General features: G+C 40.3%; 2 protein-coding genes across 2 annotated transcripts; both read right to left on the reverse strand.

The window, feature by feature from the left end:
• Positions 1 to 9654: 9654 nt before the first annotated feature.
• Positions 9655 to 23518, reverse strand: LOC137632825 (uncharacterized). The gene is made up of 2 exons (XM_068364921.1): positions 23393 to 23518; positions 9655 to 11928 (listed from the first exon to the last, which is right to left on the reverse strand). The coding sequence occupies exon 2, from the start codon at positions 11895 to 11897 to the stop codon at positions 10137 to 10139; it is 1761 nt and encodes a 586-aa protein (XP_068221022.1). The 5' UTR covers positions 11898 to 11928; positions 23393 to 23518; the 3' UTR covers positions 9655 to 10136.
• On the reverse strand, positions 21593 to 39338 carry LOC137632824 (uncharacterized). The gene is made up of 2 exons (XM_068364920.1): positions 39028 to 39338; positions 21593 to 23603 (listed from the first exon to the last, which is right to left on the reverse strand). Exon 2 carries the CDS (start codon positions 23570 to 23572, stop codon positions 21812 to 21814), a length of 1761 nt encoding a protein of 586 aa, XP_068221021.1. The 5' UTR covers positions 23573 to 23603; positions 39028 to 39338; the 3' UTR covers positions 21593 to 21811.
• Positions 39339 to 72089: the final 32751 nt, after the last annotated feature.

Here is a 72089-nt window from a genome sequence, read left to right on the forward strand (position 1 = left end):
GCGGTGGTACCGGTTTCCCCGGCGGGGAGCTCCGCACCAGGTTCGGGGTCAGAACCGGAAACGCCGTACCGTCGAGGACTACTGTTCGTGTATTCTCTCCGGGGGACGCGGACGCGGATCCTCGTGGGCTGACCCAACGGAGGGAACCGTTCCTTTTAAGTCCGAGGGCCGAACCAGCTGTGCTGATTCGGCCAGGCTGCCCGTAAAGAAGCCCGGTTACACCTGCGGGCGGGCTGGAGGACGCTGACGCGGATCCCCGTAGGCTGACCCGACGGAGGGAACCGTTCCTTTTAAGTCCGAGGGCCGAACCAGCTTGCTGATTCGGCCAGGCTGCCCGTAAAGAAGCCCGGTTACACCTGCGGGCGGGCTGGGGGACGCGGACGCGGATCCCCGTGGGCTGACCCGACGGAGGGAACCGTTCCTTTTAAGTACGAGGGCCGAACCAGCTGTGCTGATTCGGCCAGGCTGCCCGTAAAGCAGCTCGGTTACACCCGTTGGCGGGGTGAACCGGAGGCTTCGCGGTCTTACGCCTGCCTGAAGAGGACTTCTCGCATTTCTCCCTGCGAGGGTCATATCTGTGTCTGGAGGATGGCCTTCGTGGTGAGAAAAAACCCTGGGTTGTCGGTCCGGGGGACGCTGCAAGACAGACCTGGGAGGCTCCTTCTCGGCGAGGCCCTCGGCTGCAGAAGAGACTGAAAAATACGCTAAGAGACTGGAGAAGAATTAGAGACATTTTCCCCCACATGGGGTCATCAGAGGAGACGTGGCCTGCTTGCACCAGGACTCTGTCTCCCCACACTCTCGAAAGTAGTACTTACCTCGAACTACTTCTTAAGAGTTATCTTCTTCACAATAAACCACCTCGTCTCCTACTCTGGGTAGGAGAGGGTGGTAGGGAAGCTCTGTCAGGCGGGACGCCCGGCGCTAGTCTTCTTAGGCGAACCCTTCGTCGCCTACTTCCTCTTGGTGCAATACCGCACCCACTCAAACTCTTGGGGAAGAGCAATGGGCACTTCCCCGCAACTGACTTACCTCGTCCCCCTACTCTGGGTAGGGGAAGATGGCTGTATAAGAATCTCTATTCGACGAGGCATCGGGAATTAAGTTGGCGAGGAGAGGCTCGTCTTCCTATGAGCCTCTTGGATGTATTCTTCCTTTTAGTGCCGAAGTGTACTCACTGCACTACGTTCCAGGACCAGTAGTCCTGACACGTGGTTGAAGAGGAACATAAGCTGCCCCTACACGGCAACACCGAGGATAAGGGGAGGAAGAATGATTTATTGTAAAAAAGTTTTCCTTTCAGCTATTAATTCCTTGAAGAAAATCAAGGAATACTGTTCCATAACGCACACAACGCACGACACAAGCACTAAGGAAATGAATTAAACACCGGGTAAGGACACGGTTGAAAAGTGAACGCACAGGAACACTTGGGAAGTACACTGCGAAAAAACACAAGTCCCCACGGTGGGAACACGTGGAACACTAAATGCGCACAAAGGATCGAGTATAAGAGACCGAGAGTGAGGTGTTCACTACCTCACGACCAAGGACTGAATGAGGAGAATGGCCTAGAGAGGCAGTGACCTGCCCTAATCCTGCCCTCGGGGCGCATTCTGTGGCGGCGGGGGTAGGCCTGTATGGAGAACGGGGTGAGGGATATCGGCGCCAAAAATCTTGGTCGAGAAAGAGGTCACCAAGTGACTCTTCTAAGAAAGTAATTCTCGGTAAGTATTTGTGTTGGAACAAACTACCATTCAGGGTAAGCTAAACTGACATTATAAATCCCTGGGTGGCAGTCGCAGCAATTAAACCTCATCTCCAACCACTTTACAGATGTTTTTACCAGATTTAGTCTACATACATTCCATCATGGGCCCCTTCTTAAACAGATTCTTTACTGCACATGAAAACCCTTAATCCTTAGTTCTACATCCTGAACAATTGAAAAATTGCTTTGTTTTAAACTGGGTTAAGAATAAGAAATTACTATGCGTGGCTTGCTGTGTCAAGTTGACCAGACATTGACCAACAGTACTAGTAAACCCTATATCAAAAGATGATTATAGCATATTAGACTGCTGTATGCTAATCTGTAGGGTAGTCCAATAATTTTTACGGAGCAATGACTGGTATGATGTATCTACAGTATGTGATCTAGTTCAAAGCATGACTTCATGAAAAATTGGACATAATTGTAATGAATATTGCTTACTCTTTTTATAGATAATTAATTCCTTCAGTCATAGTCTTTTTTCCCAATCTTTTTGATGAATAATTCATAATCACATGAAATCAACATACCAGTGACAAGGGCTAGATAGTTTTTGGCACTTGGAAGTTTACTTGGTTTCTGAAAATAGAATCAGAAGGCCCCCCTCATCACCAAGTTCCATCTCTTCCTGTACGTCCAGGGATCTCCCCAGGAGGGAGGGATCTCTAACACCTAGTAATGTATCTCATGAAATTAAGCTCTCAATTCTTGACAGCTTGTTAAAACATTGGGCACATGCATTCAATGGTATAACAATGTTCATGAAATGGCATAAGAATCAAATTCATTAGAGCACATCAATGCAGTAAATAAAAATGTTATAAGGATTAAAAAATCAAGCTGGAATCCAATGAATAAGCAAAGGATAATCAGCTAGGCTGAAGACTTCAAAAACATGACAATTTGTCCTAAATTATATTTTTCCTAGCTATACAAACCCGTAATCAGTTAATATAGGAATTCGCTTCAGCTCAGCTGAAACAGCCGAAGAGAAAGAAAATCAGGTAGATGTGCTGATTGGTTGGCTGGCGGTATGGGGCGGAGCTAAGCCCCAACCGCCAGCCCCCTTTCATCATTCAAACGCTTTAGGCTCAATGTGGAACAGGAGAGGGGTGGTAGAGGCGGGCATTTATATTAAATGATTACGGGTTTGTATAGCTAGGAAAAATAGAATTTAGGAAAAATTGTCATTTGTTCCGACGCGATAAACAAACCTCATAATCATTTAATATAGGAAGACTCACTAGTTGGTGGGAGGTCTGGCTTTGCTGCTTGTGGACAGCTAACTGCCCGGATATAGACCTGGTCTCGAATGAGAGCAGAGAACTAAATCCACCCACCCATCTCTTGACCCGACACGATGATGGTGGGGTCTGAGAGACTGGGAGCCGCCGCGCGATGTGTAAGAGCATCGCACGACCAGAGAGCGTGAACGTGAGACACTCGAACCTAGGGTTACAGTGACTGGATGAAACTCCAAAGGCAAAGGGTTTTTACATCCACAGTCTTCCCTGCCTAGCAGAAGACGGGGGAGAATACTTGTAAACAAACTCTAGCAATCTTACCTGAGAAGACTTGTCTTGATGTATGGAACTCCAAGGAAGGAGACGGAGAGAAAGGCGGATCACCTGCAGACTGCTTTCACACTGCCAAACATACCATAAAATCAAGACAAGACTTTCCTGTCCCAGAGGAACTGGAAAGGTCAGACAATGGCTTGAGCTGCTACCACAGGGCCAAGAACAAAGGTGTCCAAGGACTTGTGCATAAACTCCCTCAAGTAAAAGGCCGTAAAGGTCGTCTGGCGTTTCCCAACGCCAGCCTTCAGCACTTGGCCCACTGCAAGATTTCTTTTCAAAGCGAGTGTGGGGGCAATGCCCCTGATCTCGTGAGCTTTAACCCTCGCTGGTGCTTGGACTCTTGAGGAAGTCTCATACGCCTTGCGGATGGTCTCACGGATCCAGAAGGATATCGTGTTCCTCGACACCTTGCAATATATAGGGGTTTCTGTCAAAGAAAGCTAAATGGTTTGTGTGTATGAAATAAATATTTTATATACTGTATTGTTATGAGACACTTAATTTATATAGCCCTCTGTGCCCCCTAAAAAGTGCCTTAATCTGTTATTATTACCTTCTAGGTATGGACAGCCGCCCCCTTCACCCAGAGGGGAAGTTAGGTTGACCCATATGGCAACACTGGAATTGTAAACATAAACAAGTACTTGTATATGATAGAAAGTCCCTAATATTCCAGTCCTCTATTATGTCAACGAAGAATTGATGGCTATATGGTAAAATCAGCTTAAACTGCAGTTTATTCAGCTTACTTACTGCTTGAAGATGATTGCAAAGCTGGCGCCTGACAGGTCAACTCAGTTCAACTAGAACAACCATTAAGTTGGACGGAGTCACTTCCCAAACTTGTAATTGACGTCAGTGTTTTCTGTAAGTGACCAGTGACCTTGGTGGAGTTTTGGAGAAATTTTTTGAAGGGTGTCATAAACATTACTGTAATAGTTAACAGGAGCTATTGAAATGGCATTTCTGGTCTCGGGTCCGGAAGTGAATTCAGTTGTTAGGAGGAGAGTGACTGTGTTCGAGTTTAGTCTTAATTGTTCCAGAAATACAGTATCAATTTCAGACATTGCTATTGTGGGCCCACAGTGACCTGCACGGCATTGTATGCGGCCATACCGTTCAGAATTTAGGAATGTTTAAGTGACTTTGCAGCCTGATGATGGATGGGAGATTGATGAGGACAGTATTGATTTTGGAAAAATTATTGCAGTACAGTATTTTTCAGAGTTATACGTTCTTTATAGATGGTTCATTAGATAGTAAGTGTTCAAGTTTATTACTGGTCATTACAGATGTCATAAAACCATAGTGTTGTGGGGTTCCCCTTTAAGCTTAGTTCTGAAGTAATGTTTCTTTTGTTTTGGAGGGTGACTATGTTGAGAATCCTGATATTTATAAGTCTCAAATCCTCAGGTTCTGTAGACATGGTCTTGTTAGGATTTTAAAGCTCCATTTTGTAACTGTGTAGCGGTATTTCTTGCATGTAACTTAGTATTTTTCTCTTGCTTGTACAATATGCAGTAAGACTATTCTGAAGTGTTCATTTCTTTTGTTTATCTTGTTTTTTTTTTTTTGTGGAGCTGGAGTGTAAAAGGATGCTATTTTTTCCTTTAATTGTTTACTGAAATTTGACAAAACAATGTTAATGTATTCCTAACAGTTTTTTTTGTTTCATTTACAAATAAATATTTTCTTGTTTATATGAAGACTGAAATATATTCCAGTTCCTTACACCATGATCTCCCTTATTCAGCCACTGTTTTTTTAATCTTTCTAGTAAGTCATTTATCATAATTTTTTCCTCCCACGCTGTGTCCTGGTGTCAGATTTAAAAAAAAATCATAATATTCCCTTTCACCTAATGTTCTTATATTTTTACTTATGATCAGTAAGCTAAAGGCAAGAGAAGCAAAGGGGGAAGTCAGGTTCCAGCTGGGTCCTCTTGCCCAGTATAAATCAAGGGGTGGTGCCGAGTGCTCCGTTCTCTTGACCTGTTACCTAGATTTTTGGGTATTCCACTGTTGTATATTTTTTGTGTAGTGAACGTTGGGTTGTGGTCGGCATTCAGACACTGGGCAGTTTGGGTGCTACCTCTGGCCACAGTCCGCAAACCACTAAATAAATTTTTGGTTCCCAGACCAGGGAAACACCAACCTTTAGTAGGTATGGCATCATCATCATCAAGTAAGCACCGAAAGGCTAAGAAGAGCCTAAGCCGGGATGTGACGAGTCTTATCCAGATTGTCGGTGACCTGGCAACTCGGGTCCAGTCCCTGACACTTCAAGTGACGGCCCTGAAGACCGTTGAGCCATCACCAACATGCCACGTTACCACCGGAGTCACAACCACAGTGACCACCAGTGCTCCATCTACGTCACCTGCTTGGCCAAATTACAATGGTCTGGCGATCTCAGTGACTGGAGCAGAGCCACTGGTTGGAGGTCTCCAGCCCACTCCAGGGTTCACACCTTTATTCCCCCCTGTACCAGGCTTCTGGGAGTCTCCTGTCCCAAGTGGACTGCTTGCTTCCTCGCCTGTTCCGGCAACTAACCCCGTTAGTCCGCCAGAGACTGCAGTCAGTGGACTAGGGGAGCAGTTCCTAGACAATCCAGCCAAAGCCAGTAGGCCAGAAAAGGCTCCAGTAGCTACGGCTGAGGCAGTTCTTGCCAAGACAGGGGCCATCCTAAAGCACAAGCGCCAGGCCAAGGACGCCACCAGACTAACCATACACGAAATGACTGTCCCAGGAGTCCACCAGCGAAGATTCTGGTAGCGAGACTTCTGGCGACTCTTCCAGCTCCAGTCTCAGTGTCAGCTCAGAAGATACTGTCTCCACCGACCACGTCCAGTCCCCCCAGACAGAACGCAGTCTGTCTGACCTGCCTAAGGTCTTCGACTCCAGGAGAAGCCCCAAGCCTGGAATCTTCCAGCTGGAAACTGGAGAAGCCCCAAGCCTGGAATCTTCCAGCTGGAAACTGGCCAGAGTTTTGCCCAATTCCTGAGGGATTTCGAGGCCTACTGTGCGAGTAAGTATACAGCAGGAAGCTCTGGCCGGTGGACTGTTGATCTCGGTTAGTTTCTAAAGGGAGAGATCCAGGAGGCGTCCTCGTCCATGGGGGGTCCCAAGGTCTCATACCCAGACATGAAGGAACGCCTCCTCGATTGGTGCCGAGAAGCCAGAGAAAGGTGTGATGCGGGCAGGAAGGCCCAGATCAGTAGTGCCACCTGTGGCGAGGGCGAACTGCTGAAGATATATGCCGTCCGGTTGGCCTCTCTGTACAGGTTGGCCTATCCTCGCCGTAGTTTGGACCTGAGGGAGCTTAGGCGGAAGCTCCTCAGAACTGTTCCGAGCAGAGCTGCGAGTTGGCTGGAACAGTCTCTGGCAACCATTAATGTCTCCGCTGGCCGTCAGGCCACTTGGCAGAATGTTTTACACCTGTTGAGTGTTCTCGACGAGGCATTACGTCAGCGAAGCCAGAAGGCAGAGGATTTGGCCATCAGTCGTGTGTGACAGTCATGGCACAGCTCATATGCCGACAGGGTTACCATGGCTGTCCCCAGCCGTTCACCTGCACCTGACAGAGCGTATTTACGCACTCCTCCTCGACCTGTCCCCAAACCTGCACCTGTGGAACTACGCCTGACGTTCAAGGGGAAGAAACCCTTAGACTTTTTTTTCTTCCGCCTATCAAACATCACCAACTGAGAGGGCGACCGCTCCCGGCACACACTACACGGAGACTCCTTCATGCATGAGTGACATCAGCACTAAGGGCAGATACCGTGAGGATTTGTCTCCTCCGAAGACATGAAGGTGCCACTATGGCGCCCTTCATGACCCGGACAAACTCGCATGGTTGGACCTCACGGGCAATCACACCTGAAAAGAAAAAAAAAAAATTAGTTTCAGCCAGTTTAGGTGGGAAAGTGAAATAGGTCTACACTTTATTGAGCCAAAATAAAAAGTGACGGCTGGTCACGTGCTGGTGGGAGCTGTGGGTAAACACACCCCCGCTACCCCCCTTAACTAGAGGTGAGTAGATAACCCCGTTTAACCTTTAGATTCAACTAGTTTTCAGCTCCGCCAAAATAACACTGCTATATTAAAAAGCAAAAGGTTTGTTTCTTGCGTTAGGAAAAAAAAAAAAAAATTCAATATCATCATCATATCCTCCAACGCCTATTGACGCAAAGGGCCCTAGTTAGATTTTGCCAGTCGTCTCTATCTTGAGCTTTTAAATCAATACTTCTCCATTTGTCATCTCGTACTTCACATTTCATAGTCCTCAGCCATGTAGGTCTGGGTCTTTCAACAAATGGTACGTAGCACACTATAATGCTCATATTGCACTGCTTTGATTTAAACTTTGCAAGCAACAATCTGCTATTTATGGATCTCCACTCAGTTGATGCCTTTTCTGCTCTTGATGTCATCATCATTTCAAGCCCTTCTCTTCCAACTCCATCAGTTCTTCCTGCATATATAATGTAGTGCCTTGGTCTAAGATTTCTTCACTAATCAATCCCCTTACAACGCATTTCACTTAGGGCCAAGATATCCAAATTATACTTCATAAATTCATTCTCCACTTGCTGTAACTTCCCAATCTTATTCATGGTTCTAACATTTCAATAACAAATTTTCAATATTTCTTTAGTATTTATAAACTGGGAGAATCTTACCCCTCCACTACGCCCAGGAATGGGGGCCATTCTATCATTTTCCCTCTCCATAGATGATTTATTGGCTACAGTCATCAAAGGATAGCCAGTTCCTTGTGATGCGCAGTGCCTATCTAACTAAGGCAAGTGACCCATTCCGGTCCATACTAATTCTAATAAGATCATCTGCCAGGCATCAAGGGTATAAGCCAAAGAGACAGCTTGTCAAATCACCTTAAACCCAATCCGTCACCCTGCTGCCAGCGACTTCATCGAGATTTAGTGGGGCATGTCCTCCAAACCCAAAGTTCTTGTTACTTCCCCTGGGATGAGTATCTAATCTGCAGACGGAAAGTGTCCACTGAGAGAACAGACCCAATGAAGGACTACTCACTACCTTCCCTGGATGACATCAACGGGAGAATGAGAGCGGCAGCGTAAACACTCTAACAAAACGAGAATTAAAATTAATTCAGCTAAGAAAATTAACTACTCGGGAGAACCACCCAACCCTCTGGCGGGAAGGGGGGCTCTCCGCGGAGACGAAGCTGTAAAAGTTAGATCAATTATAATTTCATTTAATGAAGATATCTATTCGGAAGCACAATTTAAACTGAGAATGGGAAAGGTGATCCTCCGCAGAGTATACTGCCAGCCACCCATGAAAAGTGAGCTGCAATAACCTTGAGAAAGAGCAAGACCAAAATCAAGCTCTGAGAGGGCCACACTCCCTTCCAGCAGTAGATTCCACGTAGAAGGGAAGGCGACGACAACAGCTGAATAAAGGAGTATCCAAACGATGACAATTCCCGTTAGGCGCTGGCCACACCAAAGGCTATCTGCCAATGGGATGACCGATGTCCAAGGGGAAAAGGCCAGGAGGGAAGGTTCTCCGTCCTTGAGAACCTGCCGAACTATGCTATCACAAAAACAGCGACATTCTCATTAAGAATGATTTCATATATAAAGAAGAAAAACAGTTAAAAAGACAGAGATTAATGGCAGTCTAAAATAGACGAGCAAAAAGTAAAGTGAGGCACAGTCACAGGTGTGTGAGTGAGAGAGGTAGCAGGCTGGCCCTCCTACACCCCTGATAACTAGCAGGATGGGTAGCTAACCCTCGCTAAAATTCTAATGGCTCATTCTTTCAGCTTTGCCGAAAGTTATACCCTATAAATAGCGTTGGTTTGTATTCCAGTTATGGAACAAAAAGGCTCTTCAGGGAGGTTATGTGTATACAGTAGTCCTGCCCTTCGTGAAGATGCACAACTCATGAGAGAAAGTTTTATTCTCCTTGGACCCAAATTCACTTTATCATATACTTACCTTCAATGTGCTTTCGCTTAAACAACAAATATACAAGACAAACCCTATTGCAAGTACAATTAAGAAACAATCCAACAGTTGTAGAAAAGCAACAGTATGTTAGTACAGTGCTCATTGCAGCTGAAGACAAAAAGAGACTAATACAATTAGGCTGGAGGGTGTCTCTCTCTTACCTACCTCCAGTTCTGCTAAAGACATTGTCCTACTAAATGGACGAAAGGTTCATATCCGCATCGACACAAACTACCATACAAATTTGACATACACACTTTCATTTTATAACTTCTCGATGTGGCAAAAGTGTTATGGAAATCATACGAATACCAGTCAATTAATTTTACTGATTTTTATTATAGCCTAATAGAAAATAAGAGTGCTGTACATCAAAGTACTTTGACTACAAGAGAGAAACATTTTGATAATCACTCAAATAGATTCAACTTTTCCAATATCCCAGTGACTGAAATTTTATGGAAAGTAATTTAAAATATGGCTGAAAAAAAACAACAATAGTATATCAAGATCTTAATATTAACATAAAAAAATCCATACAACATACAACAGTAACTATAATTTTACAAAGCTGGATACCTGTACCAGCATACAATAACCACTTTAAGAGCAGGGTTGGCACTGGGGTATTTTGAATGGAATACCCCTATATAGGGGAAACCAACTATGTTGTAACAATTTAAACAGTACCTCACAATTACTATAGTGATATAACCTAAATGTAAAAACATTTCAATACATATCTATTATTTATACACTTACAGCAACCCTCATATCAACGTCATTTTTTAAGACAAATTTGACAGAATTTATGAGCATCATAACATGTACCTTGATCCTCACGACCTTCTTCATCATCATACTCACTATAATCATAAAAACACATGAAGTCAATTTCCAAGTTCCAGTTATTCTCTTTGATAAGATTCTTAATCTTATGAACTTCATCATCTGTAACACACCAGACACCAATATTGCCTAAAAACGTAAGATTTGGACATGCAGATAAGATGCAACACACTGATTCATATGTTAACTGTAATCTCACTCCTCCTATACGTGGCAATTCATCAAAAAAAGAAAAGTCTCCAAGGTTTAACCTCTCAAGGTTACCCATGTGAGGGCTTAATCGGTGTACAAATTCATCATCAATGGGTGTCCCACCGTCAGAGAAATCTCCATCTGACCAAAAAAGGTCCAGTTTCTTGAGTGAAGGGCATTTCCTCAAGAATGCTTCCACAAAACCATCTGTACTTGCATAAGCCCGATGAAGTTCTAGCGAGTTTAACTTTGGAAACAGAATATCTAGTTGTAAAGAATCAATACCGTCTTCTGAATAATGCTCTGCATACAAAACCAGTTCTTCTAAATTTGGAAATTTGGCATTCAACATCTGAATTTTACCAACGTCAATGCCATCATGATCTCGAAACACCTTGAATATTTTGACACTAGGCATGGGATCCATAAAATCAATATCTTCAAGTATGTTCAATTTATTTTTGTAGAATTCAATTACTTCCAGACGAGGAAAACTAGTCTGCAATTTACACAATTCCCGGTAACGATAAGGACTTGCAAATACAGGATCACTGTCACATGCATATCTTTTAACCTTTGGGAAAGCTTTCCATACAGCTCGATTCACTGCATTATAGTTACGTCCTATGCAACTATTATCCCACTCCTCAAAATTTGTCAACTTCATATTACTCAACTGCCCAACAGCATCCATATACTTGATGGCAATTAGCCTTGTGTCTACACTTTTGATAACCTGCAAGTCCGGCATAAATTGTATCATCTTCACAGCATGATCCACTGCCTCACTATGTTCTGCTCCTTCGCACACAGGGAAAATTATAGTTTTTAGTTTTGGACAACCAGAATTCACATTTTCAACTCCACCATACAGGTATGCAAAACAGGACAAAATATGTGTGTTTTCCTGAGAATAGGGTCTTACATCCTCACGAGCAGCATCAGAGATTAGAGTTAAATCTAAATGCTGGAGGTTATAGCAATGGCAACTAACTGCTTTCACTATTTCAACATTCCACAAATCTTTTATTATCAGTGACACTAAATTCTTTGACCATGACAGGTTCTGAAATAGTGTATGAGAGAGAATCACTTGCATACAATACTGTGTTACAGGAGCACTCCGGGCAATTTCAACATCAAATTCTAATTCTTTAATTCCTTCATCACCATGAATTACCAAAAAATCCATCAATACTTGCCAAAGATATATATACATTTTACCTTTAATAGGGATAAGGGGATTTTTTATGCATTGAAGAGTAGTTGATTTAAAATTCAACATCTCATCAATAAGAAGTTTGACCATCTCAATTCTTACTGGCAAAGGGGTGTATTCCAAGACATAAGCCTTTGCTTTATCTAATAAGGACTCTCTTTTCTGGAGCATGTTGTCATTTTTTTGCAAATCCAATAATCTTCTCAAAGATGTCAAACAGTGTCTGCCATAGCACTTCAATGAAGTGTTATACAATGATGGAATAGGTTTTACAGATGGCATTGTCTCTCCTAAGCAGTCTGCATAAAGTTGTCTGAAAACATATTTCAAATGTCAGAAGATTCAAGAAATAACCTTAACCCTTCTACCCCCAAAGGACGTACTGGTACGTTTCACAAAACCCATCCCTTTACCCCCATGGACGTACCGGTAAGTCCTTGCAAAAAAATGCTATAAAAATATTTTTTTTTCATATTTTTGATAATTTTTTGAGAAAATTCAGGCATTTTCCGAGAGAATAAGACCAACCTGACCTCTCTAAGACAAAAATTAAGGCTGTTAGAGCAATTTAAAAAAGATACACTGCAAAATGTGCTGGGAAAAAAATAACCCCCTGGGGGTTAAGGTTTGGAAATTTCCAAAGAGCCTGAGGGTAAAAGGGTTAATAACTGTTTGAATGAAATACTATCAAACTCAAAACTCAAACTGAAAGCTAGTGAGTCAACCGTTAACACAGTCATTTGGAAGTTCTCCTATACTTGATTAGATTCATGGATTTGGGTTATATGGCCTAAGTGCATCTAGGGTAAACCATACGAATATAATGAGGTAAAGTTAGAAGAAGTTGGACAGCAATATGAAAGAAAGGACAAACGAATGGAGGTAAAGTAGAGGAAAATAAAGCAGGTGCAGCTATGCTCTGAAGGAACGCTGCAAAGACTCCTAAGCGATGCTGACAGTGCACTGCTCGAGGTGCAATGATGGCACTATCCCCTAATGGAGAAATCTTCCTGCAGCCCATATATGTGCACAAGTATTACATACAACATCAGAACTTGATGCAATGATTTTCACACAGTATTCCACTGCACATATCATACAATATTGTGCACACTAAAACTACAGTTCACTGAACATAAGATGTCTAATCTACATGCAGAAATAATAAAAACTTAAAACTAATATGACAAGTTTGGAAATAATTTGCATTTTCCTAATTATACAAACCTTGAGCTCTTTACATTGGATATTATTTTGGCGAATACTAAAAACTAGCCAAAAGATTTTGTACCGAAGTATAACTACCCACCGCTAGTTAGTAGGGGGTTTAGACCAACCACCCTACTCCCACACCAGTAAAATTATACAAACTTTGAGCTCTTTACATTGGATACTAACGCTAGAGAGTTATGGGGTCCTTTGACTGGCCAGACAGTACTACATAGGACCCTTCTCTATGGTTACGGTTCTTTCCCTTTGCCTACACAGACACCGAATAGTCTGGCCTATCCTTTACAGATTCTCCTCTGTCCTCATACACTTGACAACACTGTGATTACTAGACAATTCTTCTTCACCCAAGGGGTTAACTACTGCACTGTAATTGTTCAGTGGCTACTTTCCTCTTGGTAAGGGTAGAAGAGACTCTTTAGCTATGGTAAGCAGCTCTTCTAGGAGAAGGACACTCCAAAATCAAACCATTGTTATCTATTCTTGGGTAGTGCCATAGCCTCTGTACCATTGTCTTACACTGCCTTGGGTTAGAGTTCTCTTGCTTGAGGGTACACTAGGGCACACTTTTCTATCTAGTTTCTCTTCTTTTTGTTCTGTTAAAGTTTTTATAGTTTAAATAGGAAATATCTATTTTAATATTGTTACTACTGTATTCCTAAAACATATTATTTTTCCTTATTTCCTTTCCTTACTGGGCTGTTTTCCCTGTTGGGGCCCCTGGCCTTACAGCATCCTGCTTTTCCAACTAAGGTTGTAGCTCAGCATTTAATAATAATAATAATAATAATAATAATAATAATAGTAATAATAATAACAATAATAATAAAAAACTTTTTAGAGAAATGTAACTACCCGCTAGTTAGCAGGGGGTTTAGACTAACCACCCTACTCACACACCAATAAAATGCCTTCACTTTTTAATTGGAGGTAGGACTTTCTTTGGGAGTTAGGTTATGGCGGAACAGGTATGAGTAAAAAAAAACTCAAGGTTTGAATAGTTAGGAAAAATACAAATTACTTCCAAATTTTTCATTTTTTCCGACACAAATACATACCCCTTTTCCTCTTTACAGTGGAGACTTCCCTTAGGTAGGTTTCTGACCAGGGGTGTAATTCTGTGCTTCGCGCATGCTTAACAGACACACCCTGACACCTCACTAACTCCCAAAATGTGCGAGAGAGCTAACGGCCTGGGCAATTATGTGTGAATTACGCACTGTGACTTAATTTAACCTGGTAAGGAATTGCTTGGAGTTGAATCTACACTTACCCTAGCCATTGCCTGACCCCCCGAGCTGGGAGGAAGGGCACGTAACAAATACATATATTCTAGGATACACACAGGACGTGGTTTTTACCTGCAATCGGAGAGTTCCATGGGGGCTGTGCCCCGAGAGGGGAATATGAAAGGAGAAGGGCCAGTCACTCTAACGTTCATCCCAGACTAATCCCGGGAAATGTCTGGCCTTGACCAACTGTAAGGGAGTCGAAATATCTTAAACCCTGTTGTGCCCCCACCACAGGACCTAAGTATCCAGGTTCCTGTGGGTTATGTCTTGCAGGTCGTGGCTGTAAAGGTTGCCCGACGCTTCCACACACCAGTTTGAAAATCCTACATCATAGAGCAGTTCTTTTTAAATGCTAGAGAAATATTATGCCCGTAACATCATGAGCTTTGGGTTTAAGAACTTTTGGGGGAGAGTCTGGGTTCACGAATCCATCTATATACTGTCGGATCCAAGAAGAGAGTGTATTCTTGGTGACTACCCTATTGACCCTGCGCGTGTTCACGAAAAACTTTTCACATCCAGGTGAGCTAATGCAGACCATATAAGGTAACGCCTCCGTGCTTTTATAATACCTTGTAACAAATGATCTGGGTTAAAGGATAACATATGGAAACATTAATTCCGGAAGGGCCTGAACCTCTGGATAGCCACAGCTGGAGTCAGAGGTTTGGCAACAGATTCAGGGATGAAGTCGAGTGTTACTAGACCTCCATCTCCTGGATGAGACTTGTAGAAGAGACCACATACTTAGCTAGCACTCATGGCTGAGGCCAAAAAGATAAGGAAAGAACCATACTGTACTCTTTCCCGAGAGCATGGTACAAGAACTAGGTTCCAGGAAAGAGATCTAGCTTCTAATTTGGTAACCAGTAAGCTCAACGCTGAAAGAACTGTAACAGTTCCATCGAGGAAAAGTTGACTCTGTTCAAAATGAAAGATGAGGCTCAAAGCTGAGCGGTATTCTGTCACGGTCGAGACCGAGCAAGTCTTCCCTCCCAAGGTACAGCGAGCTTCGCTATCCCGAGAGAGATATCAAGTGGCGCGAGGCCTCTTTCCATGATAGACCACTTCGCCTGATGGGAAGTGACTGACGACATACAGGAGTATCCAGCTATCCTTTTCATTATTGCTTCCTTAAGCCTCCCAGAAGGAGGTGGTGGTGATGTTGAATACCCTCCAGGTGAGAGGTCATAGGGACACGACTGATTGTGTTATGAGTAGCTCTGGAAAGGAGAGAATACTGTACTGTAGTTCTCTTGATATCTCCGCAGAAAGAAATAGAAGGTCTGGGTGTTAATCTCCTTGCTACCCCTATGGAGCTATCAGGGTCATCGATCGCTCTGTCCTAAGAAGAGCCTAAGACGGGATGTGACGAGTCTTATCCAGATTGTCGGTGACCTGGCAACTCAGGTCCAGTCCCTCAAACTTCAAGCGGTGGCCCTGAAGACCGTTGAGCCATCACCAACATGGCATGTTGCCACCGGGTCACAACCACAGTGACCACCAGTGTTCCATCTACATTCCCTGCTTGGCCATATTACAATGGTCTGGCAATCCCAGTGACTGGAGCAGAGCCACTGGTTGGAGGTCTCCAGCCCGCTCCAGGGTTCACACCTTTATTCCCCCCTGTACCAGGCTTCTGGGAGTGTCCTGTCCCAAGTGGACTGCTTGCTTCCTCACCTGTTCCGGCAACTAACCCAGTTAGTCCGCCAGACACTGCAGCCAGTGGACTAGGGGAGCAGTTCCTGGACAATCCAGCCAAAGCCAGTAGGCCAGAAAAGTCTCCAGCAGCTACGGCTGAGGCAGTTCTTGCCAAGACAGGGGCCATCCCAAAGCACAAGCACCAGGCCAAGGACCCCACCAGACCAACCATACACGAAATGACTATGTCCCAGGAGTCCACCAGTGAAGATTCTGGTAGCGAGACTTCTGGTGACTCTTCCAGCTCCTGTCTCAGTGTCAGCTCAGAAGACACTGTCTCCACCGACCACGTCCAGTCCCTCCAGACAGAACGCAGTCTGTCTGATCTGCATAAGGTCTTCGACTCCAGGAGGAACCCCAAGCCTGGAATCTTCCAGCTGGAAACTGGCCAGAGTTTTGCCCGATTCCCGAAGGATTTTGAGGCCTACTGTGCGAGTAAGTATACCGCAGGAAGCTCTGGCCGATGGACTGTTGATCTCGGGAAGTTTCTAAAGGGAGAGATCCAGGAGGCATTCTCGGCCATAGGGGGTCCCAAGATCACATACCCAGACATGAAGGAACGCCTCCTCGACTGGTGCCGAGAAGCCAGAGAGAGGTGTGATGCGGGCAGGAAGGCCCAGTTCAGCAGTGCCACCTGTGGCGAGGGCAAACTGCTGAAGATATACGCCGTCCGGTTGGCCTCCCTGTACAGGTCGGCCTATCCTCGCCGTAGTTTGGACCTGAGGGAGCTTAGGCGGAAGCTCCTCAGAACTGTTCCGAGCAGAGCTGCGAGTTGCCTGGAACAGTCTCTGGCAACCATTAATGTCTCCGCTGGCCGTCAGCCCACTTGGCAGGATGTTTTACACCTGTTGAGTGTTCTCGACGAGGCATCACATCAGCGAAGCCAAAATGCAGAGGATTTGGCCATCAGTCGTGTGTGACAGTCATGTTACGGCTCGTATGCTGACAGGGTTACCATGGCTGTCCCCAGCCGTTCACCTGCACCTGACAGAGCGTATTTACGCACTCCTCCTCGACCTGTCCCCAAACCTGCACCTGTGGAAGTACGCCTGACCTTCAAGAAACCCTTAGACTTCTTTTTCTTCCGCTTATCAAACATCACCAACTGAGAGGGCGACCGCTCCCGGCACACACTACACAGAGACTCCTTCATGCACGAGTGACATCGGCACTAAAGGCAGATACCGTGAGGATTTGTCTCCTTCGAAGACATGAAGGTGCCACTATGGCGCCCTTCATGACCCGGACAAACTCGCATGGTTGGACCTCACGGGCAATCACACCTAAAAAGAAAAAAAAAAAAATTAGTTTCAGCCAGTTTAGGTTAATGGGAGAGTGAAATAGGTCTACACTTTATTGAGCCAAAATAAAAAGTGACGGCTAGTCACGTGCTGGTGGGAGCTGTGGGTAAACACACCCCCGCTACCCCCCTTAACTACAGGCGAGTAGATAACCCCGTTTAACCTTTAGATTCAACTAGTTTTCAGCTCCGCCAAAATAACACTGCTATATTAAACAGCTGCCAGCGACTTCATCGAGATTTAGGGGGGCATGTCCTCAAAACCCAAAGTTCTTGTTACTTCCCCTGGGATGAGTATCTAATCTGCAGACGGAAAGTGTCCACTGAGAGAACAGACCCAATGAAGGTTGGTGAGATTGTTTAATGTGTGTTTTGTGTTGTCAATGGTACCAGTAGATTGGGTTTGTGCATGTATTGTACCACTATATAAGGGTAAGGGAGATGTGCATGAGTGTTGTAATTCAAGAGGTATTAGTTTGTTGAGTGTAGTTGGAAAAGTGTATGGTAGAGTACTGATTAATAGGATTAAGGATAAAACAGAGAATGCAATCTTGGAAGTACAGGGTGGTTTTAGAAGAGGTAGGGGTTGTATGAATCAGATTTTTACAGTTAGGCAGATATGCGAGAAATATTTAGCAAAAGGTAAGGAGGTGTATGTTGCGTTTATAGATCTGGAGAAAGCATATGATAGAGTTGATAGGGAAGCAATGTGGAATGTGATGAGGTTATATGGAGTTGGTGGAAGGTTGTTGCAAGCAGTGAAAAGTTTCTACAAAGGTAGTAAAGCATGTGTTAGAATAGGAAATGAAGTGAGTGATTGGTTTCCGGTGAGAGTGGGGCTGAGACAGGGATGTGTGATGTCGCCGTGGTTGTTTAACTTGTATGTTGATGGAGTGGTGAGAGAGGTGAATGCTCGAGTGCTTGGACGAGGATTAAAACTGGTAGGCGAGAATGATCATGAATGGGAGGTAAATCAGTTGTTGTTTGCGGATGATACTGTACTGGTAGCAGACACAGAAGAGAAGCTTGACCGACTAGTGACAGAATTTGGAAGGGTGTGTGAGAGAAGGAAGTTGAGAGTTAATGTGGGTAAGAGTAAGGTTATGAGATGTACGAGAAGGGAAGGTGGTGCAAGGTTGAATGTCATGTTGAATGGAGAGTTACTTGAGGAGGTGGATCAGTTTAAGTACTTGGGGTCTGTTGTTGCAGCAAATGGTGGAGTGGAAGCAGATGTACGTCAGAGAGTGAATGAAGGTTGCAAAGTGTTGGGGGCAGTTAAGGGAGTAGTAAAAAATAGAGGGTTGGGCATGAATGTAAAGAGAGTTCTATATGAGAAAGTGATTGTACCAACTGTGATGTATGGATCGGAGTTGTGGGGAATGAAAGTGATGGAGAGACAGAAATTGAATGTGTTTGAGATGAAGTGTCTAAGGAGTATGGCTGGTGTATCTCGAGTAGATAGGGTTAGGAACGAAGTGGTGAGGGAGAGAACGGGTGTAAGAAATGAGTTAGCGGCTAGAGTGGATATGAATGTGTTGAAGTGGTTTGGCCATGTTGAGAGAATGGAAAATGGTTGTCTGCTAAAGAAGGTGATGAATGCAAGAGTTGATGGGAGAAGTACAAGAGGAAGGCCAAGGTTTGGGTGGATGGATGGTGTGAAGAAAGCTCTGGGTGATAGGAGGATAGATGTGAGAGGCAAGAGAGCGTGCTAGAAATAGGAATGAATGGCGAGCGATTGTGACGCAGTTCCAGTAGGCCCTGCTGCTTCCTCAGGTGCCTTAGATGACCGCGGAGGTAGCAGCAGTAGGGGACTCAGCATTATGAAGCTTCATCTGTGGTGGATAATGTGGGAGGTTGGGCTGTGGCACCCTAGCAGTACCAGCTGAACTCGGTTGAGTCCCTGGTTAGGCTGAAGGAACGTAGAGAGTAGAGGTCCCCTTTTTGTTTTGTTTCATTGTTGGTGTCGGCTACCCCCCAAAATTGGGGGAAGTGCCTTGGTATATGTATGTATTAAACAGCAAAAGATTTATTTCTTGCGTCAGGAAAAAAAAAAAAAATCAATATCATCATATCCTCCAACGCCTATTGACGCAAAGGGCCCTAGTTAGATTTTGCCAGTTGTCTTTATCTTGAGCTTTTAAATCAATACTTCTCCATTTGTCATCTTGTACTTCACATTCCATAGTCCTCAGCCATGTAGGTCTGGGTCTTTCAACAAATGGTACATAGCACACTATAATGTTCATATTGCACTGCTTTGATTTAAACTTTGCAAGCAACAATCTGCTATTTACTGCTCTCCACTAAGTTGATGCCTTTTCTGCTCTTGATGTCATCATCATTTCAAGCCCTTCTCTTCCAACTCCATCAGTTCTTCCTGCATATATAATGTAGTGCCTTGGTCTAAGATTTCCTTACTAATCAATCCCCTTACAACGCATTTCACTTAGGGCCAAGATATCCAAATTATACTTCATAAATTCATTCTCCACTTGCTGTAACTTCCCAATCTTATTCATGGTTCTAACATTTCAATAACAAATTTTCAATATTTCTTTAGTATTTATAAACTGGGAGAATCTTACCCCTCCACTATGCCCAGGAATGGGGGCCATTCTATCATTTTCACTCTCCATAGACGATTTATTGGCTACAGTCATCAAAGGATAGCCAGTTCCTTGTGATGCGCAGTGCCTATCTAACTAAGGCAAGTGACCCATTCCAGTCCATACTAATTCTAATAAGATCATCTGCATGGCATCAAGGGTATAAGCCAAAGAGACAGCTTGTCAAATCACCTTAAACCCAATCCGTCACCCTGCTGCCAGCGACTTCATCGAGATTTAGGGGGGCATGTCCTCAAAACCCAAAGTTCTTGTTACTTCCCCTGGGATGATTATCTAATCTGCAGACGGAAAGTGTCCACTGAGAGAACAGACCCAATGAAGGACTACTCACTACCTTCCCTGGATGACATCAACGGGAGAATGAGAGCGGCAGCGTAAACACCCTAACAAAACGAGAATTAAAATTAATTCAGCTAAGAAAAATAACTACTCAGGAGAACCACCCAACCCTCCGGCGGGAAGGGGGGATCTCCGCGGAGACGAAGCTGTAAAAGTTAGATTAATTATAATTTCATTTAATGAAGATATCTATTCGGAAGCACAACTTAAACCGCGAATGGGAAAGGTGATCCTCTGCAGAGTATACTGCCGGCCACCCATGAAAAGTGAGCTGCAATAACCTTGAGAAAGAGCAAGACCAAAATCAAGCTCTGAGAGGGCCACACTCCCTTCCCCCAGTAGATTCCACGTAGAAGGGAAGGCGACGACAACAGCTGAATAAAGGCGTATCCAAACAATGACAATTCCCGTTAGGCGCTGGCCACACCATAGGCTATCTGCCAATGGGATGACCGATGTCCAAGGGGAAAAGGCCAGGAGGGAAGGTTCTCCGTCCTTGAGAACCTGCCGAACTATGCTATCACAAAAACAGCGACATTCTCATTAAGAATGATTTCATATATAAAGAAGAAAAACAGTTAAAAAGACAGAGATTAATGGCAGTCTAAAATAGACGAGCAAAAAGTAAAGTGAGGCACAGTCACAGGTGTGTGAGTGAGAGAGGTAGCTGGCTGGCCCTCCTACACCCCCGATAACTAGCAGGATGGGTAGTTAACCCTCGCTAAAATTCTAATGGCTCATTCTTTCAGCTTTGCCGAAAGTTATACCCTATAAATAGCGTTGGTTTGTATTCCAGTTATGGAACAAAAAGGCTCTTCAGGGAGGTTATGTGTATACAGTAGTCCTGCCCTTCAGATGCACAACTCATGAGAGAAAGTTTTATTCTCCTTGGACCCAAATTCACTTTATCATATACTTACCTTCAATGTGCTTTCGCTTAAACAACAAAAATACAAGACAAACCCTATTGCAAGTACAATTAAGAAACAATCCAACAGTTGTAGAAAAGCAACAGTATGTTAGTACAGTGCTCATTGCAGCTGAAGACAAAAAGAGACTAATACAATTAGGCTGGAGGGTGTCTCTCTCTTACCTACCTCCAGTTCTGCTAAAGACATTGTCCTACTAAATGGACGAAAGGTTCATATCCGCATCGACACAAACTACCATACAAATTTGACATACACACTTTCATTTTATAACTTCTCGATGTGGCAAAAGTTATGGAAATCATAAAAATACCAATCAATTAATTTTACCGATTTTCATTATAGCCTAATAGTAAATAAGTGTGCTGTGTATCAAAATACTTTGACTACAAGAGAGAAACATTTTGATAATCACTCAAATAGATTCAACTTTTCCAATATACCAGTGACTGAAATTTTATGGATAGTAATTTCAAATATGGCTGCAAAAAAAAACAATAATAGTATATCAAGATCTTAATATTAACATAAAAAAATCCATACAACAGTAACTATAATTTTACAAAGCTGGATACCTGTACCAGCATACAATAACCACTTTTAGAGCAGGGTTGGCACTGGGGTATTTTGAATGGAATACCCAATATATATGGGAAACCAACTATGTTGTAACAATTTAAACAGCACCTCACAATTACTATAGTGATATAATCTAAATGTAAAAACATTTCAATACATATCTATTATTTATACACTTACAGCAACCCTCATATCAACGTCATTTTTTAAGACAAATTTGACAGAATTTATGAGCATCATAACATGTACCTTGATCATAACAACCTTCTTCATCATCATACTCACTATGATCAAACAAACTCATGAAGTCAATTTCCAAGTTCCAGTTATTCTCTTTGATAAGATTCTTAATCTTCTGAACTTCATCATCGTGAACACACCAGACACCAATATTGCCTAAAAACGTAAGATTTGGACATGCAGATAAGATGCAACACACTGATTCATATGTTAACTGTAATCTCACTCCTAGTGTACGTGGCATTTCATCAAAAAAAGAAAAGGCTCCAAGGTTTAACCTCTCAAGGTTAACCATGTGAGGGCTTAATCGGTGTACAAATTCATCATCAATGGGTGTCCCACCTCCAGAGAAATCTTCATCTGACCAAAAAAGGTCCAGTTTCTTGAGTGAAGGGCATTTCCTCAAGAATGCTTCCACAAAACCATCTGTACTTGCATAAGCCCGATGAAGTTCTAGCGAGTTTAACTTTGGAAACAGAATATCTAGTTGTAAAGAATCAATACCGTCTTCTGAATAATGCTCTGCATACAAAACCAATTCTTCTAAATTTGGAAATTTGGCATTCAACATCTGAATTTTACCAACGTCAATGCCATCATGATCTCGAAACACCTTGAATATTTTGACACTAGGCATGGGATCCATAAAATCAATATCTTCAAGTATGTTCAATTTATTTTTGTAGAATTCAATTACTTCCAGACGAGGAAAACTAGTCTGCAATTTACACAATTCCCGGTAATGATAAGGACTTGCAAATACAGGATCACTGTCACATGCATATCTTTTAACCTTTGGGAAAGCTTTCCATACAGCTCGATTCACTGAGTTATAGTTACGTCCTATGCAACTATTATCCCACTCCTCAAAATTTGTCAACTTCATATTACTCAACTGCCCAACAGCATCCATATACTTGATGGCAATTAGCCTTGTGTCTACATTTTTGATAACCTGCAAGTCCGGCATAAATTGTATCATCTTCACAGCATGATCCACTGCCTCACTATGTTCTGCTCCTTCACACACAGGGAAAATTATAGTTTTTAGTTTTGGACAACCAGAATTCACATTTTCAACTCCACCATACAGGTATGCAAAACAGGACAAAATATGTGTGTTTTCCTGAGAATAGGGTATTACATCCTCACGAGCAGCATCAGAGATTAGAGTTAAATCTAAATGCTGGAGGTTATAGCAATGGCAACTAACTGCTTTCACTATTTCAACATTCCACAAATCTTTTATTATCAGTGACACTAAATTCTTTGACCATGACAGGTTCTGAAATAGTGTATGAGAGAGAATCACTTGCATACAATACTGTGTTATAGGAGCACTCCGGGCAATTTCAACATCAAATTCTAATTCTTTAATTCCTTCATCACCATGAATTACCAAAATATCCATCAATACTTGCCAAAGATATATATACATTTTACCTTTAATAGGGATAAGGGGAATTTTTATGCATTGAAGAGTAGTTGATTTAAAATTCAACATCTCATCAATAAGAAGTTTGACCATCTCAATTCTTACTGGCAAAGGGGTGTATTCCAAGACAAAAGCTTTTGCTTTATCTAATAAGGACTCTCTTTTCTGGAGTATGTTGTCATCTTTTTGCAAATCCAATAATCTTCTCAAAGATGTCAAACAGTGTCTGCCATAGCACTTCAATGAAGTGTTATACAATGATGGAATAGGTTTTACAGATGGCATTGTCTCTCCTAAGCAGTCTGCATAAAGTTGTCTGAAAACATATTTCAAATGTCAGAAGATTCAAGAAATAACCTTAACCCTTCTACCCCCAAAGGACGTACTGGTACGTTTCACAAAACCCATCCCTTTACCCCCATGGACGTACCGGTAAGTCCTTGCAAAAAAATGCTATAAAAATATTTTTTTTCATATTTTTGATAATTTTTTGAGAAAATTCAGGCATTTTCCGAGAGAATAAGACCAACCTGACCTCTCTAAGACAAAAATTAAGGCTATTAGAGCAATTTAAAAAAGATACACTGCAAAATGTGCTGGGAAAAAAATAACCCCCTGGGGGTTAAGGTTTGGAAATTTCCAAAGAGCCTGAGGGTAAAAGGGTTAATAACTGTTTGAATGAAAGACTATCAAACTCAAAACCCAAACTGAAAGCTAGTGAGTCAACCGTTAACACACAGTCATTTGGAAATTCTCCTATACTTGATTAGATTCATGGATTTGGGTTATATGGCCTGGCACTGATGGTGATGCCATTCAGTACCTAAGTGCATCTAGGGTAAACCATACAAATATACTGAGGTAAAGTTAGAAGAAGTTGGACAGCAATATGAAAGAAAGGACAAACGAATGGAGGTAAAGTAGAGGAAAATAAAGCAGGTGCAGCTATGCTCTGAAGGAACGCTGCAAAGACTCCTAAGCGATGCTGACAGTGCACTGCTTGAGATGCAATGATGGCACTATCCCCTAATGGAGAAATCTTCCTGCAGCCCATATATGTGCACAAGTATTACATACAACATCAGAACTTGATGCAATGATTTTCACACAGTATTCCACTGCACATATCATACAATATTGTGCACACTAAAACTACAGTTCACTGAACATAAGATGTCTAATCTACATGCAGAAATAATAAAAACTTAAAACTAATATGACAAGTTTGGAAATAATTTGCATTTTCCTAATTATACAAACCTTGAGCTCTTTACATTGGATATTATTTTGGCGAATACTAAAAACTAGCCAAAAGATATTGTACCGAAGTATAACTACCCACCGCTAGTTAGCAGGGGGTTTAGACCAACCACCCTACTCCCACACCAGTAAAATTATACAAACTTTGAGCTCTTTACATTGGATACTACCGCTAGAGAGTTATGGGGTCCTTTGACTGGCCAGACAGTACTACATAGGACCCTTCTCTCTGGTTACGGTTCTTTCCCTTTGCCTACACAGACATCGAATAGTCTGGCCTATCCTTTACAGATTCTCCTCTGTCCTCATACACTTGACAACACTGTGATTACTAGACAATTCTTCTTCACCCAAGGGGTTAACTACTGCACTGTAATTGTTCAGTGGCTACTTTCCTCTTGGTAAGGGTAGAAGAGACTCTTTAGCTATGGTAAGCAGCTCTTCTAGGAGAAGGACACTCCAAAATCAAACCATTGTTATCTATTCTTGGGTAGTGCCATAGCCTCTGTACCATTGTCTTACACTGCCTTGGGTTAGAGTTCTCTTGCTTGAGGGTACACTAGGGCACACTTTTCTATCTAGTTTCTCTTCCTTTTGTTCTGTTAAAGTTTTTATAGTTTAAATAGGAAATATCTATTTTAATATTGTTACTACTGTACTCCTAAAACATATTATTTTTCCTTATTTCCTTTCCTTACTGGGCTGTTTTCCCTGTTGGGGCCCCTGGCCTTACAGCATCCTGCTTTTCCAACTAAGGTTGTAGCTCAGCATTTAATAATAATAATAATAATAGTAATAATAATAACAATAATAATAAAAAACTTTTTAGAGAAATGTAACTACCCGCTAGTTAGCAGGGGGTTTAGACTAACCACCCTACTCACCCACCAATAAAATGCCTTCACTTTTTAATTGGAGGTAGGACTTTCTTTGGGAGTTAGGTTATGGCGGAACAGGTATGAGTAAAAAAAACCTCAAGGTTTGAATAGTTAGGAAAAATACAAATTACTTCCAAATTTTTCATTTTTTCCGACACAAATACATACCCCTTTTCCTCTTTACAGTGGAGACTTCCCTTAGGTAGGTTTCTGACCAGGGGTGTAATTCTGTGCTTCGCGCATGCTTAACAGACACACCCTGACACCTCACTAACTCCCAAAATGTGCGAGAGAGCTAACGGCCTGGGCAATTATGTGTGAATTACGCACTGTGACTTAATTTAACCTGGTAAGGAATTGCTTGGAGTTGAATCTACACTTACCCTAGCCATTGCCTGACCCCCCGAGCTGGGAGGAAGGGCACGTAACAAATACATATATTCTAGGATACACACAGGACGTGGTTTTTACCTGCAATCGGAGAGTTCCATGGGGGCTGTGCCCCGAGAGGGGAATATGAAAGGAGAAGGGCCAGTCACTCTAACGTTCATCCCAGACTAATCCCGGGAAATGTCTGGCCTTGACCAACTGTAAGGGAGTCGAAATATCTTAAACCCTGTTGTGCCCCCACCACAGGACCTAAGTATCCAGGTTCCTGTGGGTTGTCTTGCAGGTCGTGGCTGTAAAGGTTGCCCGACGCTTCCACACACCAGTTTGAAAATCCTACATCATAGAGCAGTTCTTTTTAAATGCTAGAGAAATATTATGCCCGTAACATCATGAGCTTTGGGTTTAAGAACTTTTGGGGGAGAGTCTGGGTTCACGAATCCATCTATATACTGTCGGATCCAAGAAGAGAGTGTATTCTTGGTGACTACCCTATTGACCCTGCGCGTGTTCACGAAAAACTTTTCACATCCAGGTGAGCTAATGCAGACCATATAAGGTAACGCCTCCGTGCTTTTATAATACCTTGTAACAAATGATCTGGGTTATAGGATAACATACGGAAACATTAATTCCGGAAGCGCCTGAACCTCTGGATAGCCACAGCTGGAGTCAGAGGTTTGGCAACAGATTCAGGGATGAAGTCGAGTGTTACTATACCTCCATCTCCTGGATGAGACATGTTGTAGAAGAGACCACATACTTAGCTAGCACTCATCGCTGAGGCCAAAGAGATAAGGAAAGAACCATATTGTACTCTTTCCCGAGAGCATGGTACAAGAACTAGGCTCCAGGAAAGAGGTCTAGCTTCTAATTTGGTAACCAGTAAGCTCAACGCTGAAAGAACTGTAACAGTTCCATCGAGGAAAAGTTGACTCTGTTCAAAATGAAAGAGGAGGCTCAAAGCCGAGCGGTATCCTGTCACGGTCGAGACCGAGCAAGTCTTCCCTCCCAAGGTACAGCGAGCTTCGCTATCCCGAGAGAGATATCAAGTGGCGCGAGGCCTCTTTCCATGATAGACCATTTCGCCTGATGGGAAGTGACTGACGACATACAGGAGTATCCAGCTATCCTTTTCATTAATGCTTCCGAAAGCCTCCCAGAAGAAAGTGGTGGTGATGTTGAATACCCTCCAGGTGAGAGGTCATAGGGACACGACTGATTGTGTTATGAGTAGCTCTGGAAAGGAGAGAATACTGTAGTTCTCTTGATATCTCCGCAGGAAGAAATAGAGGGTCTGGGTGTTATTCTCCTTGCTACCACTATGGAGCTATCAGGGTCATCGATCGCTCTGTCGATGTCCTTCCATGAATGATTCTCCTCCTCAGACAGAAACGGTAAGATGTGCACAGGTATTCTACGGATGTCAGACGGTCTCTAGCAGCCACCCGTTGAGATACTACTGCTAGAGAGTTATGGGGTTCTGCGACTGGCCAAACAGTACTACATTGGATTCTTCTCTCTGGTTATGGTTCATTTTCCCTTTGCCTACACATACATTGAATATTCTGGCTTATTCTTTACATATTCTCTGTCCTCATACACCTAACAACATTGAGATTACCAAATAATTCTTCTTCAACTATCATTGTTCAGTAGCCACTTTCCTCTGGGTAAGGGTAGAAGAGACTCTCTAGCTATAGTAAGCAGCTCTTCTAGAAGGACACTCCAAAATGAAACCATTGTTCTCTAGTCTTAGGTAGTACCATAGCCTTTGTACCATGGTCTTCTGTTGTCTTGGGTTAGAATTCTCTTGCTAGAGGGTACACTCGGGCACACTATCCTATCTTATTTCTCTTCTTCTTGTTTTGTTAAAGTTGTTATAGTTTATATAGGAGATATTAATTTTAATGTTGTTACTGTTCTTAAAATATTTAATTTTTCCTTGATTCTTTTCCTCACTGGACTATTTTCACTGTTAGAGCCCCTGAGCTTATAGCATCCTGCTTTTCCAACTAGGGTTGTAGCTTAGCAAGTAATAATAATAATAATAATAATAATACTATCAATAACAATAATAATAGTACAGTAGGTAGTAACAGGTTGGCTAGGACACCAGCCACCCATTGAGATACTAATGCTAGGGAGTTATTGGGTCCTTTGACTGGCCAGGCAGTACTGCATTGGATCCCCCTCTCTACTGTAGTTACAGTTCATTTTCCCTTTGTTTACTTACACTTAATAGTCTGGCCTATTCCTTATATATTCTTCTATGTCCTCTTACACCTGACAACGCCAATATTACCAAACAGTTCTTCTTCGCTCAAGGGGTTAACTACTGTAAAGTAATTGTTCAGTGGCTACTTTCCTCTCGGTAAGGGTAGAAGAGAGACTTCAGCTATGGTAAGCAGCTCTTCAAGGAGAAGGACACTCTAAAATCAAACCACTGTTCTCTAGTCTTGGGTAGTGCCATAGCCTCTGTACCCTGTTTTTCCTCTGTTTTGGGTTAGAGTTCTCTTGATTGAAGGCACACTATTCTGCCTTATTTCTCTTCCTCTAGTTTTTAAAAGTTTTTATAGTTTATATATGATAGATTTATTCTAATGTTGTTACTGTTCTTAAAATATTCTACTTCAATTGCTAATTACATTTCTTTTAGTATACTTCCTTATTTCATTTCCTCACTGGGCTATTTTCCCTGTTGGAGCCCTTGGGCTTATAGCATGCTGCTTTTCTAACTAGGGTTGTATCTTAGCAAGTAATGATTTTAATACCCTGTACTGGTTAACCGTACATTAGAAACTTCAACACATGACGTCCTGGTTTGCCATCTCGTCCAAAATTCCCACCAGGGACATTACTTGGATGGCTAACAGAGGGAAAGATTCCTCAAAGGCCACTATCCAAGTCCACACAGTCAGAATGACTGTTAAGGTGTTTCCTCGTCTGTGAAGGCCATCTGCCCTGAATTGGGTTGCCAAAGGTAACCGAGTTGTCTCCCATCCAACCCCATCTTCTAACAGCAAGACGGACACTAGTCTTGTAAAGACAATATTTGACTGGGTGTTCTATGCTGTGCCAAGAATACCTTGTTTGGGTATTTTACACCCCACTCGTGCTCTAATGAAAACACTATGGTGAGACAACAAGGGAGTTGTTAGGAGATCATGAGTAAGAAACATAGTATTCTGATCCAAAAAGACTTGTGTGGCACTGCCAATAGGTGTTGGAACATAGCTCAGAGGCCATTTGTCATGACAGGTGAGCCCATCCTACTTTTGATGCATCTCCCCCAAGAGCATTGAATGTGGGGCGGAAGAGAAGGTCTACTCAACTGAGAAGGTTGGTGATATCTACCTCCAAAATGGAGTCTCTATTACTTTGAGCATATCTGACTCTTGAGTCCTTCAAACTCCAGCTAATACCAAAAGGAACAGTTGTCCTTAGAGGGGACTAAAGCTATAACTTTTGCCAGGGCAAGCAAAGTCGGTCAGGCACCCAAGCCAGTGCAGCCGTCAGTGCGTGGGAAGTCTTGCTTGAAAGCTGTTTCCCAAGTCTTTGCCTCTTTTAGAGGTTGTTAGTCTTCATAAAAATGCCAGTTCTTTTGGAGATTACCTTGATAAATTCTAGCTGCCTTATCCGGAATGGGGAAAAAACCTCCAAAAGTTGACTCAGTGTAGGGGATACATCTCCACTAAGACTCCTCGAATTTAAATACTCATCTCAGGAATGAGGAGGGACCCAGGTTCACCAGTTGCAACTAGAGTGAACGTTCTTGTGAAAACTAGAGTTCTTGAGGGTAGGCTGAAGCCTCGCACTCTGTACTGGCAAATCAATTCTGAAAGGATAACTCTAGGTACATCCTTGGAGGATAACCTCAGTGATAACCTGAGATCAAAGTCACAACGTCTAGTCAATGGAAGGAGAGAAGCATCACGCGTCACTTTGCTCAGAGGATTAGAGCCGTCCTGGGATCGAACCCTAGGGTCTTATTATCACCTCATTCTGGGCCGTCCTCCCCCAGTAAGACAGTTGACTAATGCCCTTTCGAGAGAGAGCAATCTCTACCTACAATTGCCCTAGAGTCGGAGGCACCGTTGACTTCCCTCCCAGGAGCGCGATTTGGCATGCTATAGCACGTATAGTATCTCAAAGAGAAGAGAGGGTTTGTAAAAGCAACCTTTTCAGGAGAAAACTAGTCTTTCCTTCGAATTCCATCAGACAATTGAGGTGAACAAGATCATTTGACTCTCAAACAAAAGATCAACTCTCATCTGAGTGCTCAATGGCACCGAGAGGTTGTTTAACAAGAAGACAGAGTCGATTGCTGTCAAAACATGCAATTGGTTTCAAGCAACTGTCTTTGTAAAGGGATGATGAAACCTGTCCTTAAACTGCCTTTGCTACAATGAGAGTTGGTCATGTCTGTCTGCTCCAGATAGGTAAACCCCAGAATAGCCAGTAATCTCAAGTGGGTAATGGCATTACAGCGAATCTCCCTCGTAGATTGCCGTCAAGCAATATATCAATCATGAGCGACTACTTCCGAAGAACAAGATTGAGACTTATCTTCAATCACATTTGACAGACAGGTAATTATGTGTAAGTTCAGCTATGGACCACACAAGAAGGTAAATTTCCTCCAATTTAAGACATGAACCCCTTAATGGGTACCCCAGGGTAGAACGAAGATCCGGGTGCAGCCCAAATGGTTCGTTGCGCCAAAAACTTGATTGAAGAACATAGATAAATGTAGCGACCCCCTCCTCCCGGATGAGAGGTATCTATTAAAAAAAAAAGGCGAATACGTTTCGTATCTCGACGTTCCCGAACAGTAAAACTGTCACAAGCTCTGAATATTCCCTCTCAAGGGAAAAGACTTGCTTATACATAGTTTCAGAGTGTAAGTACTTTTTATAATTACGAGTAGGATCCGGGATAATAGGGGGTAGACTACAATGTCTGGTTACATGATGGTTGGAGGGTTGTGAATAACTCTACTTCCCCCCAAAGGATACATCCATCAAATGAGAAAAGAATGCACAATATTGGCACAATTCCAATTGTTCTGTATGATGGTAAGTAGCTCTTGCTACTACTCATGGGCGGCAACCGACGAAGCGAACAACCGTCATCGGGAGTAGTAGCTCGCTTGTCCCAAGTGTTAGTGTCACAACCCAACTTCCCTAACTCAGGGTAGGAGTTCATGCACAAGTCTGAGCTCATAGGCACATTTCTGTGTGTGACCACCTCTGTGGTAGTTCATGAAGTTGCTTGCAGGAATAATGTATGTGCGACAAAGCTCAACATCAATGCTCAAAAAAGAATAATCGTTGGGAACATGAAGATGTTCGTGAGCATATGTGCGCCTAAATGGAGCAATGTAGCTAACTAAGCGATCAGATCTCTATCAGTAGTAGGCACTTGACTGCCTCAAGAGTGGGCAATGTACAGTATACTGTACTTGTAAGCAAATATATGTTTGCTATCTTTCGTAAACGTAAGCATGAGTTTGATTCCATCCCATCAGGAGTATTGGCTTAAAGGAATAACCACAAAGGGTTATGTCTCACGAGACTGTTGTGCCTTGCGGGGATGCCGGAGTGATGTGGAGATCACAAGGGATCAGAGACTGATACCATGCGAGTGTTCCCATGAGCTCTCCAACCAGTAGAGAGAAGTCCAAGATAATAACCCCGAAGGATTATTTTTTCTGATGATTGCTGTCTTTCAAACAACAGAGGGATGCAGAGGTCAAAAAGCATTCCTATCTGGGGTAATACCCTGGCAGGACTGTCTAACGACACTCACAAATGGTGGCATGCGGTGGCCACAGGCAGTCGGTAGACATCCTCATTTGTGGCAATAACCTGAGGGATTCGTCTAACAAGACTAGTTTTACAATCCCAGATTTTTACCTTCCTTGTGAGGTCTGGCGGTCATACGGGCGAGTGCGCAACCAAATTAGCTAAAGACATTTATTACGGGGGTGTTAACTTGGAGGGCAATTATAAACCAAATCAAGTGATACAAATGGTTAGAGACAGGGAGAGGGAGGCAACTGACCGCTAACGTTCAAGACACGGCACTTCAGTAGTAGTCAGAGTATTAGTTTGCGAGCACCTGCAGTTGTGCAAACTTCGTCAGAGAGGAGACTTCCCCCACACACCTTTCCTTAGTGTCGGGTAGGCTCTCTCTTATGAAAATGAATAGTATTGCATGTCAGGGTTATTTGCCTAAGTAGGCAAAGAACACAAACAATAGTAAGGTTCCAGAGGAAGTTGTTAAGTAAGATATTGCAAACTTATTTGGTGAAGCGAGCGTTGGTGAGTGCTGTAAAACGTTGACAAGGCGAACGCTGTAGAATGTTGGCGAAGCAAACGCTGGCGCTATGTTGTGTTCTACAGACACGACGAGGGAGAGGGATCGTTGGCAATCGCCTCCCACCATCGTTATTCAGCTCCAAAAAGCTACGCTCTGATGGGCTACAGCAGGGCATAGACATATCCAATGCCCTTTGGAGGAATCCTGGAGGGGGGGACCACTCAAGAGAGGGCTGTCTCTCCAGGCGGCAGGGGAGATCTACACCTTTTGCGTGACGGCAAAACTCCTTGCAATTAAGAAGCTTGTGGAACAGAAGCTGGCGAAGGAGACTTTTCTCTTGAAAGGGAAGATCAGCCACCACCTGGTGAAGAACTTTCTCTCACAAGGGAAGATCAGCCAACAACAAGTGAAGGAGATCTTTCCCTCATAAGGGATGATTAGCCAACACCTAGTGAAGGAGATCTTTCCTTCGCAAGGGAAGATCACCCAACATCTGGTGAAAAACTACCCTCCCTCAGAAGGGAAGGTTGCTCAACACCTGGAGGTGTGTCTCTAGACAGCTCCTTTCTTCTCTCCTCCGTCTGGGCAAACAAAGCCAAAGATCTATTCCGAGAACTAACTTTAGGACATAACCGAAGCTAGACCCTGGATTCCCCGCAAAAAGATCCCCCGACAAGTAACTCCAAGGAGTTATTGTCCACAACGATTCACGCCCACCTGCTGAAGCAGAGCGAACGTCAGGGTGAGTAGAAGCGGAGACCAAAATGCCTGAGTGGGCACAAGAATCTTTAGGTATTCCCTTCGGAGCATCGGGTGATAATTCAGTCCCTAGGGAGAATGTCTGCTCCCTTTGCGTACCCAACTGCAAAACCTCTTGTAACCTTTCCTTGTACGGAAACCCCATGAGCCCCAAGGAAGGCTAAAAAAGACAAACTGCTTTGTCAGAAAGAGACCCCTACAGCAGCAGCCGGCGCTATTCCTCTAGGGGAAACAACGGAGGCCTTCGACACGTAAGGTTCTCCAGGAGTCGCATGGGCATCACTCGTACTCGTTCTACTCCTGTAAGTAGAATAAGCAGTCATCAAGAAGAGATCAAGTTGACTAAGAATGATGGCGATGTTTCTTCCCTTCCGAGGCTAACCTCATAGGGGAGCGATTCCTCTTAGCCTTCTGTCGCCTGCTAAATCTCTTCTACTGGGATGGTGAACACTCCCTACAATCCACACAAGGAAACTCCAGCATGCAAGTGTAACCTCTGCACCCAGGACAGAGACCGTGAGGATCGTCTCCTCAACGGATATGAAGGTACCGCGCCGATGCCCTTCCATACCAGGACAAACCCAAACGCTGGATCTCATCGGCAGTCAAACCTGTAAAAAAAAAATGAAAGAAAAAGGAAAATGTTATTCATTTTAAGGGCAGTTCTTAAAATACTGTCAATGGATCTTTATTTTAGGGTTACCAGAGGAGTTAGACACATTTATACTAAACCTAGTCAAAATAAAAAGTGGCGGTGTTTAATAGCGCTGAGTGTGAGCGGGATGGCGGACTAACTCTGTTACCTAATCTCCAGCTACCTAGCAGAGGGTAGTTACACCTCACAAACTTAAAAGTTTGGCTTCTGCTAGCACAGATATAATACTCCTATGTAAAACACATAAGGCTTGTATCTAGTGCCAGAAAATATGAATTGTAGGTTCATTTCCTATGACAATTGTGCATAATTTGTAGAATGTTGGGTCATTTAAACTCTCATATAAATAAAATACACAACACACACAATATTAGATAATTTGTGCGAATACAAGCATATTTCTTTCATACGATGAGTTGTCAAAGTGTGTAGAATGTTGGGGCATCCATTAACAGAACATGACAAATTTGTAGATAATTTGTATTTTCCCTAATGATTCACACATTGAGCTATTTATTAGGGGTATCACTTTTGGCGAAGCTGAAAGGACAAGCCATTAAAATTCTAGTGTTAACTACCCATTCCGCTAGTTAGCGGGATTAAGGGGAAAGTAGCTTGCTACAACTCCCGTTCGCACACCTGTGATTTAGCTCACTTTGTTTGTAGGTAGGAATTCAAGGGGGATAGGGCTGGCGGGTAAGTTTGTATAAATAGCTAAAGGTTTATATTGTTAGGAAAAATTACAAATTCGTAGATAATTTGTATTTTTCCTAACTATACAAACCTTAGCTATTTATTAGGGGGTTATACTTTCGGTGGAGCTGAAATGACGAGCCATTAAAATTTAGCGAGGGTTAACTACCCACACCGCTAGTTAGCACGGGGTAGGGGGGTAGCTTGCTACCACTCACCCTCACACACCTGTGATTTAACTCACTTTGCTTGGTTTGTATAGTTAGGAAAAATACAAATTATCTACGAATTTGTCATTTGTTCCGTAACTGGAATACAAACCACGCTATTTATTAGGGGTGACTCACCCATTAGGAAGGATGGACGTCCCTGCCAATCTGGCTTTTGGCTTTTGGCTTTACCCGGGGGGCTCCTCATCTGAGTATATTAGTACTCAAAAATAAGGAGTCCCTGCGCCTCGCTAAAACCTTGCTATGCAAGCTGTGTGTTTGAGACATGCAGAAGTGTGACTGTCTGTCTAGGTAAAGTTATTTTGAGTCTATTGTAGGAAAAACTATTGTAACCAAGACTTCCCAATACCACCTCGCTATGGTATGGGGACGCAACAGTATTAGCTTAATACTAGGTACGCAAGGGAGCATGGTTTACCTGCAGTGGTTTCAGATCAGCTTATGCAGATAACCCAGGATGCTGCTTACCCCATGAGAGGTTAGGATGAAGAAAAGAATAAGAGCCAGTCAAATCTTTTCATTTACGCAGACTAAAACTGGGTAAGTGCCCTCAACCTTCTGCTACTTGTCCAATAAGGAGCTTGAGGTATACAACCAGCTGTTGTGCAGCCACCACAGGACCGATGGAGATCATATCGAGTTCCTGTGGGTCACGTCTTGTAGGTAGTGGGGGTGTGAACGTATTTTGAAGTTTTCACACCTCAGCCTGAAGAACCTGCGTCACTGACAAGTTTCTCTTGAAGGCCAGGGATGTAGCTACGCCCGACATCGTGGTCTCTGGGGAAACGTGAAGGAGGAGGGTCCGGATTTAGGGCATGGTCTATGACCTTGTGAATCCAGGCAAAGATGGTATTCATAGTGACCGTCCTCTTGTTCCTCCATGCTGAAGAAAAGTGCAGGCACACAGGGATGTACTGCAGCTGTTTTTTAGAGGTACAGCCTCAAACTCCTCACTGAGAAGAGTAAGAGATGATCAGGGTCATCAGTTACGGAGCGAAGACTCAAAATCCGGAAGGAGTCGAATCGGGGATCCGCTACTCCCGGATTCCGATTCTTTTCTACAAACTCAGGGACGAAGCTGAACGTTACCTCTCCCCATTCCCTTGAATGGGCGAAGTCGTAAGAAACACCATGAAGTTCACTAACTCGCTTGGCTGAAACTAAAGTCTGTCTTCCAAGTTAGGTGGCGATCTGTTGCCTGGTGTAATGGTTCATAGGGAGGTCTCTTTAGAGACCCAAGAACTAGAACCATATTCCATGGGGGAGGTCTCACTTCACACTGAGGACAGGTAAGTTCGTAACTCTGTGTAAGTAATGAAAGTTTTACCGATGAGGAAATATTCATTCCGTTGGGTCTAAGGGATAGGCTTAAGGCTGAGCGATAGCCTTCAACTGCAGAGACTGAAAGGCGTATTTCCTCACGTAAATACACGAGAAAATCCGCTATTGCTGGAATAATGGCACCGAGGAGAAATACCCCTTCCACGACACCAACCACAGAAGACCTTCCACCTTACCCCCTTCCACAACACCAACCACAAAAGACCTTCCACCTTACCTGTGGGTAGACTGCTGCTGATGATTTCCGCAAGTAACCAAACCTGCTTGCAACTTGTTGCGAAAATCCTGAGACGATATGCGGGATAGCCTCCAGGCGTGAAATCGTAGCAAACCTATAGCTTTGTGGAAGGTGGTGGCATGTGGTTGATCGAGTAGATTGTGTCATGGAGAGAGTTCTCTTGGAGACTCCGTCACAAGGTGCAGAAGGTCCGGAACTGTTCCGCATGATGCCATAGCGGAGCAACAAGAGTCAGTGAGAGGTTGACCGATGTTCTGGTCTCGTTGAGTACCTTCCTTATCAGACGGGGCAAAGGCATAAACGTCAATGTTGTCCCACTGTTGTTGGAATGCATCTTGCCAGAGAGACTTGGGGTCTTGGACTGGGGAGCAGTACAATGGGAGCCTGAAGTTCAGGTAACGAGTGAATCTTGGCATCTCTACTGCTAGTTGGGATAGGGGCTGCAAAAAGGTACCTCCTTGTTTGTTTATGTAAGCCACTACTGTGGTGTTGTCGCTCATCACCACCACTGAGTGGCCCACCAGGAACTGGCGGAACTGTTGAAGGGCCAGTAAGATGGCCTTCATCTCTTAAGAGATTTATGTGGAGGTACTCTTCTGACTCTGACCAGAGGCTTGAGGTCGTGTGGTGCAGAAATAGGGGAAGATTCGGAATTCCAAGATCAATACAAGGTAAGGGGAGGGGATAGGGATTCAAGACACTCTACCCCTCGCCGTTCTGTACGGAGCGTGCCATGTGCAGGTCGCCGTTAGATCCTATGACCTTCACGTGTAAAAGGAAGGCTACACACAACCACCCATTAATACCTGGGCAACGACCCTGCATACGCACAGATTCCATACTTAGTGAACACGAAGTAACACAGAAATGAGGGCAACACATTGTCTAACACAAGGAAAAGAGTAACGGTCGCGAGAGAAGCAAGCAAGTTGACCTCATGTGTCATCGACCTGTAGAATGGATGTCTTGATCTGAGAAGGGTCGTCTGAGGCTGCTTCTTATGGCAGTGTGAGAAAACAAGTGGGGCCACCGTTGCACACATGGAGAGGGGGGATTAGGCCTGTTGGAGGGGGAAATTCTTGGTCGTGGGGGTTAGAATGTAGTTTGATGGGACAGGCGATATCTTTCTTATTATTGGTCGAATCGTTTTTCTTTACGGGGAATATGTTGTTATGATCTGATATACCATAATATGAAGTTATTTTATCATTTTACATTATATAATTTACCTTTCCCACGGCAATATTTTCCAAGTTCAGCCAGGTCTGCACACTAGTCACAGATAGCTTCTGCTTAGTTTCAAAATTACCTGATAGATAGAGCCCGTGTCATCTTAGACTATGAAGCATTCATTTTTACAATTCAATGCTGTCCTATCAATATACATTCCTACTTCTCGGTTAAGTTTGTAGTTGGTTGGGACACACTCTTTACAGTGATATTTTATACAGCTGTAATAATTATCATGAAATGTTGTTATAATGCATCGGTCGCTGAAGCCACGGCCAAGTTACTCGATACTAAAATTTCCCCATAGCATTGCTTCCTGCCTGATTAAAAATAACTACCGTTGGGGGGTGCTCCGTTCCCCTATCAGCTGGTGGCGTAAGATGGAAATTTAGTGATGTTCGGACATATTTTTTCGCTAATCCCAAAAATCTACATTTTTATCCCCTTGTTAATATTGTAGTTTGTTGGGACACTTCCTGGAATTATGCTGAACCACTATTTTTTACATATACAATCAAAGGTTAGGATAGGCAATATCTAGATAAGATGTTTAGGAGGATTAAGCCAGTGGCACTAAGCCCACCCACACTAACATTTATTTTTCGTAGTCTCACGGTGTGCAGATAATGTAAGCATGATCAAGGTTCTAGGTAATCTTACAAGCTTAGATTCTCATGCAAATGTCCTGAAAATAAAGCACTGTTGGTATGTATTTAACAGTGCACTATTTAGGGCAACCATCAGGAAATGTTCTTTAACTTTTTGTTTCATACATTAATGGTATTTATTAGCAAAGAAAATGGAGCCTTTGTTGTCTGTTGGGATCGCCAGAATATTGAGTAAAAAATTTCAGAAATCTGCTGTTTTTTTCACGGGAATTATAACCGAATGAAATATTAATGAATTCACTAGTTTTGTAAATGCTTGTCCCAACAATCTACATATTAGGACTACTCAGCACATGAATGTCGGAAACATACGAGTACTGTATAGCCAACAAGAAACGTGTTGGAACACCAAGAAAACCCTAGTTTTGTGCCTGGCAATTCATACAATATCAAATAACAAATTTCACTCGTTTGTCCTAACGTTCTAAATACGGTACTAGGAACATTGTGTATGAATATGTTGGAACCGCCACTCACCCCTTCTTGACGGACACAGGTGGGAACCTGGGACTTTGGATGAGCAAAAACCAACCTAACCTATTAGTTCCCTGGTCACAACCCCAGGCTGGGCCAAGCCCCCAGACCCCTTCACAGGTCACAACCTAACTTGGTAGTTCTCAGGTCACAACCCCTAGCTAGGGGCAACCCCCCTGGACCCCCTTCCCAGGTCACAACCCCTAGCAAAATTTATAAAAGGCAACAGAACCTAACAAACCAACCTAACCTAACCTATTAGTTCCCAGATCACAGGCCCCTAGCAGGGCAAGCCGCACCAGACCTGCTTCCCGGGTCACAAACTAAAACAAAATAAAGACGAGAGCCTTAAATTATGATAAAGTGAATCACAAATAAATCTCTCCCACACAATAAAAGCGATGAGCAGCACTCTAAATAATATCTAAACTAAACTGTAATAAAAATGCGGATACATGCTACTCAGGAACAAAGAAACAATGCACTACAGCCACAGGTAGTATCCCTGAATAGAACCCGCTTCCTTTAACGCTAAAAAAAACTATGAAAATTCTACAAGTACTGACACAATTTCTCTGCCATTGGCTATTTAACTATATTCACCTGAATTAGTTGTATTGTATACGTCTGCTAAGGTAGTGTGGTGCGCAGAGGACTCCCTTGAAACTTCATCAACAGCGTAAAAGACACTTTCTTAAGCGTTGATCTCAATTTTCAAAACAAATTCATTACTCCTATTGAGTCGTTTCCTCTGCAACGGCTCCTCCTATGCACTTGAAAGATTTTTCAATATTGCATATTTCTTTCTTGAACTTTATTTACTCACATAATTACGATTTATCTTTTAATTACATATACTATTTTCTAGTTATAAAAGTTTTTCACGATTTCTTCTCAGCCCCTTTTTAGAGTGGTTGAAAATTCCAATAGGACTAGACCTACGTACATTTTTCTACATCCCTTAGAGCAAAACAAAATAATTATATATCTATTTCCACAAAACTTATAATTTTTTTCCCTTCTCAGACAGAATATTATTGATACAAAATTAATGAAACTCTATATTTGTTGTTCTTCAATGTCTCATATTACGAAAACTTTTTAAAAGAATTAAAATTATATTCATTTGTTTTGCGTACAGTCCTATACTTCTTCTTCATTCCATCTATTACAATTTACCAAGAGTATAACTTATCTATAAAGAGATAGAGTGCCCGCAAACTTATTTTGCGGAGTGAGCAATAAGGAACCAGGAACCGGGAACCAGGAACAAAGGCAACGACCCAACTATATACTGAACTGAAGCAAGACTGATAAAAGACGTCCCACGTAGTGAAAGGATCATCCCTATACTAATTGATTTACATTGGCTGCCAATTAATGAGAGAATTGGATTTAGAACGGAGTATGAAATGGAAGATGAAATATCATTGGAAGGAGAAAGGATTAATGAGGTAGAATCATTTAAATATTTAGGGTCTTTAGAATTAGAGTTTAGTGAAAGATTGAAAAAGCAAATCAGACAATAGCTAGGTTAAGCAAAATTTTGAAATAAAATCACATATTACATATAAAAATCAGGCTATATATCAGTTTGGTGAGATCGGTGTTACACTATGGACATGAATCATGGTATGACAATGAAACAATCTCCAATAGATTTAGTAGACTTGAGAACAAGGATATTGGGAGTTGAATGGCAGGACAGGATTATAAATGAAGCTATAAGAGAGATTACTCGAGTGCCATATGTGGATGAGATCATGATGAGGAGTAGATGGAGATGGTTTAGGCATGTTCTTCGCACTCCCCAAGAGATATTCGTTCACCAAACGTTCAGCTGGGCTCCACAAGGCACTAGAAGAGTTGGAAGACCCAGACCTACATGGCTGAGGACTATAAAGCGCGAAGTAGGAGATGATGAATGGAGAAGTATTGAATTGAAAACTCAAGATCGAGACGACTGGCGAAATCTAACCAAGGCCCTTTGCGTTAATAGGCGTAGGAGGAGATGATGATGATAACCCACCAAATAATCGGAACCGGTCGTCCAAAATACCTTAGATAATTGCTACATATTGCGCAGCCAACAAATCGTGCTAACACGAGAATAGTTACAGATGGTTTAAAACTATTGGAACCTAGATATATGTCTACTGTAGGCTCCAGAGCCTTTAAATATGCGGCCCCGAGACTATACAATAAGCTCCCACGAGACATCCGAATGATTGATGATATTAAGGCTGGAGACTTTCTTATTCTCCGAGTCGTTTCACAGTGGCGATTTAACAGTAAATGAACAATATGTGATATGAAACATTGAATACTCTGAATGAACAAGATAAAATGAGAGTGGAGGTCCTGTAGAGAGTAGGGTTCCCCTGCTGTATAGGACCAGAAAAACAGCCGTCAAAGTAAAAATTTAGCGACCGTCTGTTAGGGGATACAGTATAAGATCTTAAGAGGAATGTTTGATCACGTTGCTACCACACCTTATTGGGGGATTAATAGCAGAAACAGGAATATGACCAATTGAAAATAGAATATAGTATAAAAAGGTGATGTTGTTTCATCACATCAGAATGTTAAACGATTAGTTAAGGAGATAGTGGAAGACCAGATAAGGGAAGGGAACCATATGGCGGTGGAAAAAAATCTTATAAAATATATACAAAAATAACATGATGTTAAAATTGAAGAAGTATAAAAAGCAAGAACACAAAAAAGAAATAAAAATTAAAGCAATAAATGAAATAAAAAAAAACATAGAAGGAAAGAAAACATAAATGACCAAACTGAGGTTTGTAAAAAGTAATGGCAGAAGAGATTACATAGATTGACACTAGAGAAGCTGTAATAGTTGTGAAAACATGTTGGACATGATAGAATTAAAATAAAACAAACAGGGGTGAAAAAAAAAATAGATTTTGTGTTGTGTAGTGAGGACTAGCTTTTTTGTCACATACTCTGTTAGAGTTACCACCTGCGATCATTTATTCAACTACTGACCTAGAACTAGCTATATTTTCAAACTAGCTCTTACGTCGCACTAGCTGTTTCGGTTCACTAGCTATTTCAGAACAGCTCTCTTAGGATTAGCACAATTAGGACTAGCTATTTTGTCACATACTCTGTTAGAGTTGCCACCTGCGATCCTTTATTTAACTACTAACCTAGAACTAGCTATATTTTCCAACTAGCTCTTATATCGCACTAGCTGTTTTGGTTCACTAGCTATTTCAGAACAGCTCTCTTAGAATTAGCACATTTAGGACTAGCTATTTTGTCACATACTCGTAGAAAATACAATTTAATTTAGATGTGTTTGTTATGATTAGTACTGAAGTTTTAGAAAAATGGGTTTAATAGATGTTTTGAAAGCTGCCATCGCAAAGAGTGGCTTTAATATCCTGGTGAAAGATAGAGGCGAATGGCATAGTTAGTGTAGCAAGATTGATATGTGCCGATGATAAGCCTTTGTTTGTATATATATACATACATACATACATATATATATATATATATATATATATATATATATATATATATATATATATATATATATATATATATATATATACACAGTAGCACATATGTATATATAAGTATATGATATATATTATATGTATATATAAACATATATACTGTATTTGTGCCTACAACATGGCTCACCAGAAAAAAAGGCCTTTTTGAAAGAATGACTGGAAAACTAAAAATGAAGTGATCAAATATGATATCACCCACAGCAGTTTCTTGCGTCGTTAACTATTGATTTTCGCTCACTGTTTTTAAAATATTTTATTTTAATCGTTCATTTCCTTCCCTCACTGGACAATTTTTCCCTGTTGGAGCTCTTGGGCTTAAAGCATTCTGCTTTTCCAACTGGGGTTCTAGCTTAGATAATAATAATAATAATAATAATAATAATAATAATAATAATAATAAGTTCTCTTGCTTGAGGGTACACTGGGGCACACTATTCTATCTAATTTCTCTTCCTCATGTTTTGTTAAAGATTTTATAGTTTACATAGGATATTTATTTTATCATTCTTAAAATATTTATTTTTTCCTTGTTTCCTTTCCTCACTGGGCTATTTTCCCTGTTGGAGCCCCTGGCCTTATAGCATTCTGCTTTTCCAACTGGGGTTCTAGCTTAGATGATAATAATAATAATAATAATAATAATGAAGGACACATTTACCGATGGAAAACAACCAATAAGGAAACTTAAAATTGGAGATGCGTCATCAAAGGCTGTAAAGAAATGATACAACTGCGGTGGTTGATTACACAGATAATAATGATTAATCTTAACTCCAAAGCATTCACATGCACCCAATATGCCAAAGGAAAGAGCTAAAATTGCCTTAAGTAAGTTCCTGTGCAACTCAAATGGGCCCTGGTTCAACTGCGTCATCACTAAGAACCATTGCAATGTAACATTACTCAAAATATTGGTAATGAGGGTGCACTCGGGCACACTATTCTATTTTAAATTCTCTTCCTTTTGTTTTGTTAAAGTTTTTATAGTTTATATAGGAAATATTTATTTTAATGTTGTTGCTCTTCTTAAAATATTTTATTTTTCTTCGTTTCCTTTCCTCACTGAGCTATTTTCCCTGTTGGGGCCCCTGGGCTTGTAGCATCCTGCTTTTCCAACTAGGGTTGTAGCTTAGCAAATAATAATAATAATAATAATAATAATAATAATAATGAAACTGCCTCTTGCATGGAAAAAGGAAATGTACTTGAGAAATACATAAAAAAGACGAAAAAATGGAAGGCTACTTTCCTGAACCAAAATCTAAAGATCAATTTTTCCTGATATCTTAAAACAATTACTATAGGGAATGATAAAGAAAGCTTTTTATTTTATGACAATGAAAGTAATTTCGCTGAAATAATGATATTCTTCAGTAAAATCATGCTAGACATACTTGCAACTGCTACACATTGCATGTGCGACTGTACATTAAAAATGGCTCTACAATTATTATCTTATCAACTATACGCGATCCACGCTATTAAATGTGATTACTTATTGGTTATGGCTCACATCTTGCTGACAAATAAAATAAGGAAACATAAAAAAGCCTTTAGTATTTTGAAGGAAAAAGCTGCCCAGACTTAGAGCCAAGCACATTACCAAAAATTTTGAAATATGGATGCTTTCAAACTCGTCTTTGAAAATGCAGAGATTCGAAAATCTTCCTTTCATCTTTCACAACCAGTTTGGAGGAATATTCAAAGCATTGGTCTAATAAATAGTTATGTAACTGATACGAACTCTCACCATTATTGTAAATTTCTTGCTGCATAGGCATTCCTACCACCAAATCAAATAGCCTAAGTATTTGAAGGTGTTGAAAACACTACATCTTGATGGCAACATATGGAAGAATTATACTGTTATTTTGAAGATTCATGCATTGGAAGACCCCCAAAGGACCGGAAGAAGAGTCTTTATTTTCACTAACGATTTGGAGCATTGAACAAAGGATGGCAAAGGATTTACCGAGAACAAACGAACTAGAAGGATGGCATCGGACAATTCAGAACTAATGATTCCCCGCACCCACCAAATGGCGGGTTTTAAGAGGCATTCAGCAGGAGGAAGCTATGCAACTAAGTCGACTTCTTATATTTCTAGGTGAAAGGGAGACTACAAGGCGCCGTTACAAAGGCTATGCCTCACCACCCAACCTGAGTTAAAAGCCAAAGGAATTATTGGAAGGTTTGAATCATTACAACAACGACCCCATGATGAAGAAATTTCAACATTTGAGTTCTTACGTTACATTACCAACATCGTCAAATACTGATTGATTATATAATTTTAGAACATGTTTGCTTTGTTAAATAAAACTAATAGAATTTTTTTTTAATGTTTTATGATTATTAGATTTTAGATGTTTTTGCCAATAGAGACTTTCACGTTTCATGATTTTTATTTAAAAATATTGAGCTTTTTTATTTTCTTTCCGCCAATAGACAAAGCTGTGGCATAATATACACTCACATAAATATAATACATGTGTTAAAAAGAAAAGTCCATTATAATCTAGCTCTTTTTGCAAACCAGCTGTTCTTGCGCATTAGCTATTATTATCATTATTATTATTACTATTATTATTATTACTAGCCAAGCTACAACCCTAGTTGAAAAAGCAAGATGCTATAAGCCCAAGGGCTCCAATAGGGGAAAATAGCCCGGTGAGGAAAGGAAATAAGGAAATAAATAAATGATGAGAACAAATTAACAATAAAATCATTCTAAAACAGCAACAACGTCAAAATAGATATGTCCTATATAAACTATTAGCAACGTCAAAAACATATGTCATATATAAACTATAAAAACACTCATGTCAGCCTGGTCAACATAAAAACATTTGCTCCAACTTTAAACTTTTGAAGTTCTACTGATTCAACTACCCGATTAGGAAGATCATTCCACAACTATTTCAGAACTAGCTATTTAGGGATAGCTCTTTTGAGACAACCTGTTTTTAGTTTCACTCCTTTTTATACAACCTATCCCCTAATATGCATTGCACATTTCTCCCTTTATTCAAATCCCATTGCTTGTCTGTTCAACTTTTCTTACACCACGCTATGCTATTCAAAGAGTTCATCTCCACAACTTCTACCGAATTTCTTTCACTTACGTCTCCACTTTACTTCCATGTAAAGATAATGAATAAGAAATCCCAGCATTCCACAGGAGTGAAAAGTTTAATTACCAATGGACTCAGAAGATAATTAGTTATTTATTGGACACTTTCTTTCTACTAAGGGGTCCCTAACCATTTACTAGGAGATCTCAACCTTTAGAGATATACTACTATCATTCGCATTTCACGGGTACTGCTTCTTATTATTATTATTATTATTATTATTATTATTATTATTACTTGCTAAGCTACAACCCTATTTGGAAAAGCTGGATGTTATAAGCTCAAGGGCTCCAACAGGGAAAATAGCCTCGTGAAGAAAGGAACTAAGGAATCAAATAAACTACAGGAGAAGTAACTAGCAATTAAAATGAAATATTTTAAGAACATTAACAAACATTAAAATAGATATTTCATATAATAATTATAAAAACTTAAACAAAAAACAGGAGGAAGGGAAATAAGAAAGAACAGTGTGCCTGAGTGCAACCTCAAGCAAGGCAACGATATATCCTTGTCTGATACACAAACAGTAATCGACCCACTGTATTAAAGGCCTCTCATGAATGGCAGAGGCAAGGGACAGAGACATTACCCTAGCAAGCAGGACAATGCTCTAAAGACTGTGTTCCAAACTACGATCAGGAAGGGTCAGGCAATGGCTGCTGATGACTCAGCAGGCAGACCTATACTGTAGGCTCCCCCGAACGCCACATCCTTAGCTCACAAGGATGGTGAGGTTGCAGCCATTACAAGGACTAACGAGTTTGAGAGGGATTCAAACCCCAGTCTGGCAATCACCAGGCACAGACGTTACAACTAAGCAGACAGTTATAAAAATTGATGAACAGGACAAAAAACGCAAAATGTTGAATTCTCGTCTTCTTGACTTATCTCCGAAGCATGACATACTTTCTATTTTACATTATTTTATATATTTTTTATATTCAAGGGTTGTGGTGGCCGATGTGGTAACATCCCTGACTGGCGAACGCCAGACTGAGGTTAGAGTCCAGCTCAAACTTGTTAGTTCCTTTGGTCGCTGCAACCTCACCATCCTTGTGAGCTAAGGATGGGGGTTTGGGGGAGCCTATAGATCTATCTGCTGAGTCATTAGCAGCCATTGCCTGGCCCTCATTGGTCCTAGCTTGGGTGGAGAGGGGGTTGGGTGCTGATCATATGTTTACTGTATATGGTCAGTCTCTACTCTAGTGCATTGATAGGGTAATGTCACTGTCCCTTACCTCTGCCATTCAAGAGTGGCCTTTACACCTTTAAACTATTAGCATGTCTCTACCATACAAGCTGAAAATTCCTGTTATCGTTATCATGATATACAGTACAAATTAATACTCTGATAAGACATATATGCTTTTTCACTGCTTGTAAAATATTTGATATGATATATCATTTATTTTTTCATTGATGCGAAAAGTCTACTATAACATATATTGTATATTTTCATTGGTTGTAAAGAGAATATATGTTCACTGCCTGTAAAAGATATCATCTGCAGTTTTACTACCTGTAAAAAGTTTGACATAATACATCATCTACATATCTATTGCCTATTAAAAAGTCTGATGTAACATACCATTCATTGCCTTTCACTGCATATGAAGTCTGTGATAAAACATATTAACTTTTTTACTATCTGTGAAAGTCTGATATAAGTTTATGACATGACATCATCTCCCTCATCTCTGCCTGTAAAAAGTCTCATACAACATATAATTCATCTTTTCACAGCCTGTAAAAAAAATCTGATATGGCAAATCATCTGTCTTTTCACTGTTTGTAAAAAGTCTGATATGACATATCATGTCTTTTTACTGCCTGTAAAATGTCTGGTATGGTAAATCATCTGCCATTTCACTGCATGTAAAAGTCTATTGCGATCTATCATCTGTTTTTCTTTATTGACAGTAAAAAGTAAAGACGAACAAAATTTCACTTCTTTCCACAGTCTAGAGTTAGAAGCGCTCGAGCTTCCAAAACAAACTAAATTCAACTGATATGACTTATGTCATTTTACTGCATGTAAAATATCTGGTATGACAAGTCATCTGCCATTTCACTGCATGTAAAAGTCTATTGCGATCTATCATCCGTTTTTTTTTTATTGCCTGTAAAAAGTAAAGACGAACAAAATTTCACTTCTTTCCACGGTCTAGAGTTAGAAGCGCTCGAGCTTTCAAAACAAACTAAATTCAACTACGCGTGAATGCCTCTCCCCAATCATCACTCTCTTCCTCCCTTTATCTCATTTATACACAAATCCGTATTTATATCTGGAATGGTCTAAGAGCTTATCTATACAGCCGTGCATTAGGGAAATCTCAGACTTCTGCAGAACCAATTAATTCGAGAAAGTTTTAATGAACCACCGACCATCAAACATCGCCTTCAAGGATTGAGCCAACGAGGTGCCTTGGGCTGGAAAAAATAACATTAATTAATGCTTCAGTCATAGCAAGATCTCTCTCTCTCTCTCTCTCTCTCTCTCTCTCTCTCTCTCTCTCTCTCTCAAATAAGCGGATTTTCAACAAAAGGTCCACACCAGAACTCTTACTCTTTTCGGCAAGGGTCGTGATGGAACAGGGCCAGCTAAAACTAAACCAACGACACAGACAATTCGATGATTATTATCTCCTAAGCACAATGATATTGCAAGTCGATTGGTAATGGCTACACCCTCAGTGAGGTGAAAATTTTCTCATCGAAGCTCTCACGTTTCAATAGTATATATTTTGAAGGAGCAATGACCATTCACGTACAGTCTGTCTGTCTGTCTGTCTGTCTGTCTGTCTCTCTCTCTCTCTCTCTCTCTCTCTCTCTCTCTCTCTCTCTCTCTCTCTCTCTCAGCATTTTAAGGAATGAAACTAAAATAACATTCGGATTCCTTAGTTTATGTGAGAGAGAGAGAGAGAGAGAGAGAGACAGAGAGAGAGAGAGAGAGAGAGAGAGAGAGAGAGAGAGAGAGAGAGAGAATCAATAGCCATCAAAGGCAATGTTCAAATTTCGGTCTGGGCAATCAAACCGACTGGAAGGAAAAATCTTCTCTCGATCAGCAGAGCCAACCCTTGTTCATTACAATACCACCGATCCTATCCTTCCCATAGCAAAATTTCAAGGCTTGGAAACCCGAATGTTTAAAGATGAATGTGTCATACGTGATAGGGACCTCGTTTATTCGAGAGAGAGAGAGAGAGAGAGAGAGAGAGAGAGAGAGAGAGAGAGAGAGAGAGAGAGAGAGAGATCTTTGTTTCTCTGGTATGAAAACTCGATATTTAAGTAAGCTCATCAACGTCCTTACATCAATTCTTTGGTCCTTTTTCTATTGAGGAATTAAAAAAAAAATATAAAAACTATTACTTTGGCAAAGAAAAGAACGTGTAACTAATCCGTGTCACTCAAAATGATAAATGGCAGTATTACATATTCAATGAAAATGTCCTACAAAGAAAGAACTGACATTTTTCATTCTTAAACCTAAAAGGTTACTCTCGCCTGTAGAGGTAAAAGAGAGTCGTCACCCACACACTTGTACAATCGGGCACAATAGTCTATCTTATTCCTCTTCTGTTTTATTTAAAGTTTTTATAGATTGTAAATTAAAAAAAATATTTTAATTGTTCATTACATCTCGTAGTTTATTCATTTTCTTTCCTCACTGGACTATTTTTTCCTGTTGGATCCCTCGGTCTTAAAGACATCCTGCTCTCCCAACTTGAGTTACGACTTAGTTAATAATAATAATAATAATAATAATAATAATAATAATAATAATGTCAAGATAAAACCGAGGTGCTGTATTGCGTAAAGGTCCCGGCTTTATGAAGAAAATATTACAGTGTTTATCAGACCCCAGAGTTTAATTTATACTACCAATGTTCATAATCAGACCCAAGAACCACCAGAGGGCTCGAATGGAATAGTCTTGAAAATTTGGACATATAACATCCCAAAAGCTCTAAGGCATTGAAGAAATATGAGACACTCTCTCGGGAGTGCAACTGGATAAGTGTCACAAAATTTACGTTCTCAAGTTACGTCAGTTTATGAATACAGGCATCGTCATAAATTTAGAATTAGTCGGAGCCTGGAAATCTTAGTTAACAGAATTAAGTCTTTTAAAAGCCCTGGAAAAAGAAAGTTGAAATCTCTTGACCAGTGGCTATTTATTCAAACATCCGCTACTAAGTGCTTAATGAATAGCTGATACTTATTTCAACATATAAACCATAATTTCTGTTATAATAAAAGGTATTTTATTCTGGTAAATGATTCTGCTTTAGAGCGTAAAATGCCTTCAGATACCCCCCAAGATTTTAGATTGTGTCATATATTTGCCAAGGTTAAGATTTCTATTATTTCCGGTCTCACCAATAGTCCATTAACTACGTCCCAGAACCATATCGTTTATAAAATGGAATCATACCGTTTATATTTTTCCGCTTAAGTCGACACTTTCACCTTAGACAATAACGAGACCTCATACCAACTTCACTTTTTAAAGTCTCTGATGGTGGAAATTCAAGATAATATAAAAAAAAAAAGATAAGCATAAGTAAAGTAAAGAGCAATAGGGATAGAAGAGACTACCGCCCTCATCATCATCCTAAGGCTGAGATCACCAGCACATCTTCATCGCCATCATGAGAGCATCATTTCATCTCACGGGGCTTCTACTCCGTCTCCTCGGCTCCTTGCTATTCATGATATTCTGGGCCTCAAGATGATGATGCCAGAGCCGTTCTCGGGGCTCAACAGTGTCATCTGCATTCCTCCCGGCAGACGTCGTCCCCCCAAACTTGTTTCCCGGCTCTCTTATGTAATCGTTTTTCACGGCTCATTTCGTGGTTTCTCGTGCAATCTTCCTAGGCTCGTTTCCAGGTTTTCACATGCAGTCATCCTTTTAGGTAGTTTCCAGGTTTTGTCCTTGGAGTCATCCTTTTAGATAGATTCCAGATTTTTCATGCAAACAACTTAATAGATTCGTTTCCAGGTTTTTCCATGGAGTCATCCTTTTGGATAGATTACAGATTTTTCATGCTAACAACTTAATAGGTTCGTTTCCAGGTTTTCCCATGAAGTCATCCTATTAGATAGATTCCAGATTTTTCATGCAAACAACTTAATAGGTTCGTTTCCAGGTTTTCACATGCTGTCATCCTTTTAGATAGTTTCCAGGTTTTGCCATGGAGTCATCATCTTAGATAGATTCCAGATTTTTCATGCAAACATCTTAATAGGTTCGTTTCCAGGTTTTCACATGCAGTCACCCTTTTACATCGTTTCCAGGTTTACTCTTGGAGTCATCATTTTTGATAGATTCCAGAATTTTTCATGCAAACAGCTTAATAGGTTCGTTTCCAGGTTTACCCTTGGAGTCATCCTTTTAGATAGATTCCAGATTTTTTATGCAAACATCTCAATAAGTTCGTTTCTAGGTTTTACCATGAAGTCCCCCTTTTAGATCGTTTCCAGGTTTACCCTTGGAGTCATCATTTTTGGTAGATTCCAGAATTTTTCATGCAAACATCTTAATAGGTTCGTTTCCAGGTTTTCATATGCAGTCATCCTTTTAGATCGTTTCCAGGTTTACCCTTGGATTCATCCTTTTAGATAGATTCAAGATTTTTCATACAAACACCTTAATAGGTTCGTTTCTAGGTTTTACCATGAAGTCATCCTTTTAGATCAATTCCAGATTTTTCATGCAAACAACTTAATAGGTTCGTTTCCAGGTTTTCCCATGGAGTAATCATTTTAGATCGATTCCAGTTTTTCATGAAAACATCTTAATATACATGCAGTCATCCTTTTAGATAGTTTCCAGCTTTTCCCATGAGGTCATCATTTTAGATAGATTCCAGATTTTTCATGCAAACATCTTAATAGGTTCGTTTCCAGGCTTTCACACGCAATCATCATTTTAGATTGTTTCCAGGTTTTCCCTTGGAGTCGTCGTTTTAGATCGATTCCAGGTTTCTCATGCAAACATCTTATAGGTTCGTTTCCAGGCCTTCATACGCAGTCATCCTTTTAGATCGTTCCCAGGTTTTCCCATGGAGTCATCCTTTTAGATAGATTCCAGATTTTTCATGCAAACATCTCAATAGATTCGTTTCCAGGTTTTCAAATGCAGTCATCCTATTAGGCAGTTTCCAGGTTTTCCCATGGAACCGTCATTTTAGAGTTTCCAAATTTTTCATGCAAACATCTTAACAGGTTCGTTTCCAGGTTTTCACATGCAGTCATCCTTTTAGGCAGTTTCCAGGTTTTCCCAAGGAGTCATCCTTTTAGATAAATTCCAGATTTTTCATACAAACATCTTAAAAGGTTCATTTCCCGGTTTTCACATGCAATCATCCTTTTAGATAGTTTCCAGGTTTTCCCATGGAGTCATTCTTTTAGATAAATTCCCGATTTTTCATGCAAACATCTTAATAGGTTCGTTTCCAGGTTTTCACATGCAGTCATCCTATTAGACTAATTCCAGGATTTTCATTCAAAGATACTATTAGTCTCGTTTCCACGTTTTCCCATGTTATCGTCCTTTTCTGTAATTTTCTAGATTTTCTCTTGCAATTACGCTTCCATGATTATTTATAAGTTCTCCACTGGAATCATCGTCTTTGGCTCGTTTCCACGTTTTTCACCGTAATCTCATTCATTTCCAGGTTTTTGCATGGAATTATCGTTTCAGAAAATTTCCAAGCTTTCCTATGCAATCGCCATTTTATGATTGTTCTTTTTATGTTTTCCAATGCAATTATCTTTTAAGACTCGTTTCTAAGCTTTTCCACGTAATTGGCCTTCTAAGTTTTCCCATGAAATTGTCCTTCCTGGTTCGTTTACAGGCCATCCAATACAATCTTCCATTTTGTCTTGTTTCAAAGATTTACCCTACAATCTTCCATTTAGGTTCGTTTCCAGTTTTTTTTCTCACGCAATCGGTGTTTCAGTCTCATTTGCAGTTTTTGTATGCAATCACTCTTTCAGGATTATTTCCAGGTTTCCTAATGCAATTGTTTCAAGGCTTTTCTAATCGCCAGGCCTTCTCTATCATGAGGCTCAATACTACACAATATTCTAGAAGTTTTATTCCAGCTGTTACCAAGTTGTGGAATGATCTTCCTAATCGGGTAGTTGAATCAGTAGAACTTCAAAAGTTCAAAGTTGGAGCAAATGTTTTTATGTTGACCAGGCTGACATGAGTCTTTTTATAGTTTATATACGGCATATCTGTTTTTGACGTTGTTAATAGTTTATATAGGACATATCTGTTTTGATGTTGTTACTGTTTTTAGAATGATTTATTGTTGATTAGTTCTCATCATATATTTATTTCCTTTCCTCACTGGGCTATTTTTCCCTATTGGAGCCCTTGGGCTTATAGCATCTTGCTTTTCCAACTAGGATTGTAGCTTGGCTAATAATAATAATAATAATAATAATAATAATAATAATAATAATAATTTCCCATGCAATCATCCTTCCAGACTCATTTCCACCTTTTTCAATGCAATCGTTCTTCCCAACTTGTTTCCAGGGTTTCCCATGCAATCGTACTTTTACCCTTTCTCCACGTTTTCCCTTGCAATATTCTTTATAAGCTTTTCCTGTGCAACCGGTCTTTCTATCTCATTAGCAGATTTTCCCTTGTATTAGTCGTTTTAGGCTCGTTTCCTGGTTTTCCTATGCACTCGCTCCTTGTGGACAGTTTCCAGGTTTCCTCATGCAGATGTTCTTTTAGGGTTAATTCATAGCTGTCCTGTACAATGGTTCTTTCGAGTTTACTTCAAGGTTTTCGGTAAAATCGGGCTTTCTAGCTCTTTTACAGACATTCCTCATTCCTATGTAATCATTCATTTACGCTCACTTCTATTTTTTCCAATGCAATCATCCTTCCCAGCTCGTTTCCCATGCAATCGTTCTTTTAGTCTCTTTTCCAGGTTTTCCCAGCAATCTTCCTTGTCGGCTCATATCCAGGTTTTCCGAGGAAATCGTCCTTTCAGACTCTTTCCGGGCTATACTTTGCACTTTTTCCTTAAAGACATATTTTCACAGTTTTCTAAGCAAGCAAACCTTCATTCCTGTTTCCCAGGTCCTTTTATCTTATCAAACATAATTCCAGTATGTTCTCACTTCATTTATTTTCCAGACCCATCTCTGAAATTTCCTATGTAACCCCCGTTTTAAGCCCTTTTTCATATTTTTACACTCAATAGTTCTCTTACTCATGCTTTCAGATTTCCCAAGCCATATAATTTTCTCGACTTTTTATACAATAGTCCATCAAGAAAATATCTAAACTTCCCGTGTAATCTGCCATCCAGACTTTCCCAAGTATCCATCCTTTAGCACCTTTTAGATTCGGTAAAGAAATAATCTTTTTAGAACTGTTTTAGACTTCACGAGGTAAATTTCCTTCAATTCCAAACAATTCTTCTTCACTTAAGGGGTTAACTACTGCAGTGTAATAGTTCAGTAGCTACTTTCCTCTTGGTAAGGGTAGAAGAGACTCTTTAGCTATGGTAAGCAGCTCTTCTAAGAGAAGGGCACTCCAAAATCAAACCATTGTTTTCTAGTTTTGGGTAGTGCCATAGCCTCTGTGCCATGATTTTCCACTGTCTTGGGTAGTGCCATAGCCTCTGTACCATGATTTTCCACTATCTTGGGTAGTGTCATAGCCTCTGTACCATGATTTTCTACCGTCTTGAGTAGTGCCATAGCCTCTGTACCATGATTTTTCACTGTCTTGGGGAGTGCGATAGTCTCTGTACCATGATTTTCCACTGTCTTAGGTTAGAGTTCTCTTGCTTGAGGGTACAATCGGGCACAATATTCTATCTTATTTCTCTTCCTCCTGTAGTTTATCTATTTCCTTATTTCTTCTCCTCGCAAGGCTATTTTTCCCTGTTGGAGCTCTTGGGCTTGTAGCATCCTGCTTTTCCAACGAGGGTTGGGGCTTATCTAGTAATAATAATAATAATAATAATAATAATAATAATACCGTCTCCAAACTTTCTAATAAAGCCATTATTAAGGAATTGCTTTTCCACCTTCAAGGCTTCCTATGCAGCTGTCGTTCCAAACTGGACTCTCTCTGCCCTACCTGGTCTACGAACCGTATCTGAGATTAGAAAAAGACTACCTTCATACATGATACTACATAGTTTAGCAAGTAGACGTCGACAAAATTTAGCTCAGTTCACATTCAAGAAGACTTCTTTCATGGCAGCTGAATAACTAGCAAAATACTTTTCACAAGAAAATATATTAGTTTAAATCTCCAGTAGTTTCCATTGGCTAAATATCTCCAACAATCGTTATTGTCTGATTTTTTTTTTTTTTACTTCCTAAACCTGATCTGTGTCAGTCTGTCTGTCTGTCCTATAAGAATATTTGTCCGATCTCCTTTGTCTTCATTTCTTACAGAGAGGCTTGCCAGTCTCAAAGAGCTTCGAACAAATGGTAAGATTCCTTTTGTGCTGGAATAAACTTTACCCTTTAAATAATCATTAACAAGTCTTGTGCTTCCAGACCGATGAATTTGCAGCTTTAACGAAGCTACAGACGTCCTTAAGGACCATTCTGGAATGTAGAGTATTACCGACCTTCATCCTTAATCGCAAGACTTTAATAACGAGAAACTTTATGATGAACGTAATCAGGATGCTCGAATACATACCTTTCCTTGGCTGGATATTTCAGTCTGATTTGAAAGGATGGAAGTCCTCATTTTCCATAATGTCTCTCTGCGTATATGGATGTTATTCTCCTACCGTTTTGATGCTTCTTTTTATTAAGTCAAATGATAAATTTAAACCAGCAACCTGCCATTGCTCCGTCTGTTATCGGTTCAAGTAAATTTCATTGCAATTTTCTCAATGTAATCAGTGGTTAGGTCAGCACTAGCTATTATTCCTCTATATGTCTTTTGAATAAAGATCTTCAACAATATATATATATATACATATATATATATATAATATATATATATATATATATATAATATATATATATATATATATAATATATATATATATATATATATATATATATATATGTGTGTGTGTGTGTGTGTGTGTGTGTGTGGCCATGTTACCTTCCAACTATCTACTGTCGGATTTGGTGTTCATCTGGAAAACAACATTCATTTCCTTCTATCTCTGTCAATGGTTCTGCCTTCTTCAAGAACTTTTCACTTCACCAGTTTTTCTTTAATATCAGTTTATTTTCTATAAGGTTTTCTTTAACAGACGTTTTTTCTCACAAGCTCTAATTTCACCTGTTTCCTTTTTTTTCCGTCTTTTCTTTTACCAATGTTTCCATCACAAGTTGCAATTTCACCGGTTTTTTTCTCTTATCAGTTTCTCTTTTCTTTCAATAATGTTTCTGCCACAAATAATAATTTCACCAGTATTTCTCTTCTTCCAGCTTTTTGTCACCAAAGTTTCTCTCACAGTTATAATTTCAACAGTTTTTCTATCATCGGTTCCTCTTTTTCAGCTCTTTCTTTCCCTAATGATTCTCTCAGTCCTAAAATTGGGTTTTTCTCTCATCAGTTTCTCTTTTCCCGTTTTTCTTTAACCAATCTTTCCTTCCCAAGTTCGAATTTCACCAGTTTTTCTATCACCAGTTCCTCTTTTTCCAGCTTTTTATTTCCCCCCACAGTTTCTCTCACAGTCCTAATATTGCCAGTTTTTCTGTAACCAGCTTCTCTTTTCCACATTTTCTTTCACCAACGTTTCTCTCATAGTTTTTCTCTTAAAATCTAATTTGTTTTCAGATTTTCTTTAACCAAAGTTCCTATCATGATTCTAATCGTGCTAGTCATTCTCTTGTAACTTTATTTTTTTCGGCTTTTCTTTCACCAATGTTTCTCTCATAGTTCTAATCTTGTCAGTTTTTCTCTAATCACTTTCTTTTTCATCTTTTCTTTGACCACTGCTTCTCTCTGATCTCACCAGTATACCTTTCACAAGTATCTTATCACCGGTTTCTTTAACTGATCCTTTCACAGAAATTTATTTCGTAAGCGACCTCTTCTTCCAATAGATCACTCAGTCATTAGTTTATTTGAGACTTTTCTTGAACATAATCATGTCAAAAGAATATTATAATTTCACGAACTTACTATTCAAATATTTAAAGTCCTTTTGACTGGCCAGACAGTACTGCATTGCAGCCTTCTCTCTGGTTACGGTTCATTTTCCCTTTTCCTACACACACACTGAATAGTCTGGCCTATTCTTTACATATTCTCCTCTGTCCTCATACACCTGACAACACACATTACCAAACAATTCTTCTTCACTCAAGGTGCTACTGCACTGTAATTGTTCAGTAGCCACTTTCCTCTTGTTAAGGGCAGAAGAGACTCTTTAGCTATGGCAAGCAGCTCTTCTGGGAGAAGGAAACTCCAAAATCAAACCATTGTTCTCTAGTCTTGGGTAGTGCCATAACCTCTGTACCATGGTCTTCCAATACCTTGGGTTAGAGTTCTCTTGCTTGAGAGTACACTCGAGCACACACTCATCTTATTTCTCTTCCTCTTGTTTTGTTAAATTTTTTATAATTTATATAGGTTGTTACTCTTCTTAAAATTTTTAATTTTTCTTTTTTCCTTCCCTCACTGGGCTATTTTCCATGTTGGAGCTCCTGGGCTTATAGCATCCTGCTTTTCCAACTAGGGTTGTAGCTTAGCAAGTAATAATAATAATAATAATAATAATAATAATAATAATAATAAATATATAACAATGGCTGAAAAATTGGAGTTATGTTTACCATTCAAATATTGTCTGATTATCTAATATATTTAACGACAATTCGGGAACCAACTAGGTCTATGGAGATATGCACTCAGGTAGCCATATCATGAGTTATGTTTCTACCTGACAAAAGGTATGGTATGTGTTCGTCTTCTAGGACTTGGGGAAACTCTCTCTCTCTCTCTCTCTCTCTCTCTCTCTCTCTCTCTCTCTCTCTCCATATATACTGTTTGATAAAGACAATAAAAAAAATTCACGTTTGATTTAACTACACCAGTTATATGAGCAATCTACACACACATAAATGACTCATTTAACCAACTAAGACCTGTTATTATTATCATTATTATTATTATCATTATTATTATCATTATTATTATTATTATTATTATTATTATTGTTATTGTTATTATTGTTGTTGTTATTATTATTATTATTATTATTATCATTATTATCATGATAAGACATACAAAATGTTTCGGCAGAAGCCCAAGGACATGAAACAGTGATGCAGAAGTAGCAGGCCATGAAATCCTATGGGAGATTACCTAGATCTTAAAACGGGAACAGGAGAAGCACTTTGACATATACGAGTAATTACAGATGCGATGGACTCATAAAATGTAGAAGGAAGCAGCGCTATGATATACAAAATGCTACATCAAAAGTGCTCATACAGAAACCACTCCAGCAGATGCCAAAGAGCGTATAGAGTCCCATAGCAGGATTCATAGGACATAAAATGCTGGGATAAGCGGTCGGATATCTGAATTGGTTACGGCAGAACTTATAGGATATATAAAATGCTTCATTGGAGTAGTTGTGGCATAGAAAACGTTACATGTATTTAGAAATCTAAAAAAGTTAATAAGCTGTGTGCAATTTTTTATTACTGAGGACTCAACAGCAAAAAGGAGAGAGAGAGAGAGAGAGAGAGAGAGAGAGAGAGAGAGAGAGAGTCATCACATCTTAAACTGAAGAGGCAAGTCTATTTATTAACTGCATGCAGTTTAAGGCCAGCCATTTTCCTTACTCTTCCTTGTCCCTATTCAGTCTGGCTTGCTTACGTCCATTTAGAAACCCATTACAACGGCCTCTTGAAAAGGCACAATTAAATAAGATAATATGTGTATAACAATAAGTTCTAGTACAAAAAGAGAGTTAAAGTGAGGTAAACTCTCTTGTCGTGTTAATAACATTTAAATTTATCATAACATTTTGGGGTCTGACGTGAACAAAACGGACACAATCTTATTGAGACTATGGAGCGAATGAACTGAAATCTCTCTCTCTCTCTCTCTCTCTCTCTCTCTCTCTCTCTCTCTGCCTTTTCCAGCTTGTTTCTCGAAAGGAAATTGAATCCTACTCGCATTTCTTTCACTCGTCCGGTAATTGAAGTGATAAAGCGTACTGTCTGACTTCTCCCAGGTATCTCTCTCTCTCTCTCTCTCTCTCTCTCTCTCTCTCTCTCTCTCTTTAGGGTTCTCCGAGTGATGGAAAATCTAGGAAACAATCCTGGTTTAGACCTTATTTCATAATTGATAAAGTAAATTCATACATACAGTTGAAAAAGAAAATTCAATAATTAAGACAATTTCTCTCTCTCTCTCTCTCTCTCTCTCTCTCTCTCTCTCTCTCTCCAGGAAATTGGGCTCTTCGTATTTCTGTCTTTGTTCAGGTAATTGAGCTCATAAAGTTCACTGTTTCTTGCAGGTACATTTTCTCAGCTCATCTCTCTCTCTCTCTCTCTCTCTCTCTCTCTCTCTCTCTCATAAACAAACAATGAAGTGAAGGGAAGAACTGTATTTGACCACATCTTTGTCTTCTTGAAGACAGACAATTAAAATCTACTCAACAAAGAATGTGAATGAAGGATAACTACATGAGAGAGAGAGAGAGAGAGAGAGAGAGAGAGAGAGAGTTGGGGGGGGGGCCATGGCAGCAGGGAGAATACAAGTTAATGGACTTGTTTTTTTCTTTCTGAATCACTTTTTGGTACTGAAATAATAATAATAATAATAATAATAATAATAATAATAATAATAATAATAATGTGACTAAAGGCAATGCATAGTTCTTTATCTTTGTCGCAAAATTCATAGCAATAAAAACACATGTTATTTGGAAAATGTCCTTGGTTTGTTCCTTGCCCCTCCGCCTGCTACTTCATTCTTTCTTTTAAACTAAATTACTGAGAGACCCACGCTACCCCATCTCAATTGGGGTACTACATTTATCCGTGCATATATATATATATATATATATGTGTGTGTATATATATAAACATAGATATGTATATATATACATATATATACACGGACAAATGTAGTGTGTATATATATACATATATATATATATATATATATAATGTATATATATACACACGGAGAAATGTAGTACCCCAATCAAGGATGACCTTCGATCAAAGGGATTAACCGGTGATAAAGTGTGGGACAGAGGTAGATGGAGAAAGCTGATCAGAAACATCGACCCCACATAAAGGTGGGAAAAGATGCTGACAAAGAAGAAGAATAATAATAAGAATATATATATATATATATATATATATATATATATAATGTGTGTGTGTGTGTGTGTGTATGATGTGTAGAACAGTCAGAGATGGTGGAGAAGGATTGGACTGGATTGGTGATAGAAATTTAGCAGACCTAGAGTATGTTGATCATGCTGTTTTTGTTAGCAGAACGCCACAGGATTTGCAATGTTTGCTTACCAGAATGCATGAAATATCACACAAAGTTGGGCTGATGATAAATAGAAGAAAACAAGAAAGGATGAGAACGGAGTATGCAATGGAAGAAGAAATATCATTAGAAGGAGAAAGGATTAATGAGTTAGAATCATATAAGTATTTAGGAACTATGATCTCCAATACAGGGTCTTTAGAATTAGAGTTTAGTGAAAGATTGGAAATAGCAAATCAGACAATGGCTAGGATAAGTAAAATTTGGAAATCAAATCACCTGAAATTACATATAAAAATCAGACTATATTATTATTATTATTATTACTATCCAAGCTACAACCCTAGTTGGAAAAGCAAGATGCTATAAGCCCAGGGGCTCCAACAGGGAAAAATAGCCCAGTGAGGAAAGGAAATAAGGAAATAAATAAATGAAGAGAACAAATTAACAATAAATCATTCTAAAAACAGTAACAACGTCAAAACAGACATGTCATATATAAACTATTAACAGCATCAAAAACAAATATGTCATAAATAAACTATAAAAAGACTCATGTCCGCCTGGTCAACAAAAAAGCATTTGCTCCAACTTTGAACTTTTGAAGTTCTACTGATTCAACCACCCGATTAGGAAGATCATTCCACAACTTGGTAACAGCTGGAATAAAACTTCTAGAGTACTGCGTAGTATTGAGCCTCGTGATGGAGAAGGCCTGGCTATTAGAATTAACTGCCTGCCTAGTATTACGAACAGGATAGAATTGTCCAGGGAGATCTGAATGTAAAGGATGGTCAGAGTTATGAAAAATCTTATGCAACATGCATAATGAACTAATTGAACGACGGTGCCAGAGATTAATATCTAGATCAGGAATAAGAAATTTAATAGACCGTAAGTTTCTGTCCAACAAATTAAGATGAGAATCAGCAGCTGAAGACCAAACAGGAGAACAATACTCAAAACAAGGTAGAATGAAAGAATTAAAACTCTTCTTCAGAATAGATTGATCACCGAAAATCTTGAAAGACTTTCTCAATAAGCCTATTTTTTGTGCAATTGAAGAAGACAGAGACCTTATATGTTTCTCAAAAGTAAATTTACTGTCGAGAATCACACCTAAAATTTTGAAAGAGTCATACATATTTAAAGAAACATTATCAATACTGAGATCCGGATGTTGAGGAGCCACCGTCCTTGACCTATTTACAATCATACTTTGAGTTTTGTTAGGATTCAACTTCATACCCCATAACTTGCACCATGCACTAATTTTAGCTAAATCTCTATTAAGGGATTCACCAACCCCAGGTCTACATTCAGGGGATGGAATTGATGCAAATTTAGTAGCATCATCTGCATATGCAACAAGCTTATTTTCTAGGCCAAACCACATGTCATGTGTATATAGTATGAAAAGTAATGGGCCAAGAACACTACCCTGTGGAACACCGGATATCACATTCCTATAATCACTATGGTGCCCATCAACAACAACTCTTTGAGATCTATTACTTAAAAAATCAATAATAATGCTAAGAAACGACCCACCCACTCCCAACTGTTTCAGTTTGAAAACAAGGGCCTCATGATTAACACGGTCAAAGGCAGCACTAAAATCAAGGCCAATCATACGAACTTCCCGACCACAATCAAGGGATTTCTGTACAGCATTGGAGATTGTAAGAAGGGCATCACATGCTCCAAGGCCTTTACGAAAACCAAATTGCAAACTAGGGAGTAGATGATTACCTTCAGCAAACCTATTAAGACGTTTTGCCAGAAGACGTTCAAAAACTTTAGATAATATGGGAGTTATGGAAATTGGGCGGTAATCAGTGGGACTTGAGCTACCACAAACACATTTACATAGAGGAGTAACATTACCAATTCTCCAACTAGTGCTAAAAGCTCCTCTTCTTGCTAACTTGCGCAAAATAACAGATAACTTTGGAGCTAAGAAATCTGCTGTCTTTATAAAAAACAAAGGAAAAATACCATTTGGGTCTACACCTCCATAAGCATCAAGGTCCATCAACAGAGCTTTAATCTCACGAGATCGAAAAGCTAAACTAGTTAGTTTAGCCTCAGGAAAACAGGAATGAGGAAGTTCAAGTTTTTCATTACTGTTTACTGTGAAAAACATCAGCCAAAAGGGTTGCCTTTTCCTTTGGACAGTGAGTGACTGAGCCATCTGGTTTAAGTAAAGGAGGAACTGTTGCATCTACACCAAAGAGTGCAGATTTAAGGGTAGACCACCATTTATGTTCCTGAGTTGTACCAGAAAGTGTTTCTTTTATGGTTAAATTGTACTCCTTTTCAGTTGAGGCATAAACTCTCTGAGCAAAAGCTCGAAGCTGAGTATAGTTGTTCCAGGTCAAATCTGATCTGTTCCCCTTCCAAAGATGATAGGCCTCCTGTTTCTCCAAATAAGCACGTCTACAATCATCATTGAACCACGGTTTGTCCTTCACTCGGTACCTTAGCACACGAGAAGGGATACGCCTATCAATTATGTTGACTAGATTCTCATTCAAAGGGACAACAGGATCTACACTATAATTGTGACCAATTCAAGCACAAAAGATCATGTAAAATACCATTCCAGTCTGCTTGGGATTTCATATAAATTTTACAAGAATATGATATATCAGGGCCAGGCTGCTCAGTCTTCACTAATAATGAAATCAAGGCATGATCAGATGTCCCGACTGGAGAACCAACCATACTAGTTATAACGCCAGGGGAGTCAGTGTATACGAGGTCCAAGCAATTACCAGTTTAGTGAGATCGGTGTTACTGTATGGACATGAGTTATGGTATGACAATGAAACAATCTCTAATGGATTTAGTAGATTTGAGAAAAAAAGCCCTCAGAAGGATATTGGGAGTTGAATGGCAGGACAGGATTAGAAATGAAGCTATAAGAGAGATTACTCGAGTGCCATATGTGGATGAGATCATGATGAGGGATAGATGGAAATGGTTTGGACATGCTCTTCGCACTCCCCAAGAGAGATAAGTTCACCAAACGTTTAGCTGGGCTCCACAAGGGACTAGAAGAGTTGGAAGATTCAGGCCTACATGGCTGAGGACTATAAAGCGCGAAGTAGATGATGAATGGAGAAGTATTGAATTAAAAGCTCAACATAGAGATGACTGGCGAAATTTAACCGAGGCCCTTTGCGTCAATAGGCGTAGGAGGAGATGATGATAATGATGATGATGATGATGATATATATATATATATATATACAGTATATATATATATATATATATACTGTATATATATACAATATATATATACACTGTATATATATATATATATATATACACAATATATATATATATATACTGTATATATATATACATTATATATATATATAATATATATATATATATATATATATATAGAAAAAATATATTCATAAGACGATGTCTGACTAAAACCACACACATCTCTCTCTCTACTCCTAGAAACACCAGATATTACATTCCTATACTCACTATGGTGCCCATCAACAACAACTTTCTGCGACCTATTAGTTAGAAATTCAATAATAATGCTAAGAAACGATCCACCCACTTCCAACTGTTTGAGTTGGAAAACAAGGGTCTCATGATTAACACGGTCAAAGGCAGCACTAAAATCAAGGCTAATCAAACGAACTTCCTGACTACAATCAAGAGATTTCTGTACAGCATTGAAAATTGTAAGAAGGGCATCACGTGCTCCAAGGCCTTTACGAAAGCCAAATTGCAAGCTAGGGAACAAATGATTGCAAACCGCAAACCTATCCAGACGTTTTTGCCAAAAGACGTTAAAAAACTTTAGATAATATGGGAGTTATGGATATTGGGTGGTAATCAGTTGGTCTTGAGCTACCAGAAACACATTTACATAATGAAGTAACATTATCCATTCTCAAACAAGTTCTAAAAGCTCATATTTTTGCTAACTTGCGAAAATAACAGATAAATTTGAAGCTAAGCAGTCTACAGTCTATAAAAACAAAGGAAAAATATCATTTGGGTCTACACATCCATAAACATCAAGGTCCATCAGGAGAGCTTTAATTTCACGATATCGAAAAGCTACACTAGTTTAGCCTCAGGAAAACAGAAATGAGGAAGATCAAGTTTCTCCTTACTCTGCTTACTGTCAAACACATCACCTAAACATGATGCCTTTGCCTTGGGACAGTGAGTGACTGAGCCATCTGGTTTAAGCAAAGGAGGAACTGTAACCCATCAATTAAAGAGGCCATTTAGAAGCACATTCCTTATTTTTTAATAATTCATTTCATTTTCCAATTACGGTTCATTTGCATTTAGTGCATGTGTACGTATATGAATATGAACTGAATGTTGAATGCATGCATGAATGTGTGCCTGCTTGCAGATGGAAGAATACAAACCCCGAGGTCCTAATGTGAAAGCTGACGATGTTGTCTTGTCACTCTGGGAAGAAACTTGTTGATAAACCTCTCCTGCTAAGCACTCGAGTCTGAATCCGAAAAGAAATGACTCTCTCAACCGAAAACAAGTTGTTCGCTTTTTTCTCGAAATCTCATTGTCTTGTTGCAAGTCTCTTTGCGCTTTGAGACTGCAGACGAGGGTCGCGATGGAAGAGATGCAGTTTGCATGTTTGAAGGAGAAGAGCAAAATTAATTAAAAGCGTCCTGAGTAAAGGTAAGAGGCGCAAATCAAATTTCTCTCTCTCTCTCTCTCTCTCTCTCTCTCTCTCTCTCTCTCTCTCTCTCTCTCTCTCTCTCTCCCTCTCTCAATACAACATTCTTTCAATACCAATCCCTGAAAAATAAAAACTAGTATCAATTATTCTCTCTCTCTCTCTCTCTCTCTCTCTCTCTCTCTCTCTCTCTCTCTCAAATACAACATTCTTTCAATACCAATCCCTGCAAAATAAAAACTAGTATCAGTTATTCTCTCTCTCTCTCTCTCTCTCTCTCTCTCTCTCTCTCTCTCTCAATACAACATCCTTTCAATACCAATCCCTGAAAAATAAAAACTAGTATTAATTATTCTCTCTCTCTCTCTCTCTCTCTCTCTCTCTCTCTCTCTCTCTCTCTCTCTCTCTCTCGCTTTTTTATGAAAGGAAGGGAGAAAGATTGGCTTAATAAACGCACTCTTACGAAGTTGAATTTCCCAACGAGACCTTTCTCCTGTCGTTTCAGAGAAATGTTTCATCCAACAACAAAAGGCATTTTAACTATCACACATGTTTTCTGAAGTACTTATCACAGAAGCAAACAAAACAAATGTTTGTATGATGAATGTCCAGAAAAAACGCTCCGTTGACTTTGCTTTCATGGCAGACATCCTTCTCTCGCTTCTGCGAAAGTGTGACGCAAGCGCTCTGTGAGAGTTACCTTCTCCCTCTGAGTGTGTAGCGAGCTATTCTTCGACTGTTCTCCGACTGCTTATGCCTACGAGGAAGAAAGACACCTACGAATACTGAAGGTGAAACTGCTTAATGTGATGGCCTAGCGAATAAGGTGTTAATGAGTCTTAAAAGGTTTAAAGGTCGCTCATGAATGGCAGAGGCAAGGGATCGTGACATTGCACTAGCAATCAGGACAATGCACTTGACTGGCCATATATTATATGATCAGCCCCCAACCCTCCTCTCCATTCAAGCTAGGACCAGGGAGGGCCAAGCAGTGGCTGCTGATGACAGCAGATAGACCTATAGGCTCCCCCAAATCCCCCAACATTAGCTCACAAGGATGGTAAGGTTGCAGACACTAATGGCACTAACGAGTCTGAGTGGGACTCGAACCCCCGTCTGGCAAACACCAGGCAGAGACGTTACCAATCCGGCCACAACAACCTTAGCTCGGGAATATCAGTACGTACCACAAGACACATTACAATCTGAAACTAAATGATCAAACTGTGTACTCTGGTAATCGGCAATCATCTACTCGAATTTTCTTTCTGACCCTGATTTCATTACCTCCGCCAAGGAGGTTATGCGACCGAGTCAGTTTGTTTATTTGTCTGTCTCTGTGGACATTTGTCTGTGTGTTTGTGGACAGGATTACGTCAAAACTATCTGACGGATTTTGAAGAAATTTTCACCTAAGATTAACTTTAGGTCGTGGACGACTCCATTGAATTTAAGAGCTGATCCGGATCCCGATTGTAGAACTGGTTTTGCATTTTTCGTGTGTCCGTGGACAGGATTACATCAAAACTGCTACGGATTGTGACGAAATTTTCACCACAGATAGATCTTAGGTCATGGACGACCCCCATTAAATTTTGGAGATGATCCAGATCAGGATCCACACTGGCATTTTTCGCCATTTTGAAGATAACGTCAAAACTACTCGACGGATTTTGACAAAAAATCTTAGGTTATGGACAACTCCATTAAGTTTTGGAGATGACCTGGATCCGGATTCTAGTTTATTTATTTACTACCTCCACCAAGGAGGTTATGCAATCGAGTCTTTATTCATTTGTGTGTGTCTTCGGACAAGATTACGTCAAAGCTACGGGACAGATTTTGATGAAATTTTCACTGAAGATAGACCTTAGGTCATCAACGACCCCGTGGAATTTTAGAGCTGACCCGGATCCAAATCCGGATTCTAGATCTGGATTTGCATTTTTCCTGTAACTGTGGATAGGATTACGTCAAAACTGTTCGACGGATTTTGACGAAATTTTCAACACAGATAGACCTTAAGTCACTGAAGACCCCATTAAAAATTTGGAGATGATCTGGATCTGGATTCTAGATCCGGATCTGCATATTTCACCATTTTAAAGATAACGTCAAAACTTATAGACGGACTTTGACAAAATTTTTACCACAGATAGGTCTTAGGTCATGGACAACCCCATTGAATTATGGAAATGATCCGGATCCCGCTACAGATTCTAGATCCGGATTTGCACTTTTCACCAATTTAAAGATAACATCAAAACTACTGGACAGATTTTGATGAAATTTTCACCACAGATAGATCATAGGTCATGGGCGACCTGATTACATTTTAAAAATGATCCGGATCTGGACTCTAGTTTATTTTTTTATTTATCTATTTGTCAGTGTCTGTGGACGGATTACGTCAAAACTACTTGACGAATTTTGACGAAATTTTCACTACTAATAGATCTTAGGCCAAGGATGACTCCATTAAGCATTGGACGAGGTCAGAAATGCTCTTGTTCCTACTGTTTTCTTCTTATTGTTTTTCCAGGTCAAGATGCAACAATAGTTAGGAAATAAGAATGTTTAAAAAATGAGTGACCCAATAGGAAAAGCAGTCCAGTACAGTAAAAATATGGCGAAATTAGGCGTAGATAATAACCCAGAATTAACAAACAGTTAACTAGAACAATACGAACGTGAAGCAAAAACAATGCTAATAATTTCGGACAATATAAAAAAAAAAAGCATAAAGATAAGAAAATCAATAGGGTATAGGCCCTTCTGCTAAGCATCCCAAACTCAACGTTACACAAAGACAAAAAAAAAAAAAAAAATAATAAAAAAAAAGAGGAATAGAAAATGTCTCCATACAAGGAGGTAAATCCAGACCAGATGCTTCCCAAAAAGGAGGTAAATCCAGACCAGATGCTTCTGGACAAGGAGGTAAATCCCAACCAGATGCTTCCAGAAAAGGAGGTAAATCCCCACCAGATGCTTCCAGAAAAGAAGTAAATCCCAACCAGATGCTTCCGGACAAGGAGGTAAATCCCGACCAAATGCTTCTGGACACGGAGGTAAATCCTGACTAAATGCTCCGGACAAGGATGTAAATCCCCCCCAGATGCAGACTATAAGGTAAATCCTGACCAGATACTTTTGGACAAGGAGGTAAATCCCAACCAGATGTCTCCAGACAAGGAGGTAAATCCAGACAAGATTTTTACAGAAAAGAGATAAATAAAGAGCAGATGTCTCCAGACAAGATGATAAATCCAGACCAGATGTCTCCAGACAAAGAAGTAAATCCTGATAGGATGTCTCCTGACAGAGGTAAATAAAGACCAGATGTCTTCGGTCAAGGAGGTAAATCTAGACCAGATGTGTTCAGACAAGGAAGTAAATCCAGACCAGATATCTCCAGACAAAGAGGTAAATCAAACCAGATGTTTCCAGACTAGATTTTTCCAGAAAAGGAGGTAAATCCAGACCAGAATTCTCCAGACAATGAGGTAAATCCCGATCAGATGTTTCCAAACAAGTAGGTAAATCTAGACCAGATATCTCCGGGTAAGGAGGTAAATTTAGACCAGATGTTTCCAGACAAGGAAATAAATCCAGACCAGATGTTTTAAAAAAAGGAGGTAAATCCAGCCCAGCTGTTTTCAGACAAGGGGGTAAATCCAGACCAGATGTCACTGGACAAGGATGTAAATCCAATCCAGATGGTTCCGAAAAAGGAAGTAAATACAGACTAAATATCTCCAACAAATAGGTAAATCCAGAGAAGATGTTTCCAGACTAGATCAATCCATACAAGGAGGGGCAAATCCAGTCCGGATGCTTCGAGACAAAGAGTTAAATCCATACCAGATGTTTCCAGATGAGGAGGTAAAATTAGACCAAATGTCTCCAGATAAACAGGTAAATCTAGACCACATGTCTGCAGACTGAAGTAAATACAGACAAAATGTCTCCAAGCAAGGAGGTAAATCCAGACCAGATGTCTCCGGATAAAGAGGCCAATCCAGTCCAGATGTCTCCAGGCAAGGAGGTAAATCCAGTCCAGGCAAGGAGGTAAATCCAGACTAGATTTTTCCAGACAAGGGAGTAAATCCAGACAAGACTTTTTCAGACTAGATCAATCCATACAAGGAGAAATATCAAGTCCAGATGCTTCCGACAAAAAGGTAAATCCAGACTAGATGTTTCCAGACAAGGAGGTAAATCCAAACCAGATGTCTTCAGACAAACAGGTAAATCTTGACCAGATGTTTGCATTGAGAGGGGAATAGAGACTAGATGTCTCCATGCAAGGATGTAAATCCAGACCAGATGTCTATGGACAAGGAGGTAAATCCAGACAAGATGTCTCCGGACAAGGAGGTTAAATACAGACTAGATGTCTCCAGGCCAGGAGGTAAATCCAGACCAGATGTCTCCGGACAAAGAGGTAAACCCAGACTAGATGTCTCCAGAAAAGGAGGTAAATACAGACCAGATGTCTCTGGGCAACGAAGTAAATCCAGACCAGATGTCTCTCGACAAGGAGGTAAATACAGACCAGATGTCTCAAGACAAGGATGTAAGCAGACCAGATGTATCTGGACAAGGAAGCAAATACAGACCAGATGTCTCTGGACAAGGAGTTATATACAGACCAGATGTCTCCGGACAAGGAGGTAAATACAGACCAGATGTCTTTGGACAAGGAAGAAAATCCAGACCAGATGTCTCAGACAAAGGAGGTAAATACAAACTAGATGTCTTAGGACAAGGATGTAAATACAGACCCCAGACATATCTGGACAAGGAGGTAAATACAGACCAGATGTCTCCGGACAAGGAGGTAAATACAGACCAGATGTCTCCGGACAAGGAGGTAAATACAGATCAGGTGTCTCTGAACAAGGAGGTAAATATATATCAAATGTCTTTGGACAACGAGGTAAATATATATCAAATGTCTCCAGAAAAGGAGGTAAACCCAAACCAGATGTTATTAGACAAGGAGGCAAAACCCGTTCAGATGTCTTCAAACAAGGAGGTAAATCCAGACCAAATGTCTCTGGACAAGGAAGTAAATACATACCAAATTTCTCCGGACAAGGAGTTAAATTCAGACGAGATGTCTCCAGACAAGGAGGTTAATCCAGACCAGATGTCTCTAGACAAGGAGGTAAATCCACACAAGATGTCTCTGGACAAGGACATAAATCCCTACCAGATGTTTATGGACAAGGAGGTAAATCCATATCAGATGTCTCCAGGCAAGGAGGTAAAACCAGACAAGATGTCTTCAGACAAGGATTTAAATTCAGATCTTATGTCTCTGGAAAAAGAGGCTAAAACAGTTCAGATGTCTCCAACCAGGAGGTAAATCTAGACTAGGTGTCTCTGGAGAAGGGGGTAAATATATACCAGATGCCTCTGGTCAAAGAGTATATCCTGTCCAGATGTGTCCAGAAAAGGAGGTAAATACATACCAAATGCTTTCAGACAAGGAGGTCAATCCATACCAGATGTCTCCCGATAAGGAAGTAAATCCACACCAGATGTATCGAGTCAAGGAGGTAAAGCCAATCCAGATGTCTCCAGACAAGGAAGAAAATCCAGACCAGATTTCTCCAGACAAGGAGGTAAATTTATATATATGTCTCCGGATACGAAGATAAATCCAGACCACATGTCTCTGGACAAGGTAAATCCATATCAGATGCATCCAGAATATGAGGCCAATTCAGATCAGATGTTACCGGACTAAGAGATGTAGTCACACCCATGTACGTATTTTGATCTAGAGATAGAGCCAGATCATTAGCTGTAACTTGAACAGATTTATACACAGGCAAAGGTCCATACAGATGAGTATGCTCTCCAAGAATTTCCAAGAATTTCCAATGCTCAAAGCAGAATCATATTGGTCTTGATAACAAGTCTTTTAGTGATGACTTAATTTTGTCGTGATTTCGTAAATTTTCTGTCTGAAATTAAACAATAACTATTATGTCAACTGAGCAGTTTATGCTTGAAAATAGCATTTACAGGAGGAAATACATGTTTTCTTAACTAATAGTTGAAGAGCAAAATATTACATCAGATCGTGAAAAATTTATTTATAACTTCAATGAATTTGACAAGATGATGAGCCATAGTCTAAGGACTATTGTTCTGATGGTTGTTTTTCTTTTTAAATTGTTAAACTCGCTGGCCTCGATATCTTTAAGGATAGCCATTGTTCCTCGAAGAAGCTTCTTACGGTCTGTTACAAGTTTTAAAATAAGTGTTGATATTTGTACTAAGCAGGAACGGTAACACTCTGGTCAGGGTTGTGGTAGCATATTGAATACGTCCCTGCTTGGCGATTTGCTGGACTAGGGTTCGAGACCCACTCAAGCTTGATAGCATCTTGTAGTGTCTGCAACCTCACCATCATTGTGAGTTAAGGATGGGTACTTTTGGGGAACCTATAAGTCCGCATGCTGAGTCATCAGTAGACATTGTCTAGTCCTCCTTGATCCTAGCTTGGGTGGAGAAGGGGTTTTGTCGCTGATCATATGTACTGTTTATATGGTCAGTCTCTAGGGCATTGTCACTGTCCCTTCCCTCTGCTATCCACGAGCAACCTTTAAAACTTTATGCACAGTTTTAACACGCAATCACCCCACTAAAAGATCCTGGTCAGGTTGATTTGCAACACCTGAAAGCAACAACAACACTCGTCGATAGAGTAGAGCCAGTCATCGCACGTTTCCATCAACGTCCAGCGAAGATGTCCGAGGCGGGGAATGTGCTTAACTTAAACTGCTTCCGGTCCACTGCTTGCAACAAGACCAATCTCAATTGAAGGCAATCATGCAACGGCAGGGGATGAGGGCCAGATTTCGCCACGCGTGACACGTTCTCCGAAATCAATGGCGGTCCTTGGAAATGTACACGGACATGACCGTTCTCCTTCTCCTCCTCCTCAGTCCCTCTCTCATTACCCGGGAGGAAGGCCTCTAGAGATGTTCTCCACCTCTCTCATTACTCCAGAGGAATACCTCGAGAAGGACGTCGAGGAAGACAAGGCTCAATTAATCACAGATATCGATTTGCAGCCACCGAATACGCGTTGAGTTAAATTCTCAGATCAATCATTATTATTATTATTATTATTATTATTATTATTATTATTATTATTATTATTACTTGCTAAGCTACAACCCTAGTTGAAAAAGCAGAATGCTATAAGCCAAGGGGCTCCAACAGGGAAAATAGCCCAGTGAGGAAAGGAAATGAGGAAAAATAAAATATCTTAAGAAGAATAACAACATTAATTTAAATATCTCCTATGTAAACTATACATACTTTAACAAAACAAGAGGAAGAGAGATAGGGTAGAATAGTGTGCCCAAATGTACCTTGTTTGTATTATGCCAGATACAGTATTACCACTATATGGATATATAGTTTGATGGTTTCGTGCAATTCTAGATATATTATTTCTTGATATTTTAGTTTAAAGATTTCTTGAAATTTCAATTTAATGATTGCGTGGAATGTTAGTTAATTGTCTTTAATTTGAAAAAAAAAAAAGTTTAGTTTTCTGATTTCTGAACAAAATATTATAGTCGAAACTGCATTTTATCTCTACCTCAGCATATGCTAGTAATCAATTACACAAGGATGAGTTTGTAAACGATATTCTAAGATCGAATGAAGTCGTAGAAATCACACACACACACACACACACACACACACACACACACACACACACACACACATATATATATATATATATATATATATATATATATATATATATATATATATAT

The sequence above is a fragment of the Palaemon carinicauda genome, chromosome 42 (genome assembly GCF_036898095.1).
Source record: "Palaemon carinicauda isolate YSFRI2023 chromosome 42, ASM3689809v2, whole genome shotgun sequence".
NCBI classification, from domain to species: domain Eukaryota; kingdom Metazoa; phylum Arthropoda; class Malacostraca; order Decapoda; family Palaemonidae; genus Palaemon; species Palaemon carinicauda.

Bases quoted from the DNA above. Each gene is read 5' to 3' on its own strand.
- LOC137632825 (XM_068364921.1), bottom strand. From the start codon at position 11,897: ATGCCATCTGTAAAACCTATTCCATCATTGTATAACACTTCATTGAAG.
- LOC137632824 (XM_068364920.1), bottom strand. From the start codon at position 23,572: ATGCCATCTGTAAAACCTATTCCATCATTGTATAACACTTCATTGAAG.